Below are 72089 nucleotides of genomic sequence, written 5' to 3'. Positions count from 1 at the left end.
GTTTGGTAAAGTGTGATTATCCTTTGTGTTTAAAGATTATTCATAAACAATGAAAACAGATTTTGTAATGGTTCCAAATGATAAAGGCAAAGGGCCTTATTATATGTACGGTGGTCCTGAGGACTGCCGTACTTGTGCTGGAGGTCCCACCACCACCACACTGCTGGTCCACCTGCAGTATTCTGAGTGTGGGAGTCAGACCGCCAAAGAACGCAGACTCTGCTTGGATCAAGGAACCCGCTGGGCCGGCAGGCTGCGACCGGCATGAATATGTTGGTGGTGCTACTGCCATTTCACTGCCCTTTTGATGGTGGCGAACCTGCCTCGAAAAGGGTGGCAGAGCAACAACTAAGAAACAGAAGGAGCATTCATGGTTTTCGCAGGTGGACCACCAAAGTCATGACAAGATCCAAAATATGCCATTCGGCATTAGCTCAGAGTTAATTATAATTCAATTCATTTATGGCCAAGTATCAAACTCTGATTGCCAGCGTACTAGATATACCCATGTAGATATGCATTTGGTTCCTAAATTGAGTACATGTATATTCAAATCATATATACATAAATACAATTAAATCATACATACTTTATGTATGCATATTATTATATTCTTTACCTTGATCAATACTCACCCAGCCCACATAAAAAATAAAAACAACAAATAAGTGCAGTTTAACAAATGACACATTTATAACTAAAAAAGTAATAGTACTTATTGACAACACAATGCTATTGCAAATTAAAACCATGATATTGTACCATGTATTATGGGCCTGATTACGATGGCTGTCGGATCTCAACGGATGGCTCGTTGGGTGCGGTCTGACCACCATTCCATGTCAGCCTTTCTGACATGGAAAGGCTCAGAAAGTGACATTGGGGTCCCCTAGCAGAGACCCTTTCCCTCCTGGCCCTCCGCATTGAGGCCTGCGGGGCACCTATGTTGCCTGACACACGGTGCAGGGATGTTTGAATACATCGTTTTTTTCAATGAAAGCTTGTACTGCGTGACTTTTCCGCCCACCACACAAGCTTGCAGTGGAAAATTGAGGTTTCCGACCGCCTTCCAAATAATGAGGTCAGAACCGCTGACCTGAGGTTGGGCGGTTCACAAACAGCAACGGTGACAGGAGGACAGGAATCTGCCTGACATCATACTAGCCCCTATATTTTTAACATCTATATTACTTACAAAACAAAAAACTAAAATTGTCATCTTTTATATTATGTTCCATGATATTTATGCAGTTTTTCTATTCTATTTTACCAGGATATCATGATAAACCTTATTTAAGAGTTAATATTCATGTAACATGCCACCTGTGGATTGCAGCACCTACTGTGCAACCCTCAGAGCGGACCAGGAAATCATGACTTCAATAGCACCTTGAACCCTGCTGTGCAGACAGCCATAGTCTGTGCACTAACGAGCATTGGGGTGGTGAGGCCCATTGGGGGGATTTCGATGGACGTTGACCAGGGAAAGTTTTGAAAATAATTAATTTTCTCTTGTTTTTGTCCGTTGGAATACCCCCCTCCCGCCCCCACCTCTCTTACCTGGTCCGAGGCTGTGTAGAGATCTGTGAAATCACCATTTTGACAGGTAAAAAATGCTGATTTTCAATATTAAATAAGTCACTTCTTAGTTGCCTACAAGTTATGATGCATAAAAGTTAAGAGAGGCACACGGGTGAAATTAGAAATGTGATGATCTCCCAGTGACTAGAGCCAAAACTTACTTGTCAATGGTCAGGCTTTAACTGTGGCATAGAAAAATCAAAGTATATATTATATAATTTAAAATATATATTTTAATGTGCAACAGCTACAGACTCCATTCTAAGACTTATTTTTATATTTAAGAAATATCTATTTAATGGTGATGTGGACAATTTTATCAAATATACAATAGGTGTAACTTTTAGAGAGTTACCTTTAACTGGGTTGAGTCGATTTTGCAAAGAGAAAAGGTAAATTATGCAGCATTATGCAGCACATTTTGTGATAGTATACCTTCATTAGATTGTCATTTTTAAACTTGTTAACAATATCTAAGCTTTAGTTGTACCTCATTAGTACCAGTAGTTTAACACCTAAATATTGCAATAACCTACATAAAGGTGAATAGTCATCCTTTGCAAATGGCGGGCCATTGTGCAGAAACATGTTGCTGTGTTTTTACAAACTTTTGAACAGTTGCAATTTGTTAAAATCTGCAGATTATGTAGCAGATGATGGGTTATGTTGGAAATGCAGTAGATCTACAATTATCGTAAATCGACACACAATGGCATAATTCCAGTGGACCTGCCTTTGCCCTTCCTTAAGCTGCTGTATAAAACTTTTTACTAGTTCTCCAGTCACTGCCCAGCATGTTGTCAGCCAGAATGAGGTGTGAAAGAGGAGTGGAAACTGCTCTCAGAATAGGAACATTGGCCTGGGAGTGAGGAGGTATTTTTCTTCCTCTAGCAGGAAGATTAGTTGGGGTGTGATCAGGAGCTTATTTATCTTCAAAGGGGACTATTCTGTCACAAGTGAATGTTAGGTAAGTTCTGGAATTGCCCCAGCTTTTGTGCCCCTAGTCAGGCTGGTCTCAAACCCAGTAGGAGGTACTCCCAGAACCAGATTTGTTTGACCACAGAGGAGGGGACTGATTTGGTGAGGGGCACTGTGGGATTGTTTTCAGTAGGACAAATAGGAACTGGGGAAAAAGTGGGCAGTAGTCTCCCTGGGGACAATTATCCCTTTTGTCAGGGAGGAGGCAGGAGTCACCTTACCCACTAGCAAGACCTAATCATAGAGGTGGCAGCCCAATGCACCTCCTTAGAAAAATTTCTGGACTTGCAGAGAGGAAGAGAAGAGGACTGGACCTTTTTTGCTGTGACCTGATGTTAGAAATGGGGGTCTCTAGTTGGCTGGGGTAGGTACCACTGTCCAAATAGGGACCCTTGCTTCTAGACAGGGTAAGGAGGAAACCCTCTGAGATAACCCCTGCTCACCCTCGAGGTAGCTTGTTACGAGCAGTCTAGGCTAACCAGAGGCAATGTGTAAAGTATTTGTACCAACACTCACAGTAACACAGTGAAAACACCACAAACTGACAGTTTAGAAAAATAAAGGTATTTAATCTAAACTACACAAGACCAAAACGACAAAAATCCAACATACACAGTTCAAGAATATGGTTTCCAAAGTGTTCTTAAGGTTGCGATAAAATTCTTTAGGTTGTAATAAAATAATCCACAGTTACGTGAAAAGTTCACAGTTGCATCACGTTTAGCTCACAGTACCTTTAGTTGTGACAAAGTTCCAAAAGCAGAAGCTGGTGCAGTGGAAAACAAGCGATGCCTTGCTCCTGAGACCCTGGGGAGGCGATGCGACAGCCCCGCTGCAGCAGCGGGCTTGTTGCGACGAATCCGGTCTGTATGGGGAGGAAGGCCACTTGTATGGATTCCGGTGCGTAGGTTCCGTAGGAAGTTTGCTCTTGCAAAGGCACGATGCGATGATCTTTGGAGTTGCGACGATCTCCGGGGCGACGATGCGTGGAGAAGCGGTGATCTTCTCTCTCGCAGATCCTCGATGCGATGGCTTCAAGCAGGCGGTGCGGCGATATCACCCAGCGACGACAGGCTCTGCGACGACACTTGCAGCGTTGTTAGGCTTCCCACACCGATCGGGTGCGTCCCGAAAGCGAAGGATGCGACGGCTCTGACAGCGGCAACAGGCGCTGCGACGATCTCGACCTTCGTAGCGGCGGGAATTTCCTCGCACTGTCGGGGATGCGCTCCGCAGCGAGCGATGCGATAACTTTTCTGTAGCAAATCTCTCAAGCTTAGTTTCCAGCTTCCCAACACAGGTACAACTTCCAGAGGCACCACACAGGGGCCAAGCACTCCAGGAAGGACAGAACTCTCTCAGTAGCGCGCAGGGGAAGCTGGGGGTGAAGTCCACTTGTTCCTGGGACTTCAGAATAGGGAGCCAGCTCTTCTCAGGCCCTTGGAGATTCCTTCAAGCAAGGGGACACAGCACAAAGCAAAGTCCTTCCCCTCTCCTTGGCAGCAAAGCAACAGCAGGGCAACCCAGCAGAGCAACAGCTGGACAATCTTCCTTCTTCAGTTTCAGCTTTCTCCTTGGCAGAGGTTCCTTCTTGATTCCAGGATGATCTAATATTCTGTTGTCAGGGGTCCTGTACTTATACCCCTAAAAGTCTTTGTTCTCTTTGTGCAAGTGGGCCCTGAGCCCGTTCTGAACCAATTCTGGGTGTTTCTTGAGCACTTTGTTTTCCTGGCATCTCCTTTCCTTTCAGAGTGAGGGGCAGGGTCGTCAGCCATCCAGCAGGAGGTGGAGCCAGCATTGTGGAAGGCAGGCACGGCCCTATTCAGGCCCAGGTGCTATCTCCTCCCACTACTCAAGTTTCAAATGCAGTCATTCAGCCTAGGGCTGACTCAGCCATCCTCCTGGGGAATCCCCAGCCCCTGTCACTCTCAAACCAGACAGTCAATACACAAACAGGCCAGGCACACAGAAGGGTCAGACAAGAGAACAACAACTTTCTAAAAGTGCTGTTCTCAAACACAGGATTTAAAAACAACCTTTCCTAAAATATGTGTTATTAAATTCTGAGTTCAGGGATACTAGACTCTTATGTCCTATCTTGTTCCTATGGGAAGAAATGCTGGTAGCCACTGTAGCCAGCATTCCCGCATGTTAACCTATGGAGCAAGATAGCCTTACAATAGTGAAAAACGAAAATGGCTGTAATTCACTACCAGAGCATGTCACCTGCACCAGTACATGCTCTACCTTTCACATACACTGCACCCTGCCCAGGGGGGTACCTTGAGCCTTCCATAGGGGTGACCAATGTGCACAAAAAGAGAAGGGTTAGGCCTGGTCAGTGGGGACACTGACCAGGAGGACATAGCTGTTCACAGACTGCACACAGGCACTGTGGTGGCAGGCCTGAGACACCATTTTAGGGCTACTCGTGTGGGTGGCACAATCAGTGCTGCAGGCCCACTAGTAGCATTTGTCATCACCAGCCCTGGCACACACAGTGCACTTTACTAGGGACTTCCTGGTGATAGAAATATGCCAATCATGTATATCCAATCATAATAACAATTTACATAGGGAGCTTACACTCTGGCACTGATCAGCAGTGGCAGAGTGTCCAAAGCATCTAAACCAGCAAAAACGAAATTCAGCACAGCATAAAAAATACAGGAGGTAGAGGCCAAAAAGACAGGGAAAATCACGCCAAAGATGCCAGGTCTAACATCTGGGATGACTTCTGATTGACTGGATGTGCTCCCTCTTTTACCCAGGATAAGGAAGTGAATTCCAGTTGTCAGCAGGCTGCCATCCTATGTGCCTACAGAAACACAAAAAGTTGAAAGATACCTTTTTCCTCAAGTGACCAGTTGACAGTACCACCTGACCATGCACTGGTCTTTTTTGGTGGCCTCTGCTGGAGGGTGTCCTGTTCCCTAAATGCTGCCCCTGAGGTCCTGGGAGCCTCTGGCATGTCCCAGTAGAGCTGCTCCAGACATCCTAAAAATGTGGGACTTTTAAAATGATTGGGCTTCCAATGCCTCATGTTAGACCAGACAGCCTTCATGTGATCTTCCCTGCAACATTTTGGCTTTCTCCTCCACTTGGCTGGCCAAATGTTTACTGGCCTTAAGACTCTATGAACTTCACATCTGCTAACCAGTGCTAACAGTGCATATTTAATGTATTTATATGTCCCTAGTAAAGTGGTACTAAATGTACTCTGGGCCTGTAAATTAAATGCTACTAGTCGGCCTGCAGCACTTATTTTGCCACCCACTTAAGTAGCCCTTCAAACATGTCTCAAATTTGCCATTGCAGGGTGTGTGTGCAGTTTTAAACTGCTGCTTTGATGTTAGCTAGGCCCAAACCTTCCTTCTTAATGCATATACATCACCTTAGAGTAGGCCCTGGGTAGGCTTGGGTTAGGGTGCAGTGTATATAAAAAGTTGGACATGTACTTTTAAGTTTTACATCTCCGGGTTGTAGAAAACTCTACATTTCACTACTGAAAGACCTACCACTCCCATAGGATAACATTGGAGGTAACCTACTACATTTATTAGGCTGTAACTTCCAAATGGGTACAGGTAAACAATTCATGTGTGGTATCGTTGGAATTGTAATGAAACATCCTCTCTTATGGTAAAGTTAGATTTTAAAGTACAATTTTGAAAATGCCACATTTAGGAAGTTGAGAGGAAAAATACCCTAGAAATATATCTAGGTTAACCCAGTGCACTACGGGGTGTCACAGATTAGTGTACAACCATAATTTAACATAATATTCAAAAATACTATTTAAGGTAATACAATTATTCTCAAGACATCTTGTAAACCATAATTACAAACAAATATCGCAGTTGATCCTCAAGAAAGTCCACAATTGGAAATCTGCGCAAATTTATTTCAAATGGTAGCAGATCAAATCCAACATAAACTGCAATGTTGATGCTTGAATTCAGCATGCGTATTCACATTTCAATGGTTCCCAATGCTTTTCGGGCTGTGAAACAGTAGCCCTTCATCAGAGGAATCTGAAACACATTTGTACATCGCTATAAGATTCTAAACATCAAAGGGGTTTATTCTATAATCTGATATGCTGACTAGGGCTAGAAAACTATATGTGTAAATAGTAGCAAATAATTACCCTTAGGATCAACATCCAATCATCAATTTAAGGACATCATGGAATCTGCTCCAACTGTTGAGACATGTACCAGGCACATATTAATTCGGATTAGGATGTGCTTTCCTCCTCCTCATCAGCTGATAGTTAACCCTGGGCGTAGTTCGCGAAGTAGCGCTACGCGGAGTGCACTTCGCACTACGCGAACTTCACGTAGCACTACGCGAGCTGCGTAATAGCATGTTCGCACTGTGCAAGATGCATTTTCAATGATTGCACAGTGCGAACAAGCATCCGGCACTGTGCAATCATTGAAAACGGCATCTTGCACAGTGCGAGCTGTAGTTTTCTGCCGCTCGAGTAGATTTTTACTCGAGCGGCAGCTTTCTCAACGCGATCTGGTAGTTTCTCATCGCGAGCCTGCACGACCACTCGCAATGAGAAACCTGACCTCCCCGCGTTGAGAGTCTCGCCGGGATTTCATTTTGCTTGCTTGCGGTCGCGGACATGACGTTGAGGACCGCGATCAAGCAAAAAATGACCGCTGCACTACGCTACGCTGCACTACGCATGTTCGCACTGTGCTACGTGCAGCTCGCGTAGTGCGAAGTTGCGCAAACTTCGCAAACTACGCGAGCGTAGAGTAGTGCTTCGCCCAGGGTTACTGATAGTGGTATTGCTCCGTCACATAGTAATAGAGAAAGGCCACAAGAAAGATCTCATTGACAAATGTAGACAATGGGTGGTAGATTTACCACAAAGTTAGGCAATGCAGAGCAGCAAGACAGCTTGTTGTGCTGCATTGCATGACAAGGTATGCCATATCTACTAAGATATGCACATTCTCAAAGTTGCCTTACTTTCCCAACTCCCAGCAGCAAACAGCCTCCAGAGGTCCAAAACAACAGCTAGCCCCTCTTAGCTGGACAGAACTCCCAGCAAGGAAGTTCAGTGGAGCTGGTGGGGAAGTCTTTGTGTCCCTCAGAATTCAGAACAGAAGGCATGCTCAGTTTCAAGCCCTTGGAGATCTTCCTCCTTTCCTTGGTAGCAAGTAGCCACTGCAGGCCAACGCCAGAGTGCAAACAGCACAGGGCCAGTATTCCTCTTCAGCTTCTCAGGCTCTTCTCCTTGACAAAGGTTCCTCTTGATGGCCAGAAGTGATCTAAAATCTGGGCCCCTCTTTTTATACAGTAATTGTAATTGTTTTTTATATAGCGCTAATCACCGGCGGGTCTCTAGGCGCTTTCGGAGGCATATCCAGAGGTCGTGGGAAGATGAAAAGCCCCACAGTATGGTGAATTTAGACAGTGACCAGTACTTCCCTAAACAGGAGCGTTTTGAGTTGTTTCTTGAATGGGAGAAGAGCCGATTCTTTACGCAGGTGGTCGGGCAGATGGTTCCAGAATTGTGGGAGCAATACAGAAAAGGCTCTACCCCTTTTAGATGTAGTGTTGCATCTAGGGGTGGCCAGGTGGCAAGCCACAGAGGACCGCAGTGTGCGTCCCGGAACAGAGTTCTTCAAGTGTTCCTTAACATAGGCCGGGGCTTTGCCATAGATTGCTTTATGGGTAATGCAGAGGACTTTAAACTTTACTCTCTGCTTGATGGGAAGCCAGTGGAGTTTACACAGCAGGGGGAGGCATGGGCCGGTCTGGGCAACCTAAAAATTAACCTAGCTGCATTGTTAAGTACTACTTGAAGTTTATTGATGAGGTTTTGAGGAAGGCCTATATACAACGCATTTCCATAGTCCAGTCTGGAAACAATTATGGCTGGCACAATCATTTGTATGGAGGCAGTTGAAAGGAGGGGGACAAGTTTCTGTAACTGTCTTAAAAACCCTATGCAGGTGCCTACCACAGTAGTGACTTGGTTAGCCTTGGAGAGCTCTTGGTCTAGTTTAATGCCTTAGCTTTTCACGGCAAAGGCTGTAGTGGGAGTGGCATCCAGTTCCTGGGGCCAGAAACGATCGCTCCAAAGGGTTACCTTTTGTGGAGATGACAAGGACTTCAGATTTCTCTGGGTTGATTTTTAATGAGTTTGCGGTCATCCAATTTACAGTGAATCTAAGAATATTTTGTGCCACTTCATGTGCATGGGTGGAGTTATCAATCCGGTAAAAAAGCTGGGTGTCATCTGCATAGTTGAAGACACTGCAATCCATATGGGCCAGGGCTGTCACCAAGGGATGTAGGTAGATGTTAAAGAGGGTCTCTTTGTTCTCTCCTGGCCCAGGGATTTGACTCCAGTGCAAACTAGTTCTTAGGGGAAATTTGCAGGAGCACAACAACCTCCATTGTAAGTGTGAGCCCTGGATCAAGACACAACAAGGGGAGGGGGAGACATCATTGTGGAAGGCAAGCACAGCCCTATTTAGGTGTAGGTGGAACTCCTCCCACCACTCCAAATGCAGAACAGGCCTTTTCAGCCTATCGCTAACTCATCCAGACTCTCTGGAGCCACTGCACATCCCCATCCTCTGTCACACTAAAATCAGACAGTCAATACACATCCTAGCAGAGGCACAATGGATGGCTAAGTAAGAAAATATCTACTTTCTAAAAGTGGTATTTTCAAACACTGAATGTAAAAATCCCCCTCACTAATAGATGCATTTTAACATTCTGAGTTCAGGCATACTAACCTGTATTTTCCTTTCTGGTTACCTGGGGCAGTTATGCTTATAAGATTTTATAAGCAAACTCCACATTCTATTCTATGAGAACAGATAGTTTTACAATAGTGAAAACCAAATTTGGCAGTATTTCACTATCAGGACATGCCACACACATCAGGGCCTGTCCTACCTTTCACATACACTGCACCCTGCCCACAGGGGTACCTTGGGCCTACCTTACGGGTGACTAACATGTAAGAAAAGGGAAGGTTAGGGCCTGACAAGTGGGTGTACTTGCCAGGTCGGCATGGCAGTACTAGACTGCACACAGGCTCTGCAATGGCAGGCAAGAGCTACATTTACAGGCTGTATATGTGGGTGGTACAATCAGTGCTGCAGGCCCACTAGCAGCATTTGATGTACAGGCTCTGGGCACACACAGTGCACTGTACTAGGGACTGACTAGTAAATCAAATAGGCCAATGTTAGAATCACCAATCCATACCAGCAATTTACAAAGGGAGCACTTGAACTTTGGCACTGAACAGAAGTGGCAAAGTGCCCAAAGCACCTAGACCAGCAAAACGAAGTTCAACACACAGCAAAAACACAGGAGGCAAAGAACAAAATACAGAGGAAACCCACGCCAACAATTCCAGGTCTAACACATATCCCCTCCAGCTGAAATGTGTGGAGAACTACCCACCCTCTTGGGAGTTCACTTCACTAAGGCAGAAAAATCTGGACAGACCGTCAGCATTAGCGTGTTCTGTACCAGGATGGTGTTCCACCGTGAAGTCCATCCCCCTGTAGGGAAATGCACCACCTCAACAACTTTGGATTCTCACCCCCTCATCGCCATCAACCATCTGAGGGGCCTGTGGTTGGTCTGAACCCAGAAGTGTGTCCCAAACAAGTAGGACCTCAGCTTCTTTGGCGCCCAGACCACAGCAAAGGCCTCACGCTCAATAACACTCCACCTCTAATCCTGGGAAGTATTCTCCTACTAATGAAGACTACAGGTTGGTCTAAGCCCTCCTCATTTAGCCGTGAGAGCACAGCCCCCACACCATTCTCTGAAGCATCCGTCTGCACCACAAATTTCTTTGAGAAGTTGGGTACCTTGAGCACGGGCACCATGCACATGACAGATTTCATTGCATCAAAAGCTTTTTGACAGGCTTCACTCCAGTTCACCTTCCTTGGCTGCTTCCTTGAAGTCAGCTCTGTCAAAGGGGCAACAATGGTGCCATACCCCTTGATGAATCTCCTGTAATACTCGTGAGTCCTAAGACTGCTCTCACCTCTGTCTGGGTCTTGGTGGGGGTCACACGCCAGAATGGTATCAATATTGGGCTGTAGGGGCCACACCTGGCACTCCCTACCTGGTGTCCCAAGTACACTACTGAGCCCTGCCCGATCTGGCACTTGCTTGCCTTGATCGTGAGGCCTGTTCTCTGCAGAGCCTTCAACACTTCCCAGAGGTGGTGCAGATGTTCCTTTCAAGTGGCAGTGAACACTGCAATGTCATCCAGATAGGCATCACTGAAATCCTCCAGTCTAGCCAACACCTGGTTGACCAACCTCTGAAACTAGCAGGGGCATTGTTCAATTCAAAGGGCATCACCCGGAATTGGAAGTGTCCCTCTGGTGTTGAGAATGCTGACCTCTCCTTTGCCCCATCTGTTGAGGCAATTTGCCAGTACCCAGACATTATTTATTTATTTATTTATTTATTTAGAGAGTTTTATATAGCGCTACTGGACCCGGGGGTATCAGAGCGCTTTACAAGGTCGGTAAACATACAAGAAATAGTTCAGCCTGTGTAAAAATCATGAAAGATATAAAAGATTACATTTGCATGGATAGGAGGTAGCATATAACGACATAAGCATCATAAAAATATTCAAGGAGGGTAAGAGAGGGTGGAGAGTATAGAGAGTCAGAGAGATAGGGGAAGAGAAACAGGAGGAGAGGCAGAATTTCTAATGTGTGGGATGAGATTCAGGGTTAGATCAATGCTGATGCCTAGGGATTTGACAGAGTTAGAGGTGGAGAGGGGGCAGTTGAGAGCTGTGATATCATTGACCCAGAGTTGTATAGGGAGAGAGTTTCTCTTGGGACTAAAAAGGATGATTTCGTTTTTTTTAGGATTCAGTTTGAGATGATTGAGGTTGAACCAAGTTTGAACTTTATTCAAAGTGTCGTTGAGGTTAAGGATGTCATTGTGGGATTTGATCTTGTAGTAAAGTTGGGTATCATCGGCATAAAGGTGGTAGCATATTTTTGCTTGTTTGAGAATGGGGGTAAGTGGTTCCATGAACAGATTGAAAAGAGTGGGGGAGAGGATAGAGCCTTGTGGAACTCCAAGTGAGACCGGTTGAGGTTTGGAGAGGCATTGACTGAGCTTAATTTGTTGGGATCTGTTTTGAAGGAATGAGGAGAACCATTTGAGTACAGTGCCCTCAAGACCAAAGCAAATTTTAAGGGTGTTGAGAAGGGTGGGATGGTGGACAGTATCGAATGCAGCCGAGAGGTCAAGGAGGATAAGTAGAGAAGATTCACCTCTGTCTAGAGAGCGGTGAATGTCGTCTGTAATATTGCCTTCTTTGACCAGACTTAGAGGTCATCTTACAGGATGCCCATACAGGAGCTCAAAGGGACTGAACCCTAACGACTTCTGTGGTACCTCTTTGTAAGCAAACAAAAGGCATGGTAAGTGGATGTCCCACTTATGCCTCATAGGCTCACCAAGACCCATAATCATGCCCTTCAGGGTCCAGTTTAATCTCTCAACCAGTCCATTACCTTGGGGGTGGTAAGGAGTGGAGAACTTGAAGGTAACACCGCACTCCTGCCACAGGGACTTCATATCCTTAGATTTGAAGCCGATACCATAGTCGGACACCACCTCTCATGGAAACCCCACACAGGAGAAAATCCCCATCAAGGCATAACCCTCCACGGGGGCAGTCACAGTCCAGAGAGGGATGGCATCCGCGTACCGCGTGGCATGATCCACCAAGACCAGGATGAACCTGTTGCCTATGGCTCTCTTGAGATCCAGAGCCCCCACATGTCAATACCCACCTCTCAATAGGGGTGCTGACCACAGGAAAAGGCTGGAGAGGAGCCTTGCACTTCCTCCCACTCTTACCAAATGCCTAGCAAGTCTGGCAAGACCTACAATTGGTGTCAGAGGTCTTACACATTTGGGGCCAGTAAAAGTGGGTGACAAGCCTTTCAAAGGTATTGACAAGCCCCATATGCCCTGCCAATGGAACATAATGAGCCACTATACAGAAACCATCCTCCCAGTATGTCCAATCTGATCCAGACTGATCACCTGCTGCCTGGTTTGCAGCCTGTTGCTGCAAACCAGCAAGAAAAGGGCATTTTTGCTACTTCTGGTAGAGTTCCTTCCTGGAGGGGCCTCCTTCCTGCTGCAAATGGGTCAGCTCAGGCAGGTCCCCCAGTTCAGCCACTTGTTCCCCTATAGGCTCAAGGGCATCCCCTCAAGGTCTGCTTCCTTCTGGACCATGGGAGCTTCAGGGGCCGGTTTTCCGCACCCCCTGCCTCTTCTCTTTCTGGAAGGCACCTGGGCCACTCTTTCAGGCTCCAGGTCATCTTGATTGCCCTTACCGGCTGATATAGACCGAGTGGTCTCACTCAGGCATACCCAACATCTCCAAATGAGACTTCCGCTCCACCTTTTCCCAAGGGGTGCTCTCCAAATCGTTGTCTAGCAGACAGTAAACAGCCATGGCTGGCCTCACAGCTACTCTCAAGGTACCTGAGAACCCCTCACTCAAAAGGAACCTGTGCCACTTTTCATAGGCACTCAGAGTTGTTAGCTGCAACTAAAGGGTAGAATGTGTTGCGGGCCATTTGCTCCTCAGACACCAGCCAAGAACTGATAGCTGTTACACTGGATCCAGTGTTTCTCAGAGGTTCCACACTATGGCCATTGATGGTCACCCACTGCCTGTACTTTTTTGTGCTATCAGGCAGATGAGCTCTTGGGACCATCTCACTGTCTCCTAAAGAGACCAGGGTCATCTCTGCGGACCCCCACCCCTCTTGGGCACCCGACCCCTTCCCCAAGGCTATATGAGCCATCTCCTGGGGCCGTGCACCAGTGGGTATGGCGGTAATCTTTTTGGGACACCTAGATTCCCCCTGGAAGTGACCCACCTGACCACAACCACAACCTGCCATGGGACCCTTCTGATCAGGTCTATCTGTAGGGACCCATGGCTTCTTCTCATTGGGAGGCTGGGAACCTTTCCCTTGGTTCTCTTGGGAATTACTTTGGGGCCCTTTCTGCAATTCCTTCTGTTTACCCTTGTCCTCGCACTCTTCTGCTAGGGACACTGCCCACACAACTTTTTTTGACCCTGGTACAGACTCAGCGGTCCACCTCCACAGCGAGCTTCCTGGGGTCAGTCAGCTGTCAATCAAGTACTAGCGTAGCTCTGGAAAAATGTATCTGACAAGTGCTGCCATGCAACCAAATCCTAGAGCCCCTGAAAAATGTTTACCTTGCTACCCTTCACCAATCAATACAGTGCTCTGCAAAAATAAGAGACACACTCCACCCAAGTGCTTGACTCCAGTTTCATACACGTTTTCAACTTCTGCCTGTATGATTCTGGGGTCAGACCACACCTCCCTGTTAAGGCTACCTTCATGGGGGCATAGGACATCTGATCTTCAGTGGGCAATGCTAGCAACATTTGCCACCCTTCACTGACAAAGCCGCTGCACAGCCCCGCTCCCCAGCCTCTATCAGGGATTCTGTAGGACCTCATTGTTACCTTATAAGCTTTGAACCACTGACCAGTGTCCTCATGCTTTATAAAATCCTTAATAACCTCTTCGGGAATGTACACCCTCCCTTCTACAGGCATTGAGGGTGCACTGCCCCCATTGAGATTGGACTCTATACTCTTTGCCTTTAGAGCCAGCTCCTTCAAACCTCTTTCATGCTCTAAGAGCATCTTTTTCTCTTTCAGGGCTAATTTCTCCCTCTGAAATGTCAACTCCTTATCCTTCTTCCCCAGCCTGAGCTTCCTGAGCTCTAACTCATGCAATGCCAAATGCGTTGCAGTGCACACAATTAAATTTGTTTTCTTTATTTATTTCTTTGCCTAACTCTGATCGGCTGTATGCTGGAGTTTACTAACCCCCACTGTGTTCCTCCCCCGCCCGGTTCCACTGACCCGCAGGACTCCCTCCAGGACCCAACAATGCAAACATTATTGCATTCTAAACTGTTATATCAAGATGGCATCCATCAGTTAGTCAATGATGCCCGTTACCTGAAACACCGAAAATAAAGGTTGAATCGTGGAACGCCGCTGCCTTGGAAAGGCACAAGAAGTGCTATGTCCGCAAGAGGCATACTGCCTCCTGATATCTATTAACTAGCAATAACGGGTCAATTTAAAAAGATATTGCCCCAAAATGTGAAATGCAAATCGACATAACCCAGGCATACTTATGTGACAATTTAATCTAAACTCATAAATAAAATACTTGTTTTCAAATCGAGGTTTTCATAATGGAATTATTGTACATGCTGAAGTCACATCGATATGCATTTGAACAGCTAATAATGTATGTCATTTCTGTTCCATACATTGTTAACGTTTCTTGTTTTGGTGTGTGAGGCACATAAGAAACTGTAATGTGATGGAAAAAGATACGTCGCAAAGTCAGCCACGAGGCAACTGTCTTAGATTTTCTGAAGCTTTAAGATTATTTGAACTGAGGAGTGCGAGCATTGTTTATCTAAAAGGCCACGGTATCTTTACCACATGATAGCAGAAAGGAAAATGAAAACCAAATAACAGCGGGCGAATATAACTCTCGCCGTCCTTTACAAATGATGGTCCAGAGGTGGCACCAGGTGAAGGTTCATCTGTATGCCCTGTGCCTCTTCGCCATCTTATGACTCAACAGATGGCTGTGTCAGAGCTCCATGATTCGCGAATTGTCACCCGACTAGTCCTTTTACTGCTCTCTCGCTCGAGGCCGCAGTGGAACAGAGCACTGCAGGGGCATGACAATTCTGCCGCCTCTTTCTCTAGTGTTGTAATTATACACGTGCCTGTCTAGCCTTGTTTTGCCTTTTAAAGTCTAAATACCAGATCATTGCTCTGGTTCTCTCAAATCAGTTTATATATTCAAGCAACGTTCCTAAACTGTCATTGTTATTGAATGGCATCAAATGCGGTTTTTAAGGGATTTTTTCCAGATCATGACCCACATCTCAGCATTTTTAAAGAAGGCATCCTCTGAAATAATCATTCTGGAAACGGTTGAGGAATAGTTTAAATAATGACCTTGGTCATAAGCATTGGGGGAGTGTTTTACAGGGAAAACATGGCAGCCAGCTAGGAAGTCGGTCGCGAGTGCCTGAATGAGAGGTGGCGTGTGGTATGTTAGTCTGACCTATACATGGCGGTGCTAGACTAAAGAGTTTCGCGGAAAAATCATAAGCTTAAACGGATCGTTTATTTACCTATTTTGGGTTTGCGTGTGTTTGGAATATCGCGGCTGCGGCGGCGGTTGTGTATGGCGGCGGAGGACGCAGTGCAGGATCTCGGGCAGAGGGCGGTGGAGGAGGAGCCTCCTGTGGAGCCGCCAGAGGAGCCGAAACTTGGAGGGGAGCTTTGGAGCAGAGCGGCAGTAGAGCGAGGCAGAGGAAGACGAGCCGTTGCTAGAATACAATGCAGTGCAGGCGGGGCGGTTGGAAGAGGCGCCGGGAGCCCGAAGGAGAAAAGCACCGAGGTAGGACAAGCCCCCAGACGGCAATGATGTCAAGCTCTGGATATTTCACCGGGGAGTGTGGTTTGTAAGGGTGCTGAAGGCAGGGAGGAAGGAGCCCGATCAAAAAACTTTTTAAACAGTGCAAGCGATAAGAAAAAGGAAATTGCACGTATTAAGAGGGAGTTACATAAAAAGAAAATACAGGGTATGCCTTGAGAAGTGCTGTAAAGGCAGTAGGGGAGGAACATTTTACTGTACAAAAAAGCTTTAGAAAGAATAAAGAAGTAAGTTTGAACAATGCAAAAAAATATATGAGACAAAGCAATAGGGTAGGCATACTGGAAAAAAAAATAGCAGTTAATCCCTCATTGAACGATTATTTCAAGCCCCTCCCCAAGACTCTTATACTCTCAAACGGTGTTGTCCTGGATAGCACTCTACCAGGAATCTCTGAGGACTTAATAAAAGAGCAGGAAACCGGGGAAGAATCACAGGCTGAAGACAGAATCAGTGGGGTAAAGGCGACCGGGCTGGAAAACAGCTGGGTGGACTGGGCAGATCACGAGAGCCCAAATAGGTACAAAGTTTTAGAGATGGAAGAAGAAAATCAAGAGGCAGCAAGGCAGGAGGACCCGGGTCCCAGTGTAGAGCTTGGGAGTAGAGGAGAAGGTGGCCCCCCATCTTGCTAGTGGCACTAAGTGGAGCTGAAAAACAAGGGGGTAGTGCGAAGAGTGAGGAGGGCCTCTTGGGAGCTGAGAATTCAGATAGTGCAGTTATAGCCCTATTAAAAAAGCTGGACTTAGATGTACATAGAGGTTTTGAGGAGTCAAAGGCCAATCAAGAAGGGATCAGGAAAGCATGTGGACTGTTGGAGGCAAAGTTTGAGGCGTTTAATACCCGCACAGAAGCACTTGAGGAAGAGATTACGGAGATTCAGGGTAAGGTCGAGGAACATAGCAAAGATCTAGAGGAGGTTAGATATAAAGAAAGAATGTATGAGGAGCGCTTAGAGAAATTGGAAAATATGCAGCGCAGGAACAATCTAAAAATTTTGAAACTTCCGGAGGGGAAAGAAAGGGACAATATAAAAGGGTACATAGTTCATCTACTAAAAACAGATCTGCAGATAGAGGAAAGAGAAGAGGAGATTTCTTTGGATATTCAGAGGATACATCGAGACCCCTTCAGACTGAACCCAAACCGCCCAAAGCCCAGAAGGATCCTGATAAATTTCCTAACTTACAGTTTAAAAGAAAAGATCCTTGCTGCAGCTTTGAAAAAGGGTGCAATGATGGTGGAGGGAGCGAGAGTAGAGGTCAGGTCAGACCTTTCTGTGGTCACTGCAAATAGACAGTGGGAGCTGGGCAAAAGAATTGAATCACTAAAGAGTTTGGGAGCTACTGTACAACTGAAGTTCCCAGCTTTCTTAAAAGTCATGTGGAAGAATGAAATGTATACTTTTAGATTTGTGGAAGATGTAGGTGGTTTTTTGATTCAGTGTCAGAGTGGATCACTTTAAAAGTCTAGTAGGAAAGAAAGATTAAACCGATATAAAGTTTGTGGGGAAAAAAAAAAACGTCAGTCTTGTATAGGTCTCTTTGTGTTAAAAAGGCTATGTAGAGAGAAACACGACCACTCAATAGGCACTCGAAGGGCCTAGGTTGGGCCTAAGGAAGCTGGTTGGGTTTTCCAGGGAGGGGGGAGGGGGGAAAGGGTAGGAGTGTAGGGAAGGGGGATGGGTTAGGTCCGGAGGGACATGGGGAGGGGGGGGCACGAAAAACGTTCTCATAAGTCACCTTTTCACCTGGGTGTTGAAAAGAAGGGAGAGGGTCTGGGATGGTGGAGGGTAGTGCAACGGTGGTAACCTGGATGTCTTGGAATGTAAATGGCCTACGGGTTAAATCCAGAAGGGACAGGATTATGAAATATCTGAGAGATCTCTCGGTGCATATTATGATTTTGCAGGAGACCCATTTAACAGAGGAGGAGGGTACGAAATTTATTGGACCACAGCCGATGGTTAAAACATGTTTTTTATACACCACAAGTGGCGGTAACTAAAGGTATAGCAGTATTGGTTAGGCGAGGGTAAGATTGTGTTGTTGTGGGTAAGGCAGCAGATGTTAAAGGTAGGTGGTTGATCGTGAATTTGAAGATAAACGGTCTTATGTATAATATTATAGGTTACTACGGCCCTAATCAAGATTATGTGGACCCCCTAGATGAGCTAATCAAGGAAATGATGGGTCTTACAGTTTTTTTTATTCTTGCTGGTGATTTTAATACGGTGCTTGACAAAAAATTAGATAGGTCAGACAACAGTAGGGGCCTGGCTAACAGCAAAATGTCATCGAGAGTCAAGGGTTTGTTAGACCAGTTTGGTCTTTACGATGTATGGAGACAGAGGTCGGGGCAGGTATTAGGGTACACGTACTATAATAAAAAGTACAACCATAGATCTCGGATTGACTACTTTCTAATAGACCTCAGACTTAAGGATAAGTGAAACAGATTATGCATGTGGGGGTCCATCTATCAGATCATTCAGCGGTTATTTTGGAACTCAGGATAGGAACTGTTGATTTGGGTTCAGTCTGGAGGTTGGATCATGCTGTTCTGTATGATCATGAGGTTATGGAGATCCTCAGGCAGGAAGTTGACAGATTTGTTGAGCAGAATGTGGGTTCAGCAAGGATAGATATTGTATGGGAGGCGGCGAAGGCATTTCTTCGGGGTAGGTTGGGAGCTATGGGTGCTAGGAGAAGAAGAGCGTATTATAACACAGTAGAGTATTTAGAGAAGGAAATCCGGCAGAAGGAGGCAGTAGTGGTGAACACGGGGAATATCTTGATAAAGGAAAAAACTGTTCAAGAATTGGAACAATTGAAAGAGGAGATAGCTACAGTAGTTAATAACAGGGTGAAAGAAAGATGGGAGGCCGCTAATTTGGCGCACTTTGAGTATGGAGAAGGCTCGAGTAAATTATTAGCTTGGAAAGCAAGGAAAGACCGGATCAGAAATACGATTAAAGAAGTGAAATAGAGAGAGTCAGGCTGTTTAGTTACAGACACTAAAGATATTGTTGACGCCTTTTATAGATGTTTTGATGAGGTTTATAGGGAAGATCTAGTCCCAGATAAGCATGAGATAGAAAAGTGGATAAAAGCGCTAGACCCATTGACAGAAGAGCTTCAAGAGTTTTGGAATCAGGAGATCAGACAGGTGGAAGTAGAGGAGGCTATTAAGCAGGCTAAGAAAGGAAAAGCACCAGGTCCGGATGGGCTTCCTGTTGAGGTCTATAAGGTCTTGGGTGGGAGTCTGGCACCGTTAATAACAATGCTATTTAATGAGATCTTTGTAGGAAAGGCGGCTCTTCCCACATCATGGAACGAGGCGAACATTATAGTTATTCCTAAACCTGGGAAATCACCAAAATACATGGACTCGTACAGGCCTATATCGCTGTTAAATAGCGACTATAAGTTGTTTGCTAAGATTATGGCAGACAGGCTTGGCAGAGTAATTCCCTATTTCATTCATGAAGACCATAAAGGGTTCATTAAGGGCAGATATTTAAAGGAGCTAGCCTTCTCTCTAATAGCTAGCATTGATGTGGCTGTTACACATAATCTCCCATTGGCGGTAGTTGCTCTTGACACCGCCAAGGCGGTCGATGGTGTGAATTGGGAGTTCCTGAAGGCCTTAATAACACACTTGCGGTTGGGGGTTAATTATGGTACGGTTTTGGTTCAAATATATCAGTCACCTATCTCGAGAGTCCTAGTAAATGGGGTATTAACTAAGTCGATAAAGGTAATGAGAGGTACTAGGCAGGGATGCCCCTTATCCCCTCTCTTGTTTGATGTATATATTGAACCGTTAGCTTGTAGAATTAGAAAGGCAGATATGAGTTCCCCCTTCGAGTTTCAGGGATGGGCCAGAAAGATCGGGCTGTATGCAGACGACATAGTTATTTTATCATCAAATCTGTATCAAACCTTGGACTCCATAGATTCTATAACGAGGACATTTGGCAAAGTTTCAGGATATCAGTTAAACGTTGATAAAACAGAAATTATGTCCTTGAATTTGGCAACAAAATATATAGTTTGCAAAAAAGAAATAAGATATCTAGGGGTCCAAATCACTCAAGACATAAAGGATCTTACTAAAGTAAACTTTGCTAAAGTTAGGAAGGAAATTTCCTCGGATATGAGGGGCTGGGCCCATCTGCCTTTAACAATGTACGGTCGTGTAAGTTTGGTGAAGATGATGGCGCTACCTAAGATAACCTTTTTATTTGATGCGCTTCCTCTTATGTTTGAGAAAGAGGGTTTTTCAAGACTGCAGAGTGAAATTGGGTCTTTTATTTGGGCATCTAAGGGATCGTGCCTATCTTGGAAGAAAATCAGGAGGAGACTTTTGAAAGGAGGTTTGGCCGCACCTGATTTCCAGATATACTCTTGGGCTTTTTTGCTCAAAAACTGCAGAATGCTTCTGGGTATGCCAGGAAGCTCGGTTATCGGTGAACTTTTGTCTGCATTGCTGAGAGTTGAGAATATAAGGCAGAATGGATTTATGTATACATTTTCTGACCCAAAGTACTTTAAAAAAGTAAGATTAAAAGTTTTGAAAGATCTGGCGATGGTCTGGTATAGAATTAGGAGGGCCACAAAAATACCATATTTTAGTGTAAGAGCACCGATATGGGAATCACCAGGTGCCCCGAGCTGGGCTGAGGATGCGTTGGCAAAGACATTAAAATCAGAGGGACCTCATAAATGGGGAGATCTGTTTTTAGATCGCAGTTTATTGCTGTGTAGATATTGTGAACAAGAGTGGGGCTGTATTTTTTCGAAATTTAAATACCTTCAGATACAAAGCTGGGCAGCTGGGAAAGAACATTTAATAGGGCTATATAACGAGTTTGAAGAGAAGCTGGCATCAGAGGCTCCGATTAAAAAAGAAGTGGCAACGTGGTACTGGGCAATAGTCGAAATGGAGGATGGACCGTTTACATTGCCGGAAAACCTGTGGGGAGAGTGCTTGCCGAGGACCGCCACAAAAGACCAATGGCAAGTAACTATGTTGATTCTTTACAAGGTGGTAAAACCTGCGAATTTAAGAAGGAACCACTTGTTTACTCACCACAGGGCGTATTGGTCTCCAAAAAAATTGGCGAAATTCAAAGATGGTGGAATTGTGAGATGCCCTAAATGCAGCAGCCCAAACGAGGATGATATGCATATGTTTGTTACATGCCCGGCGATAAAAGTTTTCTGGGGTTATGTGAGTAAATGATTGTCAACGGCACTGGCCCAACATATCGAGGTAAGCCCTGAACTTGTTATCACGGGAAGAGCAGATCTACAAGGTAAGGGCATCGATGACAAAGTAAAATTGGTGTTCTATGCTATATAGTTGGCCCGGAAGGAAATTTGCAAGCTTTGGGTTTCTGCTGATCCTCCGTCAGACCTGTCCTGGATAAGATCTATGAGGGCTGTAGCAAAGCTGGATATGGTCGGCCAGCATAAGAAGAGATATAGATTTTGGACTCCTTTTCTAAATTGTTATGGGTGAAGGTTATGGGGGAAACTGGTGAAGGCAAGGGTGGAAGAAAGTCCTATGATTAAGTCTCTCCGAAATCTCGGTGGAAATATCTCTCATGTAGGCCGGTTTAAGGGAGTGTACTCCCTCCCAAGAGAGCAAATTTCCTATTATATGAGATGAAACCGCCCTAGGGTGCCATTGTAAGAGAAAAGGCTGAGGAGGGGCAAATGAGGACAAAAAAAAAAAAGACAAAAAAATATGAAATGTTAAATGCAAATCGACATAACCCAGGCATACTTATGTGACAATTTAATCTAAACTCATAAATAAAATACTTGTTTTCAAATCGAGATTTTCATAATGGAATTATTGTACATGCTGAAGTCACATCGATATGCATTTGAACAGCTAATAATGTATGTCATTTCTGTTCCATACATTGTTAACGTTTCTTGTTTTGGTGTGTGAGGCACATAAGAAACTGTAAAGTGATGGAAAAAGATGCGTCGCAAAGTCAGCCAAGAGGCAACTGTCTTAGATTTTCTGAAGCTTTAAGATTATTTGAACTGAGGAGTGAGAGCATTGTTTGGGCGAATATAACTCTCGCCGTCCTTTACAAATGATGCTCCAGAGGTGGAACCAGGTGAAGGTTCATCTGTATTCCCTGTGCCTCTTCGCCATCTTATGACTCAACAGATAGCTGTGTCAGAGCTCCATGATTCGCGAATTGTCACCCGACTAGTCCTTTTACTGCTCTCTCGCTCGAGGCCGCAGTGGAACAGAGCACTGCAGGGGCATGACAATTCTGCCGCCTCTTTCTCTAGTGTGGTAATTATACACGTGCCTGTCTAGCCTTGCTTTGCTTTTTTAAGTCTCAATACCAGATCATTGCTCTGGTTCTCTCAAATCAGTTTATATATTCAAGCAACGTTCCTAAACTGTCATTGTTATTGAATGGCATCAAATGCGGTTTTTAAGGGATTTTTTTCAGATCATGACCCTCATCTCAGAATCTTTAAAGAAGGCATCCACTGAAACAATCATTCTGGAAACGGTTGAGGAATAGTTTAAATAATGACCTTGGTTTTCTCGCTTCTCTGTTCCATATTTCTCAGAACAGCTAGATAAGTGTTGGATTGATATGTGTGAGGGCATGCTATCTGCGTGTATATTTTAACATCTATATCTTCTGTCCGTAGGCTTGCTTGGTCATTTGGCCCTCTATTTAATACTAAGTCATGTTATAATGCTATATTGCTTGTTGATTTAACCTAGAACGGTTCTTGAAATGCAGAATACATTACGAACTGAAGTGGATTTTGTAAACATTAATAGGGCTGGATGAGAATATGTTTTCATTTCTGTCAGTGTATAAATCTGTCACTTTAAGCAATCCCTATAAATAGAAATTAAACATTTCTTAAACCTCAACTATCCCATTAAAGTACATACTTACATACTTTCCTCATCTCAAATCTTTCCCAAAGAGTTCAAAACAGCATTTGCGTATATCTTTATGTATATCCTTTTTAGTATATATCAATATGTCAAATATTTAACAATATATCAAATGATTATCAGCATGTGAACATTCTTTTTTTTTAAAACAGTCAATATGTCCTTATCATCAGAAAAATTGTAGGACATCAAAGAAACGGCAATAGACTTTCAATCTAAAATATCATTCACACATACTCAATCGCTCCTTCAATCATCATACTTACATACATTCATCATAAAACAATTCCTATATAATAAATGTAATCTCCAAAATACGGTCTTGAATTTTCTATCTTTTTCCATGATTTCTTTGTACATTATTATAACCTTCCCTATTCAAATATTAGGCGAGATTTCAATTTAAATAGCTCTTTGAAAAGATAGGCACTATTTTACAAATATCAGAATTGCTGTGGTTTGAGCAGAATGTCTTCAACGCACGTTTCAGCGTGAAACGCCTTCTTCAGGAGCGCCACACAATCAACATCACAACCCCAAAATATTTACATAGTAGCCTACAACCATTACGCAAACTCCTACTGAGCATTGAGAATATGTACATTTCAATAGTTTTCTATTCACATCCTTAAAAATGGGCCTTTTTAGTGACCACCTATACCTGCACCGGAAACAGGAACTCCACCACCATGGATAAAACTATCACCCTTAAAGTAAAACAAATAATTAAAAAACCTTAAAACAACCCTGTACACACTGTGCAAAAACAACAGGCTTGACAGCCACTTCCTGCCTATTTGTGTGATTTCTTAACTTTTGAAGTAAGCAAAATATATACTCGTATCGACATGCATCTTCCGGACTTCTGCCCGAAGGCCTCTATGGTGATGCATATCCTATGAAAGGTCAAAGAAAACAGATGTAATAGACCATGTCGATCTGAGTATATGTTTACCTACTTCGGGGAATATTATCTAACCCTGGGCGTAGTTCGTGAAGTAGCGCTACGCATAGCTACGCAAAGTGCACTCCGCACTATGCGAGCTACGCGTAGCACTATGCGAACTGCCTAGAAGCCTGTTCACACTGTGCAAGATGCCGTTTTCAATGATTGCACAGTGCGGACAAGCATCCAGCACTATGCAATCCTTAAAAACGGCATCTTTCACAGTGCGAGGTGTAGTTTCCTGCTGCTCATGTAGATTTTTAATTGAGCGGCAGCTTTCTCAACCCGGACTGGTAGTTTCTCAACGCGAGCGGTCGCGAGTATACGTGACCACTTGCAATGAGAAACCTGATCTCCCCGCGTTGAGAATCTTGCTGGGAGGTTTATTTTTCACGCTCGCGATCGGCAACTTTATGTTGCTGATCGCGACCGAGGAAAGAGACTCACCGGGATGTCATTTTGCTTGCTCGCGGTCACCAACTTGACGTTCAGGACTGCGAGCAAGCAAAAAATTACCACTGCACTACGCTACGCGCGTTTGCACTGTGCTACGTGCAATTTGTGTAGTGCGAAGTAGTGGAAACTTCGAAAACTACGCGAGCGTAGCGTAGTGCTTTGCCCAGGGTTAATATTATCAAGGAACGGCGTTAAAATTATCACCGTCACTTAACCTCTTTCATAACACCACTGGGAGTGTTCCAGTACTTGTGCATGCCCTTTGGGTTGGCCTCGGCAGCCGCTGCCTTCCAAAGGATCATGCAACACGTACTAAAATACCTTCAGTGTACCATGTGTTTCCAGGACAACATCCTCATTTATGGAAAAGACCTGGATGAACATAATACCATTTTGATGGAGGTACTGACCAAACTGGAGGCGGCGGGTTTGACCTTAAAGAGAGACAAGTGTCGCATTGGAGTTGGGTATGTTGAGTACCTAGGCCATACCATCTCCTATGATGGAATCAAACCAAAGATTGACCTTGTTGAAGCCATTCAGGGGACAGCCCCTCCGGGGTGTGGGGAGGGCTTAAAGTCGTTCTTGGGGTTGGCAGAATACTATGCTAAGTTTTTCAGAAATGACGCAAGCATTGTTGAACCATTAAGGCCCCACTTAAAGCAAGGACCCCTTTTGTACGGAGTGAAGATTGCCAAGCGGTGTTCTTCACAGTGAAGGAGAGTATTGCCATAGCGCCATCATTGGGCAGATTTGACCCCACCAAGCCCACTGTCTTGTACACTGGCGCGAGTAATAAAGGGCTGGGTGCCAATCTCACCCAAATCGTCAACTGCAAGGAACGAGTGGTTGCATTCGCTTCTCGCGCCCTTAAAGGAGCAGAAGCAAACTACTCCGTAGCCGAAAAAGAAGCACTTGCATGTACATGGGCCATCAAACACTTTCGCTTCTTTCTGTGGGGCATTCCATTCACTGTGAAAATCGACCACAAACCCCTCATGTTTGCATTCACAACTAAAGCAAGGTGGATTTTGGGCCTGGAAGGGTACAATTCAAATGTGAAGTATGTGCCAGGTTAAAAAAATGTGGTGGCGGACTTCCTCTCCCGATCAACCATGAATGTTGATGACAGTTTTTCTCATATTGATACTGATGATATAATTTTAAAGGTATCCTGCTTAAAAAAAGAAGAATGGGAAGAGTATGTTCGTAACGCTGAAGAAATTAAAATCATTAAAGGCTTTATTGTCAAAGGGTGGCCAAAGGAAAAGTGTAAATTTCCCACTTCATTGAGCGGATTCTGGGATGTAAAACTAGAATTAAACATCCAAGAGGGGACAGTTTGCAGGGGGGAGAAAATTATTCCACCCGTAGCACTTAGACAGAAAATTGTGGACATAGCCCATATGGGTCACCTGGGGCGTAATCTCACTAAAAACAAAATAAGATTGGATTACTGGTGGCCGGGGATGGATACCACTGGCCACCGGAAAGTAATGATAAAATTCCTGAGGGACATATTGTTTGAGGAGGGGATCCCAGATACCTTGGTAACCGATAATGGGGTACAGTTTACCTCAGAGAACATGTCAGAATTCCTATCTGAAATGGGTATCACCCACCACAAGACAGCCCTATATTGTCCCAGGGCCAACGGGTTGGTAGAACGCATGAATTGCATGATAAAAGAGTGCTTACAGCATGCAGAGTCTTAGGCATCTCGGCAGAAGAACCCTTGCAAACCACACTCTTTGGGCTTCTCACACTACCCCCAACCTGGTTACAGGGGTGTCCCCCTTCAGTTCGCTGAAGGGTGGGATCCCCAAAACCAGACTCTCCAGTCCAATAAAAAAAGAGAACACCTGTGCTATGAATCATGACGAGAATAGGGAACGTGTTGCCAGTCATCAAGCCAAGTACAAAGTCAGATATGAAGCAAATAAACACGTGATGTCTCGTATTGTCAAGGAAGTGGATTGGGTCCTGGTAGACCTTACCAAACAACGCAGTAGGGAGGCCACTAGATTCTCAGAACCCATGAAGGTTACCAAGGTGAGAAGAAATGTAGTTGCGCTAACCAATGGGCAAACTTGCAGCATGGACAGAATTGTTCCTCACTGGGAGGCACCAATCGCCCAACTCAACACTCCTATGGAGGGAAATGCCATTGCTGTTCATAGGAGATCATTAGGACCTACGACTGCGCCTAGGTGGGCAAGAGAATATTGTTTCACATAATGCTGCATATGTGGTACTGCATAGTACAAGGTTGCTAGTAACAAGGTTGGAGTTCCTCTTGACCCACTGTATGTAAATATGTTGCCTCCTATTTAACCTTGTTTTCTCCAGTACCCCTTCCGACCCTCTTTCCCCTCTTCCTTCCCTATGTAAGGAGATGTGTTGTAATCCCTACTTGGTATGCCCCGCCTACCCCACCCTTTGGTATACGCCAGGCAACAATGCATGAACATTCCACAGCTGAGTCCAGCTGACTGGAACCTGTGATGGTGTGTAGATGCAATAAAGAAATCTTCTCTGGTTACCATGCGTCCTTACTTTGCAGCAGTGCCCTTTATATTTGCATACTTTAAACAATCAATACATTCAGAAGCAACTTCAGATGGATTGTTGCGCAGCCTTGATGAGTGTTGTAAAGGATATGCAGAAGCAGAAAGGAATCTATTAAAAGGATTTATTCCATGAATACAACTCCACCCAGCAGCGGAGCGTCTGATCAGCGGTAAGCCAACTGAATTAAGCTAACCGCAGGTCTATCAACGTCCGTGCGCGAGTGTGCATACATTTGTACAATAACATGTTGTGAGCGAGATACTTAACATTATCGTCATACGTCGCGTGGTACTCTCTTTGCATGAGATGTTCCACGCGGCGTATGACGCTATACTATTATTCACATTACATTACATCACCTTCCCCCTTATAACAATAAACAGAACTGAGATGGTAATTTACCTAAAATTTTACAAATTCATTATACCTTTCTGGTACTTTAATACATCTACCAAAAGAAGAAAATTTCTGACTATTTACAACGTTTTGAACTTCTGTATTTTGTTCTCTAGATATAGGTTCTTCAAAATGACGTGGTACTACTACTTCATGTCTGAGTGTCTCAACAGGATGATTAGAATCTCCCAATAATTGAGGTTCTTTAATCCAAAAGGACCAGTCTAAGTTCTCAGACATGTCAGATTCTACTTTATTTTTGATAATCTCAGCTTGATGTTCTGTGATTTTCACTAGCTGTCGCTTATTCCACCAACCTCTTTTATTTATAAAAGCAGATCCTTTACTAACTTTTAATACTTGAACGGGTGCACCAAATTTCGAATGACCTTTAGTTACTCTTCCAGGGCTTTTAATCAGAACCCAATCACCCACAGTAACATCAGCAAAATTACTATTTAAGCCCTTGTCAAAATTCAATTTCATTTGATCTTGTTTTGCATGAACCTTATTCTTGACTGACTGAGACATATTTGGGTTTTTTGTTGAATCACCATGTAACCATGATGGATATAAAATAGACCGATTTTCTCTTCCTCTCAATAGGGAGAAAGGAGATACACCTGTTACGCAATGAGGAGAGGTGATATAATGCCATACTTTTTGAGTAACAAATTCTTCCACCTTATAACCACAAGAGATTGCAGTCTGAACGCCCTCTTTAATTACTCTATTTCCTCTCTCCACAAGACCATTTGAAGATGGTGAATATAAAGCAACTTTGAGTTGTTTTATATCTAAATCTTTTAAAAATGTCTGTGTTTTATCAGACACGAAATGGGTACCGTTATCTGTAACTATGTATTTTGGAGATCCTTCTAATTCAAAAACTCTTTTCAGAAAAGTAATTGTAGATTTTGAATCTGGAGACTTGACAAAATCAAAATATAACCATTTTGATAAATAGTCAACTAAAAGTATCACATATTTATTCTCTTGTTGAAGAATAGAATATGGTCCTGAAAAATCTACAGCGACTTTCTCCCAAGGGGCTTCTGGAAATTCTGTGGGGTGTAATGGTATTTTCATTGTACGCCAATGCTTATCCGACAACAAGCACTCGGGACAAGTATCAATTAGATTTTTAACTTGAGTATCTAGAGATGGCCACCAATAGTTTTGCTTAATCCGCATAGCTGTTTTCGTTATCCCTAAATGCCCCTGGTGTGCCAGATTAATGATTTTTTCTCTTAATTTAAAAGGGGGAATGAATTTCTCGCCTTTGCGAACAATATCATTCTCCACAAAAAGTTGATCTGCTACCTGAGCGAAACTTCGCAATTCTCCACTTAAATTTCTTGGTTCAGGCCAACGTTGAGTTGAAAATTCTATAACTTTCAACAATACGTTATCTTCTTTAGTACTATTCTTCCAGTCTTCTTCTGAAATAATAGTATTAATTCCATTAACAGCATCTATTAATGTAACACATTCTACATCTTCTTCTACAGTATCCTCTTCATCATCATTAGACATAGCCATTCTGGATAAGCAATCAGCGCGGAAATTTTTTCCACCTACTATATGTTTAATTGTAAAGTTGAACTCTTGTAGTTTTGAGACTAGTCTCATAAGACGCGCTGATAAAGATGGACTAGACTTAGTAAAAATGTAAATTAATGGCTTGTGATCGGTCACTAGCTCGAATTTTCTTCCCCAAATATACATTTTAAATTTGTGAACAGCCCAAGAACAAGCCAATGCTTCCCTTTCTATTGTACTGTATCTACATTCGAAATCTTTCAATGCTCTTGAAGCAAATGCGACGGTTTGTTCCTGACCATTTACTTTTTGGGTAAGAATTGCTCCTAGACCGGAATTACTAGCATCTACTGTAATAGTTGATATGGCATCTTCCCTAAATGCATGAATAGCTTTTGCAGAAACAATCATTCTCTTAAACTCACTAAAAACTTTATTAAGCTCTTCAGTCCAAATAAAAGTTGCCCCTTTTCTTAAAAGTTGTCTCAGTGGTTCTACCAGTTGTGAATAAGATTGAACAAATCTGGCGTAATATTCCGCCAGTCCAAGAAATGACCGTAGTGCGTCTTTGTCTGGAGGAGGTTTTGCATCTTCAATAGCTCTAATCACTGAAACTTTGGGAGTAATGCCTTTATCTGAGACAGTATGTCCCAAGTATTCAATCTCTTTTACTGCTATTTTACACTTTTCTTTATTAACTGTCATATTTCTAGACATTAGGATTGATAAAACTTTTTTAAGTATATTGTTATGTTCTTGTAATGTTTCTGCAAAAATCAAAATATCATCCAAGTAGGCCTGTACTCCTTTGATTCCCTGGAATAATTCATCCATCAATTTTTGAAATACACTACCTGCAGACGCCAATCCAAAAGGTAGGCGCATAAATTTGAACGCTCCAAAAGGAGTAATAAAGGAGGTGAGTTCTTGTGACTCTTTTGACAAAGCCACTTGGTGATACGCTGATCTCAAATCTATTAATGAGAACCATTTTGCTCGACCAATATTAGCTAGTAACTCGTGAATTCTCGGTAAGGGATGGCAATCGATAATAATGTTTTTATTTAAAGAGCGTAAATCCGCACACATCCTAATTTTATTTGTCTTTTTTCGTATGACTACGATGGGTGCGACCCATTGTGAAGAATTAACAGGGGAAATGATACTTTGTTTACATAAATCATCCAACATTGTTTTTAATTCTGTTCTAACACTTAATGGAACAGCCCTGACTTTGTGTGTGATTGGTTGGGCTCCTGGAATTAACCTGATTTTATGTTCAAATCCTTTTACGCTTCCAATCCTCTCTTCAAATACAGGTTTAAATTCCGATATAATGTCCTGGACATTTACATTAGGACTTTCTATGTTTGTTATGGTTGTGTTATCTGGGCTCATTTTAAATTTTGGTAAATCTCCAACTTTGATAGGATTTTCATCACCAGGAACTAAATAGAGACCCATCAATGCTAAATCTTTCCATCCTACGATGTTTTTACCCTTTTCAGCAACATACATTTTTGTAACTGTTTCTCTTCCTAAACATTGAACTAAACCTTCAAAATAACCCAACATGTTAATATCCTTTTCTCCGAACGCTCTTGGATTAACATCAGATTCTACTAATACGACTCTTTTGTCCCATTTCTCATAGAATGTGGAATCTCTGAGGATGGTATAAGGTGATCCTGAATCCGCCATTACTTGTAACTGGACATTATCAATAATGGCTGAACATAAAGGACCCTTAATAGATTCCACATCACCATTAGCATCAAGAGTTACAATAATGTTTTTAAAAGAATTAGCACAATCGTCCACTTCAATGCAATTAATATTAGAGTTTTTCTTTGCAAATCTACAAACACCTTGAAAGTGTCCTACTTTTTTGCAAATTGAACAACGTTTTTTAACAGCTGGACAATTCATAGCGTTTGCTAAATGGTCCCTTGAACCGCATCTGTAGCATAAAGTGCTTTTCTTCTTTTGAAAATTCTTGTTAAAACTTTTGTTTTTGGGATTTATAGTACAAACAGTGTTTTCCTGGTCTGAATCTGAGTAGTCTAAAGCGTTGATTCCTTGTTTAGGTGGTTCCATTACTGCCTTACTGGTTAAAGTAGAACGTTCAATGCTGAGAGCTAGGTCGATGACTTCATTCAATGAAGGGTTTTTACAACCAAGGATCCTTTGTTTAATTTTCCTGGAATTGCAATTAAAAACAAACTGATCCCTTATGAATTTATCTGGGGAAGGTTCAAAATCGCAAGTAATAGCTAGAACCCTGAGAGCAGCGATATATTCTTCCACCTTTTCATCTTCTTTCTGTTTCCTAGAATAAAAATTGTGTCTTTCTAGCATAACATTAGGTTCATCACAAAATTGTTTTTTAAGTCTGGCGATAGCTTCTATATATACATTCCATATATTGTCTCCGCTTTCATCTTGAGATACTGGAGGAGCAATAGGAACCACACTTTTAAAGATTCGTTGACCAGCCTGGCCTAAGCAACCAAACAGTAATGCGAATTTCCGTTGTGCAGAATAACTGTTTGCGTCAATGGCTACCAAATGATTCTCAAATAAGTCAAACCACTCTGACCAAATAATGTTGGGTGTGCCTGGTTTGCTTAGAAAAGGAGGTGGTTGTGTGATTTGGTGCCATTGATTGTCAGCCATGTTGAAGAGCAAACTATTATAGTAATAACCAGAAAATCACAATAATGTAATTACTAACTATTATGTTAATAATTAGAAAAATCACAATCTTGTAGTTCTGAATAATTTTGTAATGAATATTTGTTTTAAAATAAATGTTATGTAGTTTTTAGTAATATTTTTAAATAGTACAGCAGAATTTGTAGAAATGTCACACTGTGTGTGTGTGTCCAGCTTTGATATGCAGCGTTTGAATAGTTTGAGCCTGCGTATCGCTGTAAGTATACGCTGTTTAAATTGTTCAATTAAGCGCGATGACAGAAACTATCTCTGCGCGTAGTAAATGTTTGTTCAGAACAATTAGTTTTGAAAGATGCAGCGTTTCAGTAATATTAGCGTGCGTATCGCTGTAGAAATACGCTGTTTATAATGCTCTGTTAAGCGCGTTGACAATATTCTTCACTGCGCGTATTGTTACTGTACAATTTGTTTTATAGTAATAAATGTATTAATAGCGTGCGTATCGCTGTAAGGACACGCGCTTCAAATTAAAATTTCACAGTACCTTGTTTTGACGATCATGCGTCTACCTCTCAGATGAGCGCTTGTCCAATCATTTTGCGATTTTGTAATTGACCAATGGGTGAGGTTCGTTTTTAACAAGATTGAAGAAATAGCGAATCCGTGTAGATGTTTGAACCTCTGTGTCCCTATTGGTAGATCAAGCGCGTCGAGGGCTTATCGTGCTGAATGGCTCCGTCGTTTTATCCAATAGTAATATGACGAGTTTGAAAAAAAAAATTTTGACGAAATATCCTTTTTGCATGGGAAGAGGGGTGGAGTTGAATCCCCAGCGTCGCCAAAATGTTGTAAAGGATATGCAGAAGCTGAAAGGAATCTATTAAAAGGATTTATTCCATGAATATAACTCCACCCAGCAGCGGAGCGTCTGATCAGCGGTAAGCCAACTGAATTAAGCTAACCGCAGGTCTATCAACGTCCGTGCGCGAGTGTGCATACATTTGTACAATAACATGTTGTGAGCGAGATACTTAACATTATCGTCATACGTCGCGTGGTACTCTCTTTGCATGAGATGTTCCACGCGGCGTATGACGCTATACTATTATTCACATTACATTACAATGAGCCTTGGCTAAATACTAAATTAAACATATACAGAAAGCTAATGTCAAAAATGAATGCTAACGATTATAATACTAACGACTATATACGAGTTTCAATTTAAGTATCATGTTTTAGACTTTTCAGAATCATTAAATGTGATGAAATGACGGGAATTCTGTTTCTGGGATAAGTGGTTACATACCTTTCAACTTGCTGGCTTTCAAATGTGGGTGTTTTTAAAAGTTTAGAAGGTTTATCGTCTGTTAGGATGTGGCTCATTGAAACGAACACAACTAAATTAAGGCGGATCCGTGAGATGAGGTGGGAAGTCACACACCATGGTCACACTTGTTGCAGAGGCCCATGTCTGTGACATAACGGATCTGTGACTTTTTAAATTGAATGCTTCTGATATTTCTTCTCTTGTAACATTTTGTGCTGCGATCTGAAAATGTCTCATAAATTCTTTCACTCGTTTATTCTGTAACTCCGATTAGTGCAATTTTATTTGTGGTTATTCTCATATTTGCAGTTCTCTATGCAGTTCTCTTGAATCTGGACGGGTGAAGCACTTCAGAAAACAATGCATTACTAAAATAAGCGGAATAAATTCTCAGAGTACTGGCCTGGACTATGGAAGGAACAAATATTTCTGACGCTAATCACCCTGAAGCCTCAAATGAAGTTGTATACCGTGTTGATGTTTAGTTGCAGAGATTCTGTGAACATTGGCTAGCATTAAAGTTATTTATGCTGTCTGATGGTTTTTCAAAGAAACCTGAAGCTAATGCAACAACTTAACCTAAATAAACTCCTTCTTTCAGATACAGGAATTTCAAAGAAAATGCACTCAGTGAGTTTTAGATATTGTATCTGATTAACCATATGTGTTATATCGCTGCACTCTATTATATCTTGTATAAAGAATAATAGAGAGGATACAATATTCCGGTCAGAGAAATCACATGCTCATGAAGCTCACATATGGCCTCATTCTAAGATCCCTCTAATTGTAAAATCGATGAGAGGAGGAAGAGAAGGAGTGAGGGTAGCGGGTGGAGGGAGGGAGTTGTATCACGATGGGCTGAACGCGTGAATGGATTTACCCTATTTCTCTGAGTTGGTGCTTCATTTTCAGATAGCACAGCTCCAAAAGAGAAAGAAGCACATTTTGCTCACTATTCCCAAGCTGTACTGAAGATCTGCCAACTTACACAATAGCAGCTTTTATCAGCTCCTTTCATATGCTCACCCAGTGAGAAGACGATATGACAAGATGGCATCGAAAACGAGATGGAAACCACTGCAAAAAGTAGAGTTCTAGCTCATCTTGAAAGGCCTTGATCAGCCGATGTATATTAAGGAGTGTGAAAATGGAAAACATCCTTTACCCTGCAGTCAGAACAACGACCTGTCTTTACAACGCAGTCACTACCCAACTGCGAAGTTACCTTGCATATGTATTCCTTTAACCCGCAAGTCATTACAATGACTTGCTTTAGGGGATACGTTGTTGGACTAGTGTTGGATTTTAAGTCCAACACCTTCTCTGCTGTTGTATAGACTGGAGCTGGAATAGTAAATTATACTAGCCCACATCTCAGCACCCCCTTAAGACATGTCATTGTAATGGTTTGCGTGGTAAAGTAACGGTAGTAACATCGCAGTCGTGGTAGTGACTGCATTGTAAAGGCATGTGGGGTAAATGCATGCCGGTTCCATCGTACAACCTGTGAAAGCACATCGGGACATTGGCACCAGCCGTAGTAAGCCTTTTTTTTCTTTTTGGGAAGCAGGGGTTTGACGGAATAAGCTGAATGCCTGTTTTTCTTACAGTGGTAGTTTATTTTCAGATAGCACAGTACAGAGAAATAGGCGTACCTTGCTCACTATTGCTACGCTGTAATGAAAACCTGCCAACTGACACAGTGCAACCGTATCAATTGCTGCTCCACAGCTCTCCTTGAAATCTTGAGCAACATCATACTTACGAGCTCATCTCTGAACACCACAGACGGCAGAACGCACACTGGACACCAGCTTCACCAGAAGCGACAGAATCAAATACAAGTCCACAACACCACTCTCATGCATGACCACTCCATCCTCCACTTCCAAATCAACACACCTCAAGTCAACACCCTTACCAGGTTTAGCATTCCAAGCTGCATCTGAGGCAAAATCACAGAAGTTGACTGGCTTAGCACCCTCTGCATGGATCAACTTAGGCCCACAGACAACCTCGACAAGGACATCAAAAACGTTACCAACTGGATCAAGAAATGCACGCACCCCCATGCACCCATCAATACCAGCAAGCATTCTAGATCATACAAGCAAGCTATCTGGTACACAGAAAACTTTAGCGACTGCAAACAGCACTGTAAACAGCTAGAAAGGAAATGGAGAGCCAAACACGACACCACCAACTACTGACAAGGTTGCACTCAGACGCTATCACCAGCAACATAGAGACACCAATAAAAACACTAAAATGCCACATCAAGGAAAGCTTTAACAGCTGCATGACAGAGTTCACAAAACCACAGGGATAATGAATAAATATTATTAATCCCAGGCTCCCAACATCCAAAATGTCTATTATCCCTTAATATCACATAGCCCTGCCTGCACCCTCCCAAAATTAAACTTTAGCAGCAAACAAACTAAATAAGATGCAAGCAAAATAGGGAACTGCAGCTGTTGCGCCTTCTAGCAGAATCATTTTGCAGAGAATTGCACAGAACTTATTTGATTTTCCAATAAATGTAAAGATTGCAACTGCCAGTGGTGGATTATCCAGCAGAACTTGCAGATAAAAACCAAATGAAAAATATATAAGGGATGAACATTCACACTGGGGAGTTGTCAGGACAGGAAAAACAATTCAAAACTGTATATACAGTGGGCTTACTCTCTGGCACTTCCAATGTAGAACAAAACAAACAAAAGTAAATAAAAATAAAAAAAGAGATGCATTTTGCTCTCAAAAATGACCTGAATGCTTCACTTCCATAAAACTGTTAACATGAAATAATTTTTCAAGTTAATAAATTATTGCCAGTGTTACAGCAATACTGCTCGCATTTGGGTTAATTTTGTTGTTGTCGCATGTTGCTTGCATTCATCCCATGTTCTCGCAATAGAATATTTCCCCTAACAAACATCTCATTTATGTGACGCAGCATATTGGCATATCTTGGGTGTTATGCGTAATTTTTGTTGTAAAAAATTCTGAAGTCCATGCCAAAATATGCCTGCATAGCAAAATGTACAGGCAGGCCTATTCCTAACGATCATCGAATCTTGTATTAATCCCAGGAAGAGGGCACAACAATGTGTGATGAAAAGATCAGCATCACCCACCATTTACACATTTAGTGCATATTGCTGCTTCCCATCGGCGCGTGGTGATATTAAAGCTATGTGGGTGCAGTCCAATGCACCAATTACATTAGGAAACCATACGATTACATAAAATTTTGCTTTTAGATTATTGAATCTTGCGATGTTGTGGGTACTTAATGTACTGTAGCATCAACTGCAGTAAGTCTGGTAATGCCGGGATCCATATCCATATTCAGCATGTATGTCAAGAGAATGTAGACTGAGGACATACAGAATAGATGTAAGCAAGTCCTTATTAGTCTGATTTGTCTTATATTTTGACAGTGTCTTGATTGCTCTTGAATTATTAGTTAAACCTGGACCTGCATAACATTCACTCTCATGTCCTGGTCAACTGCTTTCCCTGTTGAAGTGTGAGGAGTGGAAGTTTCAGATGATTAGTTGTAAGCTGGTGTGCATGTGTCCATGTGAATATGCCACGTTACATTGCATGCTTTATCAACTCATGCAATGTAACAATGTGGTCATTACAACAACCGCATTGTTACATCCCATGCAATTACAACGCAAATCAGAACAACGACTTGCTGTAGGGGGGGCGCTGGATTTTGGAATAGTATAATTTACTATTTTAACTCCAGTCTGTGCAACAAAAGGGAAGGTATTGGATTTTAAATCCAACTCCTTCTGACCCTATTTAAGTCGTTGTTCCGCCTTGCGTTGTTGTGGGTTTATATAGCGCTAGAATCAACTCCTGGAGGAGTATCTCCGCGCTTCGACCGCTGGGAACCCGTCCTGGCTCACCCTGAGAGATGGTCCCTAATGGGTATCTCTAAGGTGCAACCAAGCATCCCCGGCGGTCTGGGGGGCCGTTGTGAAGATGAGGCAAGCTAATGCCCAGAGTTGCCGAGTGCGGTCCCTGACTGGAGTAGGCACCGAGGCGAGAATTATCGAGCCCGCTGACCCAGGTCCACGACCCTGCCGCGTCGGGAATCGAACCCTGGTCCCGGGCCGTCCTCTGCTTACGGGTCTGCCGCCTCTAACCAGTGAGCCACACCACTCCACTGGCATGCGAAGTAACAATGCAGTCGTTGTAATGAACATGTAATGGCATGCTTTGTGTTGCATGCGTGGTAAACGGCGTTTAACGTCCATGTGAGAGGCTAATAATTAAACTGATTACTTTAATGAATATTTCTTTCCAAATCTGTTTAAACTATAATTTTCAACTTGGTTGATAAAGTATATTTAAAAAATATATTATTTGTGTGTGTGTGATTTTAACACCTCTGTTTTAACCTGTAATTGCTCAGCATAGAATTACAGCGGAAAACATGACTTAATAACACTCCTGCAAATTCTAATGAGGGTCGGTTGACTTTGAGACCAGAAACATTGTGCTGCTTAAGTAAAGCAAATCAATGTACGCCAGGATCAATATAGCTCTTCTTGGATGAGAGTGACAGACATAATATACTAAATAAGCCTGATAGCTTCAAATCACAATTATCTTTGTTTTAGCATATTGATGCCTTATCTTTCAATAGTCCTTCACTTGTTTAAGGCAATCAATGATGGCAAACTATTTCATAGTGTCAAATGTTAAGGTTATAAATATGCCCATGCAATTATTAGAAAATGTCTTATCAAGTGTCATAATTCATTTAAAGGTGAATGATATCCTAGAAAAGTCATACATTAAGTGCATTGTGTTTGATGGCTCTTTATGATCCAAATACGAAGGCTTTTGCAATGTTCAACTGAGATACTTCTACCATGTAATAAATTATTTTGTGTTGGTGATTAAACATGGCGCAGTCATAATTGACTTTATTATTAGTTTTGCTATTTTTCTTTTTTGATTGAAAAGAAAGACATAGCATGCTTTCTCAGTTATTATGCTAGACAAACTAGAAAACATTTTCAGTGAGGTAAAAGCTCTCTTAAAACTGTTTCTTTTTCAGTCAATCAGGAGCTGAATGATACTAGTACTGACACCTCCTACACACCATAAGTTGCCGTCGTGCTTGGAAAATCTGTTTAAGTCTATTTCAAGCTCACACCGACATGCTTTGTCAGTTATTGTATGATACAGAAATACCAATACTATTTAAAAAACAACTGCTTTAAAAATAATGATTTAATCAAACTGCACATTTTAGCCTACCTCAGGGTAAGCGACCACTGCACGCTCGTATGACAATATAAGAGTAAGGCATGAAAACAGAAAATTAAGATCAGGAAAATTGTACATGCATGTTTTTAAGCGTAGACCATGAGGAAAAACTTAGATATGGAAAAATTGGATTCTTTTCTCGCGTTTTATTAAACCTGAAAGGTGGTGCGAAACAAACGGGACCAATTTTACTAACACTATGTGCCAAGTTTGCATTACAACCTGGTGCAAATTATCATGGTACTTATTTTTCAGTACAAATCAGAATTTGCATTGGAAGGCTGGGCAAAACAATGCAAAGAGCTTTGTTCATGTCAACTCCAAAAACTTTATTTCAGCTAAAAATAGCAATAAAAGCACAAATATAGAAACTACATTACATTTGAATAAAAACAGAGTTAAAAAGTGATATGTGATTCATTGCATTATCAAAACCAAGGTCCTCGGAGAACACCAGCCAAGGAGATAAAAACATGTATTATAAACAAAGTCCATTATCAACTCATTTGGCCTTCCTGATATGTACCTACCAGGCGAGTTTGCCCGCGCCCCAGAGCCTAAGCACTTCACTCAGTTCTTCTCTATAAGTTGACAATTCAGAAGTGCTCCATAAGCGACGCCAGAATAAAAGAGGTCTAAGGGCAGCTTCATCAGAAATTGGTTTAAACCCTCAGGTCCATTTTGAGTGGTATAAGAGGGGAGCTGATGGGAAGACCAATAAGTTGCCTAGTAAAGGTGTTCTCAGAGTTTGCCAAGGAGCCCAGTGGGCGATGTACCCAGATTTCGGCACCATACAGCGCAGCACCCCTAGCTTGAACTTTGTACATTTCAACTGCCTGGCTTAGGATTTTTTGGGAAAAACTCCTGTACACCTTAGTTAAGCCCCCCATTGATTGTGCTAGCTTTGAACTTGCCTTCTGGATTTGTGCTCCTCAATCCAGTTTTTCTGTAAGCGTGATGCCAAGGTATTCAAAGATGGAGACCCTCTCTAGTGGTTGTTCGTCTAACGGGGATTAGGGTGAGTACTAGTACTTGCATTGAAGATCATATATTTGTTTTTTTGTAGGTTGATCTCCAGGCCCCGGTTTCTGCAAAAAAACCTACAATTTTTAAGGACCTTCTGGATTCCCATGCATCGCCAAATGCAAAGCAGCACGCGCAAGAAATTTGTTTTATTTATTTGTTGTGTACTTACCTCTGTGCGGCCGTATTCCATAATTTACTACATCCCACCCTGCCCCTCCACACCCCATGACAGCGCCCGGCAGCACTCCCACCATGGGCTGCTACTGGGAGGAGAGGCATTACAGGGCTGGTGCATGGGTGTTGCCATGCTAGCACCCAAGGTTTTTTATTCAAAATCAAATTTACTAAAAAGAAGTAGACTGTGTTTTTCCTGAAAAAATTAACACCTGTTAGGAACAGATGCTGTGAAAGACAAATGCTATCATTTCTCCTTTCTTTTTGAACTTTGCATATGTGTTGCACTGTACTGCAGGAAACGTTTTAAGGTGAGTGTAAGCATCATATTTTCTGCTGGAAAGGCACCCTTACAGTACACAGCCCAAACTAGATTCAAGCAGACACCTTTCCACTGTGGTTCAAAGGTGTATTTGTGGCACTTAGAAGATTGACTGTGCACTGACACTACAGAGATAGGAGAATAGTTCCATACTTTTGTACATATGGCCCTCTCCTGCTCTCATCCTCTCACACAATGCAGTGCAGTATTTGTGGCTGCTGCGTTGAGTGAGAATTTAGTAAATAGATTACCTTCTTCTGAAAGGTGTGTATGTTCTCTGCATTGGGCACAGGGGGTATAGCATATATTTTAAAACATCATGCACTTACTTGACTGGCCTACAAACTTTCTTTTTGAGAGAGATTTCCTTGATTTTAGAAAGCTTTATTATTTTCTTAAAGAGAAGGTAATACAATCTTTCAGCAATACAAGTTTGTCACAAAATATGAGTGTAGATACACAGAGTCATCAATTATAGAGACGATGTTATGATAACAGTAATTGGTCTATACAAGTAATTTGCTAAGTTAACATTTGTCTATGAACAGTTGAACCATGTATTACTGTTGTAAGGAAAATATAGTTTGATAGAAGGGAAAGACAATACACATGAAGAAAACATAGGGTAGATGGAGATGCTACAGAAATAGGCTGGGGTGTATGAGGAAAAAGGTCATGGCTGGAGAGGAAGCGGGTGTAGGGGGTTCCTTGCTGCTGGTAATTCAAATGTAATCCTTAATTATGTTGTTGAGATATTAAGTAGGCTATACTGTAGTGGATAATGTTCAATGTGGATTTGGTTTCTTCAGGTGGAGGTTTAATCTATTTCAAAGGTTAATGGAAGATTTGAAATTCAAGTTATTCTTCACAATTATGTGTCTACACTCCTTACAAAGTAGACTCAAGCCCACCATGTGGGGTAGGTTAGATTCCTGGTATTTCTCCCATTACTAAGAATAGTTTTGATAACAGTTGTTAGTAGAAGGGATAACAGGGAGAGTTTGTATTGGTTAAGTTTAAAAGGGGGTCAGGTGGTGGGTTTCATGTGCCACTGGCCAAGGATGATGGTAGGAAACATGGTAGGGAATCTGATTTGAAGGTTGGATTAATGGTAGATTACATTTTTGACAATCATGCTGTAGAGGTATCACTGAAGGATGGCAGTGCTCAATATTTTCTGGTCACTCTGAGCAGCTCCAGCAAGTAGCAGTCTCAGCTAAACCAAGTTAAAAACATTCTCTGGAGCCCCAAAAAATTTATGAGTACCCAAAGCTTACATTGGTAAAGTAGGAGAAATATTCTGATTTAGGGAGTATTGAAGAATGCAATTCCATTCTGTGTCTGTCAGAATAGTGGTATTTATTTTGAGAAGGGAGCTTTTAGATTTTTGGGGCGATATTTGCAGTATATGTGATTTCCTTTTGTTTAGGGTTTCATATATTGTTGCTGCAGTGTGGTCCTGTTTGGCAACCCTTTCTTGGTATTGGGAGTGTCAAACGTGTACAAATTATTCAATTTTGTCAAGGTGGCTTTAAGTTTTACAAATTGTAGAAGGCAATGTTGTGGAGTTTATATTTTTCTGGTTGCATAACTGAGGATAGTGGGGAGGTAGGTGTGTTCCCAAGGCCTCTAATGAGCCATATTCCTTTTTCTTCCTAATCCTCCCAGAATTAGTTTTCTCCTCAACCCTTAGGTTCTGGTTGAGCCAAAGAGAAGCAAGTTCTGAACCTTGGAGTTCATTTTGAAAGAAGATTTGTAAAGATTTAAGGAAAGAAGTAGACTACTTAATTATACTTTGCCAGTGTGATGCTCATGAATGAAAAGGGTTTGAGGAAGACTGCTTCAATGTTCATCCAAGTATGGCACAACGATGCACTAGTTGCATATGTATTTTTGTTGAGTGTGTAAGTATCAGGTTTCTATATTGCAAAAATTCGGACCATCTTTGGAATAAATCTACTTACCCGTTTGCGCCAGACTATTCCTATTGAAAAATGACCAGCCTTATTTGCAAATGGTTGTAGTACAATGAAGTCATGTAGTGATCAAAGAAAACAAAACAATTGATTGAATGTTGCCTGAATAATTCAAACATGCCACCACCACTATTTTGTTTTTCTAAGGGGCTGATTTAGAGCTCAGACATCAACCTAATGTACACCCGGGTGTCAAAGAAATGTACCCTTATGGACATACTGTCCCACAAACTTAGAGATGTACACTAGTCCTGCAGATATCTCTTAGCATTGACAGGAATCATTGCCAAAGCAGTTCCTGTCAATGTGTAAATGACAATGGCATATGACTTGGTCAAACATGATGGCCGACTGTCAAACTTTTACAAAGATTTTCTTTTTGAAAGTCAAACTCCTAAAGCGGGATTTTGTATAAAAAAAAGTAAAACTAATGTCCTCCGCAACATGAGAGTTTTTGCTAATTGTGAGGTGGGAATTTTTTATTTTTAAAGCCCTCTCAGCCAGATTTTACCTCACAGTGATGGACAGTAAAAAAAAAAAGCCAACCCACCAACCGCTCTAAATTGGGTGGACAATCTAATAGTTAACCTCAGATGTACCATACTCCATTGGGCTGTCGTCAACATACTGTCAGCCCGCCCTCCTCTAAAATGGGTGGGCAGACTGTCAGTTTGGTGCGGAGGGTAGTCCATCACCATTGTAATGTAGTGTCCCTCCCATCAAACTCCAAATCAGTCCCTTAGCGAAATACCCTAGGAGGAACTTGTATGATGTGTCATGGGTCCTCCGCTCACTGTGCCATATCCAAAATGTGCACACTTTTCAGAAATTCTTTCGCCTGTGATCACAGAAATAAATGAAGAGAGTAATTCATCAATAGGTACCTGTGAACTTATCTCAGGTATATGAAACTTCACTGGGTTTTTGGGCACATTGGAAAGGATACATAATAAAGTTAATAAAAAAGAAGACTTCATGAAATGATTTCCACCCACCAAAAATAAATAAACTCCTCTATTGAACACAATTGCATCACTTGACTTAAAAGCTTCCATGACCTCAATAAAATTATATTCATCATTGACGCCAATGGGAGTGCACTAAAAAATAATGCAATAAAAAATTGTGAACCACCTTGGAGACTGAAAAGTTTGAGAGATATAGCAACACAGAAGGGAGATTGTTGATGTACAGTGTATAATTATTAGACTTGTATCAGTTCATGCATGAATGCATGCACTGGTGTACATTTATGACTGATTGGGTTTAAGGAGGCTTTTTCATCAAAATGTAAGAAATGGCAGATATTACATCAGGCACCTTGATTCCTTTGCCATTAAAATACTCACATGTTTTGTCACATATGACAACTCAATTGACTCATATTTGTTAATGTGGTGGGTCAACATTTGGTACCCACGCACAATAAGCAGGGCACAGACAGTTTTATTAAGTACAGTCCTTGATACTGCCTTTGTGACATTTAAGAAATGGGCTAGCTGGACTAGTGACACAGATATCTAGAATCTATTCCTGTGGATCATGTGGAATGTTTGTCTAACCTTAATAGATGTCCATATTTGGACTGCCATTACACATACCACATAAGACAGAGACACAAATTTAGCAGTGTTGTGCTGTTATTTCTACCATGTTTTATTTGTTCAGTGAGTACCACTGTAGTGGTTGCCGGTTGATGCCGATGTTCTGAAAGATGAGTCCTTATGTACTACCATTCACTTCAATTGAACACGTTCCTAATTCAGCATGCCAAAACCGCTCCTTCATACTCTGTTTACTACTTCAATCACAACATTTTTTAAGACATCATAGACCTTATCCTGCACACAGATCCAAATTTCATCTCATCCTAAAGATCGCTGATGTCAATCTTTTCTTGAACATGCATGACATTATGCTAGTATCACAAACGATTGATAATCTCACAGCTCTTGGATTTACACCACTCACAAATTCCCATCCCCTTATAGTTGGGAACCCTTGAGATCTAATACTATGCTACAGCACAAATGTCTTTAATAAAAGTGTAATCCGAATCATGTACAGAACACTCTCATATCACCCTCACTCTCCCTTCAACTCCTAGTGAGCTACTTCCGCTTTCACCAACACCTACTGCCTGATTTTGAATGGTTTTCCTAGAAATGATCACAAGTAAAGAGAACTGCCCAGCTCCTGGGCTAGTGCTGTGCACTTCTGCACATATAAATCCCAAATGGGAATGTTGGTGCATGTGCTTCAGTCTTATCAGCCAGTCTTTTGAAGCTCACATTATGAGCTTGACAAACAAGACTCAGCCTGCTGCCCATAGAGAGACTCAGTATTTCAATAGTGAAATGAAAGAACATATCAAATTGAATTCAAACATTGCTTCCTTAACTCACTCCTGCAAACATATTGTACTGAATGTGTCCATTAACATAGATATTGCCATTGTTCACTGCAATATCTATGTTAATGGTCACATTCAGTACAATATGTTTGCAGGAGTGAGTTAAGGAAGCAATGTTTGAATTCAATTTGATATGTTCTTTCATTTCACTATTGAAATACTGAGGGGCATATTACCAACGTTAAGCGATATTTATCGCTAACGATGCTTAGCAACGAATTTTTTAACGCTAAGCATCGTCAGAAATTATCGCAGATAAACCTTGCTATTATCAAGGTTTATCGCAAATGCGATAAAAAACGGCCGCAATGCATGAATATCGCTGAAAAGTCAGCGATATTCATGCATTACTGAGCTAATGCTCTTAGCCATGTTATCCACCTCCCATTGGATAACATGGCTAAGAACTGCTCAGGGCAGGTGTTAGTTTTTGGAGATATTCGCGCTTAGCTCGAATATCTCCAAAAGTTGGTAATAGGAGATAGCGATGTTAGCGACTGTTTCCAGTCGCTAACATCTTGGCACGCCCACTTTGCATGTCATTAGTGATAAATATCACTGACATGCAAAGTGGGGCCCACGATGGTCGCTATCTCCTACTAGCTGTCGCTAACTGGTGTTAGAGACAGCTACGTAATAGGGAGATCATTTTATCTCCGCTTTCTTGGCTTTTAAAGCCAAAAAAGCGGAGATAAACCCCCTTGATAATATGCCCCTGAGTCTCTAGCAGGTTACAATCTCTGGCAAATAATAAAACACAAGTCAAAATATAATTCCCTTTGGGCGAATTATTGTAGAAAGACAAATTCTAACAAACATGCACATATACACTCAACAATATCAAATCATAACAAGGAGGCAATATAAAGAATATTAAAAAAGTATTAAGTGAAAACACTATAATAAAAGTAGATCTGCACAGTTTATTACCATACACTATAATTTGTTAAAAATGGGAAACATATACAAGACGGAACACTATACAAGAAATAAATCCAACATTCCAATAAAAAAGGAGGTACAGGTAAAGGGCTAAATTCCAACAAGAATTCAGAATTTTTCCTTAATTTGTTATACCAGTATTACTCCTTGTGCATCGACGCGTTTCGGCGGTGTATTTATTGTTTACCCACCTTCATCAGGACAAAAATAAATGTTTCCCAATGGTTCTGAAATTCAAACAGAGCCAATCTAGTTCAGAATGTAAAGAAAGAAAAGGATCCTCTAAACAAAGTTGTGTTTGTTAGTAAGATCTCCAACATAAGTAACCAGATAAAAAATGTGGTGAACAAGCATTGGCACATTCTAAACTATGAGGAAGAATCAGCCCTAGAGAAACCGTTGTTTGCATTCAAAAAGAATAAAAACCTGTGTGATCTATTGGTACATACGTATAAAGACGAGTTGTTGGAAAATCAAAGAACAATAGATGGTACAAAGGTGGTTGGAACAACTAGGTGCGGCATGTGTAACATCTGTGCTCAATGTATTGTAGGGTCAGAAATTGTCTGTAACACCATGACAGTTAAATGTCAATTGTGGAACCCTATCCCTTTGGTCTTGGGGTCCCTCTCTCTTTTATTAGAAATAATAAAACACTACACAGCGCAAATACTTTTTTTCCAAATTCGATTATTCTATCTTTCCCCGTTGGAGAATTAAGGTTTGAGATCATTTCAGTCCAGCAGGGAGATTTATTTCATTTCACTATTGTCCTATTTCTACATTAAAGCCAAATGAAAAGAATCTTGGAGTACTGCAGAGTACAGCTTTTTGTCTTCAAGATGATTTAGAGTTCCCCCCTAGGTAAAGAAATGGAACAAAATAAACTAAAATATTCCACTAACTAGCCAACCGGCTGGCACTTCTAAAATTACATCTGCAGTGGACGGATCCAGTGGGTCAGTCCAAGATAAACAAAATTATTTATTCAGGGAAGGGCCATGCATGGGGACCATTCCGAGCGTCTTTAACTGCCCCTGCTGGCTAGAATCTCCCCAGGGGTCAATGAAAACATAATTGGCCCTTGTAAGGCCAAGAAGACAATCTGGGGCACTGGGTCCCCAACTCTGGGCCGCCAAAGCCACGAGGAGATGGAGGCACCTCCAATCCCCCCAATGGTGGTGGCCTTGCCCCTGCTCCCAGTGCCAGCGTCTGAGAAGCAGGCAACAACCACAAACAGAGGATGAGGCCTAACAGCTAGAGAGGTCTGCCACAAAGCTGGAGTCCCAGGTTTGAGTCTCAGCAGGGACGCTCAACATCCTGTGATTCTAGATAAATCACTTACTCCATACCTAACAAAATTAATGTTTGTATCTCTTACACAACTGGTGGCCATGTAAAGCACTTTGATACCTTCAGGTCGAATTTGCGCTGTATGAAATAAAAAACTCCCAAACAAACTGCACTCTGCCTGCATGGAGTGGGTAGAGAGAATAAGGCTTCCGGCTCTCATATAGGCAGTAAAGAGAACCAGCTGGGCAAGGAGCAGACTGGGCAGCACGTTAGTTGGCTCCTCACATTCCCCCAATCAAAAGAAATGTCTGGGTGGGACCAGTCACCCAAAGAAAATCCACACAAAGAAAAAATATGACACAGGCTTCCTAGCACAGAGGGAGACCTGCTGTTCAAATACGCAGTGCTCAATGATCTTAAAAGGTGATCGGGGTGCAGGAGGACAGTAGCTCCTCTTGTCTTCATTATTTTTATTGGCCTTTGGTTGTTGGGTTGAGGAATCCATGAGCCCTCCAGGACGTTCATATAATTTTTTAAAGCATTCCCAAGGCTCCCAAGTTTGGAACTTGTGCTCTATTCTCACAGTCAAGCAACTGACTTAGAAGGAAGAAGAAGAAGGTGGGCCAAGTCCAAAGAAGAAGCAAAGTTCCTAGGCCTGCCAAAGATATTGAAATAGATGCCTCACTCACTTTATCGTGACATGATTCAACATTGGCACCTATCAACACCTTAGTAGGATGACACCACCAGGGCGGACTCAAACCAAAATATATGAGTTCTTAGATAATGTCTTACTGGTTAAGCTGGGATCCAGATAAAGGGGGCAAGTTAAAAATACCTCACAGTATACCTAAATGAAGTCTTTATTTGTAGGGTGCCAGGGGTATGGATAAAAAGTGTTATAGGCTCTTTTATTGAGGTTTAGTCTCTCAAATAACCTTTGGCTACTATAGCAGACCTAGGAAGTAGCATCCTCTTCAGACTTCATCTGCCTTCTTCTTATTTCTTCTCGCTCAGTTGCCTGACTGCGAGGATAGTAATTATTTAGGAGAATGAAACTGAGTATGTATTATCTTGCTCTCCTTTTGTGAGAAGTGGAGCTTTTTCTCTACAGATGGGTGTGCAACACCCACTAGGGCTGGTTCTTTGACTGCATTTTGTGAGGCTTGAAGATATAGAGAAGACACATGTGATGAAGTGCCCTTTAGTGACTGGTTGTATATAGCTGTACTTCATGTGGCCTGAAAGTGACGCCATTGATTGGATGTTTTTATGGTTGCATTTTAAGTGGCCAGATATATTAAATAATAATGTTGACAGTGATTACTGATCAATGTTGATATGCTTTATTGATTTTAATCATTCCATTTACACATAGTTATTATTGATTATTGCATTTATGCACAAACTAATGCTGTGTTTTACATGTGGGTTGTTTTTCTTGTAATATGAGGAACCCTTGATAGAGCCAATTGATGTGTTATCTGGTAAGGGGGGGCACAGTGATTTTGAGTGTTATGCCCCCTTGAGATCTCATGTTATTTCATAACGTAATTAACGTTTTTTTTTAAATCTGCTTTTTAAATATTTTTGTAAACTAATGCACAGTATTTAGAAGTGTGTCTGTAATAAATGTACTTTTCCTTTTCTAAAGAAAAAGCACTGATTTTGCAACCAATTCTTGAGTGTTATTATTATGTGCCAGCGAATGGTGATTACTAGCCCTCACCACCCCCTGAAGAGGCCTTGGACTGATCTGCTTTGCTCTGCCCTGAGAGAGTCATGTGCTACAATGGGATAATTGGCTCCCAGTAAAAGGAAATTGTGGACTTATCACTTGCGCAGGCTTCACATCCTGCACAACTAGTAACACAATTTCCAACCAGCACATTATCAAACAAGACAAATCTCCTATCCTCTACCACGATAGTCATGGCACTGGATACCGAAAAGGCCTTTCGCAAGGTCTTGTAACCGTTCCTTCAGTCAGTGCTTGAATTTTTTTTATATCAGCTCAATTTTTACTCAAAGGCCATGTCACTTTACTCCTTACCTTCGACTAAAATCAAAAATAGAAATCAACCCTCAAAAAGCTTTCATCTTGCACAAGTCACCAGACAAAGCTCCCCCCTATTCCCACTTTAAATCCTCCTCATGATTGAACCACTGTTCTATGATATTTGAAATAACTCTCTGATCAATGCCATTTCCTGTCCCTCTTTATGCCAAAATGTAGTAGCAGATGGAGACCCTGTTCTAATGTCCTCTGAAGTTGCTGAAGGGGGCCATCCCAGAAATTCTTAAATTAACAAGGCCTGCGTTATGGCCGTTATGAGGGTGGGGACCTATACCAATAGATCAATATGAACTACTAACAAATGATTTCCTTAGCAGAGATAGACAGGCATCTTTTCCTTAAATGTCCTCTGTACCTCCTTCATGGCCACTCAGTCGAACCACAAATGGCACTCAAGTCGCTTATTGAATTTGAAAATAATCTGAATTCATCCAGAAACACATTTAATACTCCATTATTAATACATTCGCAAAATCTAACTTAGACCAAAAGTCTAACTGTACTACTCTTCAGAATACATAATGTTAAATTAGTACAAGTAATTTTACTAGTATGTAAATGTAACAGTAGTAAGGTTAATATTAGTAAATTTACTAGTAGTAGCTTACCTTTGTGAATACTGAAAAGTCGCAAAGATACATTTTCGCCGGTATGACTTTACTTTTGTGAATTGGGTCCTTGGTTTTCTAGAGACATCACATGTTAGGCTGAATAGAAACAGTCAAAATGATGGTGGCCCCTTAGATAAACTTTATACTAGGGATGTTCTTGGTATCTATTTGCTCCAATTTCCACATATCGAAAAACAAATGAATCTCAAATTTTATCTGGAAGGATAAAAGGCCTAGAATTTCCATTATTAAACTTTAGATACTAAATCTAAAGGTGAACTGAAGCTACCAAACTTTACCAAGTATCAAACAGCCTTTATGGTGGGGCCACAAGATGGTTAAAAACAGGGGACTCACCTCACTCCATGGGTTGATTTAGAATAAGACCTAGTCAAACCCCTTTCCATATTGAACACACAAATGCAAAAAAAGCAAAAAGTTCCTCTCTAATATCCAATCATCAAGAAGGCAATATTCACCTTTAGAAACAATATTTTGGGAGTAAATGGCATCTGGGGACATCTTTCTTGGTAAGAATCTCAGTATACTAGAAGATGTGTTATCTATTGCCATCGTGTGAGAAATTTCAGCTCTAAGCAATTGAGTTCTAGAGCTTTCTTAAACTTAACTCGGCACTCAGAAAGAGTGGGAACATGCACCCCACAGACTGCATAACATTTCTGAATAGTCTTGCATACACAGACCACATGGCCTCTAGAAATTACAAATTCCCGTCTTTCAAGTAAAATCCCAATGCTACTTTTCTAATGCCAATCCTGGACCATTCTCCGATGTTTCTGGACCCAGGATAGCCAACGCAAGCAACCTGGGGCTTAACCATTCTACGGTCATCTTAGCGCCATATAACACAAACCTACACTTCATACTTGTCAAATGGGATCTCTAACTTCTTAATCTATTACAAACTAAAGGCATTAAAGCTAACTTATCAGATTGCAAAAATGCAAACAATGTCTCCCACCACACTTGATAAGAAATGTATTCAAAATTATAGTTTCATCTCCAAACACTCCAGAGCCTTATGGAACAAACTAGACAAATACCTAGACAAGTTTAAACCTCCTTAAACCCAAAAGAACCCAGGTGTATACAACCCTGTCATAACTAAATGTCTTGATATCAACTCAATACCCACATCTCTGTATAGGCACATCCACATCCCACCCACACCCCTCTCTGCCTAACTTACACAAAGTTATTTATTATTTTGTAATTCAGGGCCTTATTTTAGAATAAATATTGGGAGAAATCAGGTCCTGTTTACAGTGCGCCCGCCACTTTTTGCCCCCATTTTGACTGCTAAATTCTGGTTTTCTGACTTTGATTGTGCCCCGGGCTCTGCTAACCAGACCCAGAAGTATGCTCTGATTAAAAGTACATGTTTAGGTATAATTATAATTGCCATTGACAGACTCCTGTAAGTCCTTAATATATAATAGGGCAAGGGGTATTAAAACTATATATAGTATATAATAGGGCAGAGAGGTTTAGAAGCCCAGTAGATTTCCTGCATTTGAGTGTGCACTACTGTGGTGCCTCCTGTCATTTTAGGAACCAGCCCTGCCTTGCAGGCTGCTTTTAAATGATAATTATGTGCACATTTGACTTTGGAATTAAAGGTACTTCCAACGTAGTAATTTACCTTATTTTGTATATATATGTCACCACTAGGATCCCCCACAGGTGCCCCAAGTGTAGGGATCCCTGTAACAATAAGCAGGGACATTATAAACAATGGTTCATAAGACCTAGTGAGGGAAAAAAGTATCAAATTTGTTTTTCCCTATTGTAGATAATGAGCTCCATAGGGTAACATGGGAATATTTTATTTAAGTATAAATATTGATAGAAACAAGATACCATTTCATTAAATTTACGAGAATGTTAGTTATGATAAATCCAACAACTTGCCACTACCAGGCTGAGCCAATCTGTCGTAATGTGATGTGAAGTAGCCTGCTGGAGAGACAATGGGTTTCCTGTGGAACGAGAACTGAAACTTCAGGATGGAGGGGTGATGGCCAAACTGGTATTCAAAGAGTGAAAGACACATTAAGACAGGACAGGCTCGCCCCACATCCTGCCACCACAGCCACACAGGAGTCCCTGTAATTTGATTAAAGAGAGAGGTGGAAGGGGAGTATTAGGTAACCATAGCCACGCTAGTGGGTTGGCTTAACCTGGTCTATCCTCCAATGAGAGAATTCCTCTATGTTGAATTTTGAGAGAAAAGTGATTTCTGGGATAATATTCTGCCACACTTTGAATGCTGTGGTCATCCACCTGGCTGGCACCCTGCATCCCTTTGGTCAGAGGTAACCCCCTGCTTGACGCCCAGGAGCACAAAATACATATGGAAGAGTTGCCAAGCAACTCAGATCTGCTGCCTGAAACCACAAGGAGAAGAAGGACTGCCTTGCTGGAAAGCTGATCTACACCACAAAGATCTGCACTTTAGGGAGTGAACCTGCTATACGTTCTGGGACTACAACCCTAAGAGTGTTGCCTTGCTTCAAGAAGGATTAAGGCCTAGAGTCCCTGGCAGCTACAGGTTTACTGACCCCACCTGCATGATCTCCACCAAGAAGTCTACATCCAGAAGTGCATCCAGTGATTTATTAAGGACTTGGCCTGGTTCATTGTGGAAATTGAGGTCCCAACATCCCAAGGACCATTTCAGAGAATATAGACCACTGGATTGGTATTGTGGACACTTTGTACTTTCGAGGATACCTTCTGGCAGAGGATCCAGAAGTTTGGGAACTTTTTGATAAAAAGCTCCATAAGGTGACCGACTCGACATCGAGGGCCAAGCCGGCTATGTTCAACCATGGCCCGGCCTGGATTTTAGGCTTATCCTGCTGAAAGCTTTGGAGATTCAGACTTCCAGGATTTTACTTGGGCCTCAAAGAAAACCAAGCCAGTGACGTTGACACGAATTGAAGAGGAGCGTCACTCGACATTGAGAGAAAAGCCTTTAGAAAAGTTTCTAAGTGCGAAGGAAAAATGTTGATTTGGGCCTCCCACTTAGTGTATCCGGCCAGCTGTCCATCGCGGTCGGCTTAAAACTTTAACCTTGTCCAGGTCAAGTGCGACCAGATGTCCCAACTTGGTGCTATAGGTTTTTGAGCGCTAGAAAGTGTGCATACTTTAAACATTCATATTTCCAATTTCCTAAATTCGATTTTTGTCATTTCGGTGTCTATTTGTACATAAAACTATTATCTAATATAATAAATACGTTTTGTATTTTTATTGTTTGCTGTACATTACTATTTAATACATTAGTGTTTTAAATGATTTACAGACCTGTCTCCTAAATTAAGCCAGCCTGCTCAATGCCAGCAAACATGGGATGAGGAAGGGAATCATTTATTGAGACCATGTCTGGACTTTATATTGTGTTGGTGGTTTTATTACTGGAGGTAAGCCACTACTTATCACTACTAATAATCACACAAATCTATATCATTTTGAAACTGTAGGATTTTACCCATGGCACACAAACGCTAATACCTCACACAGAGTTGTCAATGGTCTTATTATTTCAATTTGGGAGAAATCTGGTATTAAGCGGCAAAGTTTTAACTTACTAATTCTCATACTGAAAAAACAAGGCTACTCTACACTTATTCAAACTAGAAGACGAAGTGATTCAACAGCAGAAGGGAGGAAGAAAGTTTGACCTTGGTTAATACGGAAACTTTTTTTTACAGTTATATGTTAATAACATTGCATACCAAGTGCTAGGAAGAGTACCTTTTTGGTAGGTTAACAAAACAAGTATTGCAGGTGAATATTGTTTAAATGCTAGCGTGACTCACCCAGGCTTAACATAGCTCATGTTTGGTGATGTTTAAAGGCTTGTGCTACAGTGAAGCATGTGTGTCTGTGCTTGAGCATGAATGTGTTTATTCATGTCTCGGCGGAAGCTCACTGAATTAGTGCATTAGATGCAGACAACAGAGCTCAACAGCACACAACGGTCGGTAGTCACAGCTCTGTGATTTTGAGCCTAAAGCTCATGCACTAAATCAGTTATGAGATTTCTTTGTGCTACTGTATACCTTTGAATAGGCACACCAGCTCTGCACTGCTTCTGTGCCTTTTGCACTGTGCTGCAGGGCCCAATAGCTGTACTGTGTGCTGTTCGCCTGAGTTAGTGAATGTACTGTAGACTGCACTTTTCTCATAAAAATGGTACTACTCTCCATTCAGCACTTTAGTGGGAGGGCTGAAGAAGTTGATGGTACGAAGGCAATGCTTTGGCTTACTAGACTGCAATTTGGTATATGATGCAGTCCCCGAATTTATGAAATTTATAATATTTACCCAATTGTATATGGTAGTCGTAGTCAACTGATCGTCAACTTGTGGACTGCTGAAAACAAAATAAATCTATAGGTCCTTATTTATGGGAAGTGACTCATCGCTGCGTGGAAGCAGTGATGCGTCACTTCTCAGTGCACCCTCCTTGCGACATGATTGCTGCATCATATTTACTGTATGACGCATCATGTCGCAAGAAGTTACAGATACGTCCGTATTTCGGACGTATCTGTATGGGGCAAAAGTGACTCATTGCTTCAGTGTGTCACAAAAGTGACATAACTCCAGCAATGTTTCCTTTCACATGGGGCAAGCCCCATATGAAAGGGCCTGCGTCAGTCTTACGCCTGCTGTGAGGCAGGCGTAAGATATTGACGCATTTGGGTCCCAGAAGTGGCGCAGTGAAATCCTATAGATCTCACTGCGTCACTTCTATGACCCTTTCTTTCGTCAGAACGCCCCCCCAGCCCCCAGCATACATTATACCTGGCGCAGGTATAATGTGGCGCAGGGGTTTACAAAGTGACACATCTACCTAGATGCGTCACTTTGTAGATATGGTGCAACAAGGCAAATTTTTTACGCCGCCTGTGTGTCACAAAAAGTGACGCACCAGAGGCGTAAAAGTGACGCACGGCCTCATAAATAAGGCCGTGAGTTTCCAGTGCCATCTTTCAAAGCTACATGCCCTAGTGTAACAAGAAATTCTGAATTCACTTGTGTAGTTCCTTGGACAAGCTGCGAAATGCCAGAACCTCCGAAAGACAGGACGCACCTCTTCAAGTTCATTTATACATCCTGGCAGCAGACAAACTACCCATTGAGTTACAAAATTCAAAATAAATGTATTCTATCTACAAAACAAACTTGGACGATAACTCATTTTCCGCGCACTCTCAATTAACAGGAGTTCCTTTCCGCAAAAAACACCTACAACCCCTTTCCAATTTTCTTTTCAACACGCGGAATCGTGAATTGAGATGTGGTGAACGCATGCTTTATATAGAGAATGCATATTGCTCAACTGAAGCTTATAATTATATCTGCTGGCTCCATCCGTGAGGATGCATGGAACACTGTACACGAGCATGCATACCCAGGTCGTGTAATAGGTTCAGCAGTCCCCGTACATTGCTGCTGGTGTTGTTTTTGTATTGCTGCCAACTGTGAGTTCAGTTTGGCAGCATCAACATTCAAAGGGTTGTTCAGTAGATTTTGACATATCTCACAATTTACTTGTGTTGCTATAGTGATCTCTGCAGGAGCTCAAAAAGAAAAAGGTAAATTGCTATCCTATATATATTTCTGCTTTCCAGGAAGGACCACCCAATCTCATGCAATAATTATGAATTGCACACGTCTCTTTTTAAAACTATAATATTTTAGGATAATATTATCGGTATCACAGACTTTTGCACGATACCAATAACAACCCCCAGCTGAATGCACTATTTTGCGAACAAAATGGAATTATAGTTTGTCAGACATAGCTATATGGCCAAACAACCGATAGATTTAGAAATTCATTTCCCTCTCGTGAAATTGAAATCTCATGCTTGTTAAACCTGAGGTTGCTTTTGTGAAATGGAAGATTGTTTTTATTGTTGTAGGAAGCATACTGAAGAATAAATTACGATCACAATGTACAGGTTTTTTTATTTTTAATTGTCTAGTGGGATTAAGCATGAAATACATATCCAGCGAAGTTCAATATATATATTTTTTAAATGTGAATAGAGAACAAAAAGGACACAAGGAATTGTGAATCAGAGCTCTATGAAAACTAGAAAAAAAGATGGATGTCAAATGTAGTTTTAGTATTACAGGACGCTCCATTTAAGGAAGTAGCATAGTCAACAGCGAAACTACCATGACATTTTAAGATCAACTAAAAATGTATTGAATACCTCCCTCATCTTAACTGAGTTGCTAAGGTGTGTTGACCTTGCAATGTTTTAGATTGTTGCCAAACTATGCGAAGAAAGGAGAGCTTTTTGTGTAATAAGTCTTAGAGCTAATAGTTCATCATCAAGCTAAATACTGATTAAAGATCATAACATGTATATCAGGAACATTCTGTGGTACAGAAGTAGCAGATATTTCAGAGCCTCTACCTCTTCTGTATCATGAATTTAGTGACCCAAGCTGATGTATCGATAAAAAAATTCAACATGCCCCATTACAGCGTGTGTCTTATGCACCTCAACAAAGTATGGGCTTACTGTTCCACGATGTCTTGGAGTGTGTTTTTGGAAGGTGGTTTATTAGTTGATGCAGGTAGGTACCTACAGCTAGTAATAGCATCACAATCACAAATAAGGACCAGTCAAGTCCCAATAAACTAATCCTTGCGCAACTGGCACGCAATCAGGCATAGCTTAGGAGACAGGTGTGTAAAGAATTTAAAATCACCAAAACAGTAAATAAGTGAAAGACACAACACAATAAAAATCCATCACCAGTTTATAAACATAGAGGTTAGTTTTATTTTTAACATAACACCAAAACAACAACAATCCAATATATGGAATAGGATAAATGAATTTTGTAAGTTTAAATGAAAAAATGTGGTTTCCAGCACCAAAAAGTGTAAAGTGCCTACAGTCGGTAGCGCTGGACCGGGACAAAGTAAATGTTTCAGGCTGACTGCGATGGAGCGTGGGTCAGTTACAATGAGCAGTTGGGCCTGGTCAAGTTTTGACCTTCTGACTTAGTCACTTTTTGGGAGCTTTTTTCTCTCGACATCGAGCAACCAGATCCTCGGATCTGGATTTTGATTCAACAATGATGGCCTGCTGCAGCGATGCCTCGGTGAGTCCTGAAGGTCTCTGTCTTCATCATCAATGGGAAGGAGCTCTGGATCTTTCAGCAGGGCAAAACTGTGAGGTCAGGCAGAGTAGCATTTCGATGACACTGGCTTGACTCTCACCATCAATGTCAGCTTTCACATAGAGGTTTTTCACAAAAGTTGGAAAAAAGTTCCCAAACTTTTATATCTTCTTCTGAAACGTCCCTTGAGAGTCAAATAGATCTTACAGCGGCGCCCAAGGGTTAAGAATATCTGGTTTGCCTCTTGGGTCTGGGACTCCAACTCCCACAATGCACGTGGTCAATCCAGTTGAAGCTGGCCTACTAGAGTTGTCTTTGACGTGGATGTTGCAGGTGGCTTCACCCAACTCTTTTCTACCTGCTTCTGCACAGAGAGTCCACTCCTTATCCTCAAAGACAGCCAAAGTATTCCTTGTGTGGAAAGGCAAAGTCCTTCTGACTGCAGTCCTTTCTTGTGCAGTCCATTTCACAGCAGTGCAGTCCTTCTTCTCCAGATGTTTCAAGCAAGGATCAGAGGTGCTCATGCAGATCTCCCCTATTTGTTCCCCATTCTGAGATGGCAAGAAGGGGGATACCCCACCCAATGGTTTTCAAGTTGCCACTGTGTACCACGCCAACTTTTGGGGAAATGTGGCATATTTTGTCCCAGAATTCACATCTCAGCAACAATCAAAATTGAGAAAATCTCTTCTTGGAATTCAGGTCTGGCCAACCCAACACACAGGTGTGGTTAACATTTTCCCACACTTCCCTTCCAGTGTTTCTCCTAATCTAATTAGAGGGGCACCCTTCTGGCTAGGGATCAAGGAGGTGGGGACTGACCCTGAGTCCTATGACTTCTGAGCTTCTCCCTTTGCAGACCAGTTGATATGTTCCAGGCTGCTCAGGCTGTAAAAGGCTGGCCAATCAGAAGAGGCTGCTACAGGGCTGCATTCCTGCAATAGTTATAATAAATCCGCCATTGTCAGGGTGTTGGAATTATTATAACTATTATTTTGATACGTTGAATTATGTTACTAGCTCACTCCTGTCAAAAGCTAGACTTGAAACCAGTGTTTAGGTCAGAAGCCTCCGACTTCAGGTTGGAGGCTGTCCGATGGGATTGTGAAGGCGCCTTGGTTTGGGACTCTTTTGGATATTAGGCACTGTTGACTGATTGTTACTTTACTAGTGGATTACTTTGTTGAAAGGCCCCAAAGCACAAAGCAGACATTTGGGTCATTCTTTTTTGTTGTAAACTGATTTGCATGAATAAGGCTAGTGTATAAATTCATGTGTGAAAACAATGAAGATACAGTCATACCCTGGTAGGGTTTTGAAATTACTTCTACTATGAAATATGAATGATGCTAAAGAAAAATATTAGGATGCTCCAATATTAATTTGTGCTTTATTGTTAATATCAACCCTGGCCAAGAACTCCACTCCACTGTAGGAGCTTGAGGATTTTTGCATACTCCGCTTTCCGCGGAGTACGCGAAGTTCATGCAAAACATTTGACTCTGCTGCTTAGCGGAGTTAAGCCCTGAACCCTCCCGCCTCCACCACCCTCAATAAATATTTGATAAAATAAAAATGAAGGTTAATAAAATACACTAACCTTTATCACTGCGTCTCTGGGCTGCCCTCCTCCTCATCACCATGTTCCCGCAGAATCCTCCATGTCAGACGTACGTCATGGTAGGACTGCGCATGCATTTTTATTTCAATAAAATATTTATTGAGGTGGGGTGGAGGCGTGGAGTGGGGCTCCACAGAGTTTTTGCCAACTCCGTGGACCTCCTTGTAGAGCAACTCCACCTGCTCCGCCCAGGGTTAGTTAATATACAAAAATAGGTGCAATTTATCCCAGGTAAGTCAGTCATGTTTTTGTAGTACTTGTGCCCTAGACTTGAGAGAGTTAGATTGGCAACCCCCCCTGTTGTATTCAACCCATTTGCCTGCTCAGCAAGGTAGGTCTCATATGTTTAAGAGGGGACACAGTTCCAACTTAGAGGGATAAAGTCTCTGACTTCATTCTTCCTATGGACAGCCACTAGAGGATCAGACCAATAGTAAATGAGAATCCAAAATGTATCTGTTGGATGTGGGTGGGATGTGAAATGTATGATATCCAAGTTACGTTTTTGGGGATACTCATATACCTGAATCATTTTGGAGCAGCAGGTTTTTTTTCCAGTTGCTTTTGCAGTTCCGGCTATGAGTCCTTTTAAATTGGGAACTTCAGGGAGCTAGCCTGTACTATAAACTAAATTATTTATTTTTTAAATTGTGCACGTAGGCTTCTGAGAGCTCGTACTACCTTACCTGAGGTCTTGTAGTGATTTTTTTTACAGTTGTCCTGCCATAATGTGCATTAAAGTAACATTTTTCAGTGCATTTTCTCACTTTGTGTTCTTTCTTTGCTGTTTGTATATCCATGTTGTTTTGTAATCCTTTCTGAGAACTTGCGCATGTGGCTCTGTCTGACATTTTTTCTGTGGCTTACACAATATTAAATTATAAATAAATGAATAATGACTGTATCGTTTACTAGAGAATTTTTTTCTCACTTTTAAAACAATTTTGCACAGTGATAATTCCTTTCAACATAGATGTATCTGGTGCTTTTTAGAAATGGGAATTTAGTTGTTCTTTGATAGTGGTGGCTATTATAAGTTGAAAGGGGTGGGCATGTCTTGTATGGTTTTAACATGTGGGAGCATTTCAATTTAATATATCAGTTTATATCACTATATTGAGAGGCATTTATGAATATTGTTAATAAATGCCTCTCAATATAGTGATATAAACTGACGCACTAAAGTGAAACACTCCTAAATGTTAAAAGCATACTAGAGACTGGAGCACTTTTAAATATGTGAGTTCAGGATGTGTGCATCCTGAACTGACATATTTAAACAGGCTTTTTCCTATGCTTTTAACATGTGAGAGCATCTCACTTTAGTACTCAGTTTATATCATTATATTGAGAGACATTTATTTAAACTGTTAATAAATGCCTCTCAATATAGTGATATAAACTGACACATTAAAGTGAAATGCTCCTGCATGTTATAAGCATAAAAGAGACTAGCACACTTTTAAATATATCAGTTCCGGGCGAATACATCCTAAACTCACATATTTAAAAAATTGCTCTCATATATGCTTTTAACATGCGGATGCATTTTACTTTAGTACATCATAATTCCGCTGCACGTCCTCTCCCTGATGTTGTGGCTCCTCCTGTTGATGTAGAGGCACCATCCCTTGGGGGATTACGTGCCAGGTCTCGGACACTCTCCCGGGCATAGTTCTGAGGATGCCTGCGTTGAACGTGGCGAATCATTGTTGAATTTCCAAAACTGTACTTCCTTCTGGGGTCTCCTCGGGAAAGCACAGTTTGGCAGATTTTACATTCAACTTTGGGAGCATTCACCTTTTTTAATCCTTCAGGTATTGAAAAAAACTTCCAAATAAAATGTTCCTTGACCTTGGGCTGCGGAGGCTCTTCATCAATGAAACCATCTGACTCCTCACTGCTGCTGGGTGCTCTGGCAGCCATTCTTTCCACAAAATGGTAGGACAGAAGAAAACAAGTCTTGCTGTCTCCAAAGGGAAAGAAGAAGTGAAGGAAAAGGGTGGGGTTTCCCTTAGTTGTAAAAAAAACTGTTAACAACCAATGAAAAGAGTTATTAAAAGGTCACATGACTTGACGCGCTTACGCTGCGCGCACTGGAGCGCTTCCGGGGGTGCTTACGCGGCGCAAACGTAGGCGCTTCCGGGGGCGCTTACCCGGCGCGCCTGAATGACGTTTTGGTAGTTTTACGGAAATGCTAAATCATTTTCATTCGGAAAATCAAAAATACTACTTTTATAAGTATGGTACTGAATGTCTTGCATTATTATTTAGTTTTCATACATATTTTTTTTTACGCACGCAGAAATAGCGCTCTCGCTGCGCTCTCGGGAGAGCTTACCGGTGCGCGCACCCTGAGCGCTCCAAGTCAAAATGGTATGGGTAAGCTTACCGGCGCGCGCACCTTGAGCGCCCCAGGACAAAATGATAAAAAAAAATACATGAAAAATACATAAAAAAAATAAATATATATATATAATATTAATAATAATAATTAATAGTTATAAAAAACAGCCAATAAAAAAAACTGTTTAAAAATCGTAAGTTAGAAACTCGATATATAAAGGAATTAGTTTTTAAAAAAGCTTTGAAATTCACTGAAAAAACCATAGGTTTCACAATCGTTATAGTTAGGAATTAGCGTTTAAAAAACCTTTGAAATTCACTAAAAAAACATAGGTTTCACAATCGTTATAGTTAGGAATTAGCATTTAAAAAACCTTTGAAATTCACTGAAAAAAACATAGGTTTCACACCAGTTATAGTTAGCTGAACATTTTACTCATACAAAACCATTGAAATTCCAACGTTATAGTTAGTTGGACTCACTATAACTCGCGCGCCCGCAATCCACTGCTGATGATGTCACATATTACATCATTCATGACATGGTCAGTGACATCACTGATGACATCACTGATGACATCTCAAATGACATCACTGATGACATCACTGATGACATCTGAAATGACATCACTGATGACATCACTGATTACATCATCCATGTGATAATACAATACACCTCCTCACACTCTAATCTAACCTATGATACACCTAGTGTTAAATACAAACTACCATTCCTGAAACCATTGACAAGGTAAAACCACTTACCACATACGCACTCACTGATTTCTAGGTCTACACACACATCCACTCATTCACCCATACAATCTTTCATACATAGAGTCACTCATCAATACAAGACCAACATATGCACTCATACACCTATACAGAGACTCACACACTGCCACTCATCCATGGAGTTACTAACACACCTAGTCAGTCATGTAAAGAATCAATCACACTCCCATTTCCACAACTATACAGTTATACACACAAAACCTTGCATATTTAAACATAGACTAACGCATACTTACTGTCTTTTACAATCACTGATACAAGTACATATTGATAGATACAGTCACTTATGCAATCACAGGCTGTTATATATAGTCATTTATATATGACAACTCTCACATGCACTGTGTTTTACATATGTACTTACTTGGACATGTAGCACTGAGATATCCATTCAATCACCAACACACCCATGCACACAGTAAACCGCCTACACAGCTGTTTCCTCATGCACTCTTGAACCCATCCACCAAGTGAATCAACTGCTCACACATCTATCCACAGAGTCACACATCTCCCAGCCACCTCCACTCACACTCACCCTCACATACAAATACTTGGGTTATCAATCATTAACCCATATAACCAGTCATATAGCTACTAATCAATACATGCAGCAGGTTACACAACAACAGACATAATGATGCACACATTCTAACACTTTAGTCACTAACCCATGCATTCAGTAAGACACATTTAATCTCCCACTCATACAGTCAGTCAGGCACCTACTAAATCCATTATCCAAACACTCATACATACACTCATTCTAAAATATGTTAAACACATTTTTAATGTTAAATTTACAGGAACACACATTTACTGGATGATGTAATCAGTGATGTAATCAGTGATGTCATTTGAGATGTCATCAGTGATGTCATCAGTGATGTCATCAGTGATGTCACTGACCATGTCATGAATGATGTAATATGTGACATCATCAGCAGTGGATTGCGGGCGCGTGAGTTATAGTGAGTTCAACTAACTATAACGTGGGAATATCAATGGTTTTGTATGAGTAAAATGTTCAGCTAACTATAACTGGTGTGAAACCTATGGTTTTTTCAGTGAATATATATATATATATATATATATATATATATATAGATGGAGTCACAAAACTTAGGAGGTTATATATATATATATATATATATATATAACCTCCTAAGTTTTGTGACTCCATCCCCTCCACGTAAACTCGGAGGGACTGCATCTATTACAAAGTATTTGAGGTCTGTGTTGTTGGAATTATGTTTTTCTTTATTAAAGTGGCTCGCCACTGTTTAGGTGTTATCTTGATGGGTTATGATGCACAAATGTTGGAGAATACGTTTATGTACCTGCAGAACTGTGCTGACAATATATTGCAAACCACAAGGGCATAGCAATACATATACGGCAAATTTAATTCTGCATGTCAGGAGTTTGTTGATTTTAAAATTTTTGTCAGGGTAAGGTGTTCTATAGGTGTTTGCATTAATACCATGTGTACATGCCTTGCATGTTTTACATCTGTAGAAACCTTTTCTCATTTGTAGCCAACTACCACGTTCAATCACCTCTGGGCTTGTTCTGACTATCTTATCTCGTGGTGAAGGGGCTCGGCTATATGTAATAGATACTCTTTGTGGAAGAGGGGTCCAATAATTGGGTCACAGACTATCATGGCCCAATTCTTCTGTATGATTTTCTGTATTGATCTGTGTTGGTTTCTGTATCTCATAATAATACGAAAAGTACTGACTTTCTGTTTCCTAGTGTCACCCTGTTTCTCTTTTAAGGCATCTGTTCTGCTGTAGTCCATAGATTTCCTAATGGCCCTATCGATTGATTTTTTCTGATACCCTCTGTCTAGGAATCTTACTTTACTGTTGTTTTGGGCTGCAGCTAGCTCATTTTCATTGCTACAGATTCACCTTAATTGCAGCATTTCTCCATACGGTAGGCTATTTATAAGGTGTTTGGGGTGCATACTACTCGCATGAAGCGTTGAATTTCCAGCTGTTTTCTCCCTAAAGAGGCTAGTTTCAATCTTGTGATCCCAGATAAATACTTGAGTATTGAGGAATTCTAGAGACTAGAGCTAATGGTGGCACTAAACTTTAAATTGATGTAATTGGTATTCAGGGCATGCAGAAAGTCAATAGCTTCTAGCTCAGTCCCTCGCCACACTACAAAATGATCATCAATGCAACGTCACCACATTTTTACATTTTCCAACATGTATTGATTGTATTCACCTCTGAGGACCAGCTCCTCCTACATGCCCATATGCAGACAGGCATAACTGCTGGCCCCCATGGTGACCTCTCTAATCTGTTGATACAGCTGGCTATTGAACATAAAAATGTTATTATACAGACAGAACTTAATCATCTCAATGGGCATGTGATAATGTTGTTCAAATTGCTCAGGTCTATGAGATAGGTAGTATTTAATTGCCTCAATTCCGTCTGTGTGTTCAATGCTTGTGTACAGCGATGTCATATCCAATGCTATCAGTAAGTAGTCATCTTGCCATTCAAATCCGGAGATCTGTCTTAAAAAATCACTTGTATCACGCACATATATTGGTAGTTTCTTAACATAGTCCTATAGGAAATAGTTAATATATCTGGTGGTATGTTCCAATAGGCCATCCCTGGCAGAGAGGATTGGTCTGCCAGGGGGATTGTTCAGATCTTTATGGATATTTGGAATAAAGTACAGTGAAGGAATAGTTCAGTTTTCTTTTTTTAAATATTTGTATTAATCTCCAGTGATAAGGTTAGCATGCCTCCATGTGTATAGTTTCCCATGGTATTCCTTATATGAAGCACTGAGGTTGGCCTGGCTGCTCCGGTTGTAGCACAATCTGTCATTTAACTGGCTGTATGCTTCTTTGTCATATAGTTTTTGTGGCCAGAGCATGATGTTGCCACCTTTCTCACTGTTGCGAACTACAATTTAATTATTTTCTTTTAGTTTTTTGATCAAATTATTGTATTGTTGATCTTTTTTGTTTGTGTTGTTCTTCATCGCCACCACTTTGTTAAGTTTTTTAATCTGTGATGTTATAGATACATGGAGTAAGTCGATGGAATCTCTGATCATGATAGGATAAAAAAAAGGACTTGGGTTTGAATGGTTTCTGTTGTCTATCTCTTGAGATTTCAGAAACTGCTGGAATTGGCCTTGTATCAATTGTAGTGCCAAGTGCATTTTCATTCCAAAGCTCTTCCATAGTTTGGAGAAGTGTCTGATCCGTTTGGGATGTAACTATTTTATTGGACAACTCCTAAATATTTGGGTCTCTGTGAGCACTATTTTGTCCTCTGTTTGTCTTCATTTGAATCTGATATTTCTTTAATTTCAGTTTTCTGACCCCTTTGTAGATGTCTAATCTGATCGTTGCATAATCGAAGTTCACTCCCAGGGCATATAATAATCCCAAATTTAACATGTTGACCTCTTGTTTCGTCAAAGTCACATTGGTAAAGTTGATAATTGTGTTGTTTGGTGTCATAGTCTGACTCGGTTGTATTACCATACTCTCCTGCCTCCTCTTCTGTTCAGTTTTTATTTATTTATTTATTAATGACATTTAATAAAGCACGAACAATTGCCCGTGGGCGTCTCAGCGCTGTTACTTCTGCAAACTTCTCCACTCCTGAGTTTCTGACAATTACTGGTTAAACAACCACGTTTTCAGTTTTTTACGAAAAGACAAAAGAGAGGGGTTTTTGAACGACTCTTGTTTGCCCGGCGCCTCTGCCCGCGCTTGTAGTTGGCATGTCTTCTGTGTTGTTCTTTTGTTGTGGCCTTGGGCGTAAGGTTTGCCTTATTTTGGGGCAGATACAATTTAATTCCCCCCCCCCATAGTGATGGTTTAGGTGTTTGTCTTTCTTCGCTTGTTTTTCGCATCTCAGACTCAGACTCACGTTCTCCCAATGAGCTTGCCTCAGATTGTGATGTGCCAGTTTGACCTCTATGATCTCTTAATATCTTAGTTTGCCCCTCTACGCTTTTGAACTTTGATGTCCTGATAGCGTCATAACGCTTTACAAAGGTAAATATCTGTCCTTGCTCGTAATCCTGTTTGTCTCGTTAAAACCTAAAGGCCTTTCTTTCTTTAATCCTGTCCTCATCTTTTTTGATTCTCACCATCATCTCTTTGCGTTATTTGGCTTGTTCTTCTTTATGTTCCATTTTGTCCAATTCCTCATTAATAATATCTATTTCCTTTAGTAACTTGGCTCTATCAATATCTGCATATTTGATTAGTATGAGGGTTAGTTTCCTGGATGAGTTGAGGTTACATTCTGCCCACTCTCTGATAAGATCCGGATTGGCGTCCTCATAACTAGGGGCTGTAAGGATTCTTAGCCCTCTAGGTATTCTCCCCAGATCAATTTATCTTTGGAGGGACCGTGACTCCCACCATTTGTTTTGTTCAGCCTTCATCTTTTTTTCAGGAAGTCTGAATTTATCTCCTATTGAATCATTTGTACTTGGATTTATATATATATTCACTGGAAAAAACCCAGATTTCAGGGACGTTAGAGTTAGGCTGACATTTTACTCGCACAAAACCAGAGAAATTTGGCTGTTATAAGTAGCTTAGCTAACTACATCTCGCACCCTTGCAATGCACTGCTGATTAAGTCATATATTTATTTATTTATTTATTTATTGAAAGTTTTATATAGCGCGAACAAGACCCGTGGGTATCAGAGCGCTTTACATAGAGGTAAGCTAAGCAAATTAATAATATGAAGTCCATTAAACAGCATATAAGTGTGAGGTAGATAATTATAAGGCTTTCGTGAGTGCATAAATAGCCACCTTCAATTCGAGCATATAAGGTGTGAGGTAGATAATTATAAGGCTTTAGTGAGTGCATAAATAAATACCTTCAATTAGAGAGGCTATCTATTACATTATACCGTACTATAAAGCATAAGATATTAACATAGTCATTTTCGTCGTATATAAGAGGTAGTAGGTTATATGGTTTCAGATAAGTTCACTTTAACAAGAGGTAGCAGTAGGTGTTCGGATTAATCACAAGAGGTGTCATCTGTTTTGCCTCATTGTTTCTCTTTCATCTAATTCCTGTCAAACATTCTCTTTCGAGGACGTAAGTGTTTAGTTTGAGTACAGGACTGTAGCACATAGCGTTCCATGCAGTTTTCTATGTAAGGTATTTACTCATTAAGAAGCTCTTCGCTTCCCGCTTAAATGTTGCTGTGACTTATGACATGGTCAGTGACATCACTGATGACATCACTGATGACTTCATCAACTTGATCTCTGATCCACCTCGTCATACTTTAATATACACCCACTTTAAAATACAGACTACCAATCTCAATATCATAGACACCCCAATGCTAGTTAGTGCAAACCCACTCACTGATTCATAGGTCTACATACACATACACTTATTAACTCATACAGTTACTCATTCAAGCAATCACTCATCTATACAGCCACTGATTTATGCTATCATATGCCCATACAGACACTCACATACCGCCACTCAACCATAGAGTTACTCAGACACCTTCTCAGTCATGCAAATAATCAATCACATTGCCATTTACTCACCTATACAGTTATACACACACCACCTCACTTATTTATACAGATACTAACACATTGTTACTCTCTTATACAATCACTGACACAAGCACACACTCATCCATACACCCACTCTCACAATCACTCACTAATATATAGTCACTTATATACTTCAACACTTTCATATACTGCCTTTCACGTGTGTAGTTACTCATACATATACCACCGAGACATCCACTCACTCACTGACATAGCCATACATGCACTCACTCACCTATACAGCCTCTCACAGATGCACTCATGAACTCATACAGCCCCTCAAACACACACTAATGAACCCATATATACACTGAAACACCCACTCTCACATCCTTAGAGGGAGTCACAACCTCCACCCACACACACACACACACTCAGACACCCATACATGTACTCAGACAACCAATCATTAACCCATGTAGACACCCATGCAGCTACAAAGCACTCATGCTGCCACTTACATCCCAACTGATAGACTGATACCGACATTCACACAGATTAGTCATTCTCTCATGCATTCACTAAGACATGTTGAATCCAACTTATACAGTCAGTCACGCACCTACTAAATCATCCATTCAGACACTCACACACCCACTCATTCTTCAATACACTTTGGCGTATATATACATAACATTCTAATACTATTTAGTAACACACAGACGCTGGATGATGTCATCAGTGATATAATTTGTGATGTTATCAGTGATATATTAAACACACAAAACCGGGGGTCTACAAAAGAGAGCCCAACAAATAGGCTCCGGAAAGCTAGGACTCCTTACCAAGTGAGTCAGGACGCAGTTCCAAATATATCCTACACACAAGGACACAAAGGTGAACAGAAAGAACAAAAACCCAAATGATTGTTGGCGAGTCTCAGAACATGACTAATGGATTCCCATCAAATGATTGTATGATCAAGTTATCACATCTGGTCATCCACGGAAAGGGATGGTGTGTCTCCTGATCACTGAGACTCACCAATACCCGATGTAACGGTACCAACTGGGTCAAGCCCCCAATCACTTTCTGACCATGAGAAATGGAAATGTATGAGAATATGTGCAGTGCAAGAAAACACAAAAAGTGGAGAATAAAATAGGGTGAAAAGGCAAAGTAGAACCAATTTTTAATGAATATTGACTCTTCCCCTAGTTAAAACCAAGAACAGTGCAAGAAAAGCAGTTTCAATAAATAGCTGCTGACGGGCCAACATGTTTCAGCCTAAGGGAAAACCAATCCCACAGCCTTCTTCAGGGCCTCTGTTCTAAAAGACTTGCTTCTGCATATAGTGATTTCCAAAAACTATTTAACACCAATATAACTGAATTAAATTAAACAAATTCCAATAAAGGATATAGGTGAATCAATCAAACCAATTCCTATTCCTCCGCGTCAACCATGGTGCATCTCACATCCAGTTTGACCGGGGACTAGACCTCACCTCTCCTGGACCAAGCTCAGGAAGTAGGAGGCCCCGCTTTATCCGTCGTTGCCTCAAGCAGTGCCCGAGTCAAGGTTATCAGTGATGTCATCAGTGATGTCACTGATCATGTCCTCAGTGATGTAATATGTGACGTCATCAGCAGTCCATTGCAGGGGTGCAAGTGATATTTAGCTCAGCTAACTATACCAGCCAAATTTCTGTGGTTTTGAATGAATGAAATGTCAGCCATTGTGAATGAAGAGTAGACAAAAACTCCACCTCCGTGGTGGAGCGCAGTTAGCTCCCTCCACCCTCTGAAGTGCTTTAAAAAGATATAAGGTAGGCACTTACCTGTGATTCTTCTGCCTCCCATGCCTGGCCGCTCTCCTCCCTGCTCCTCCTCTCTCGTCCTCATCATTCTTCACATTAACAAAAATAACGTTCTAGTCTTGCGAGTGCGCATGCGCACGCGCAAGACTTTCAACGTAGTATTTTTATTATGAAGGATGTTGAGGATGCAAGGATGAAGTATATTATTCTATCTTGAGTATAGGGACAAATTGTATTGTATAATTATATCCATCATTACTATGTCTCGAATTTATGCGGTTGAGGAGAAAAAATAAGGAGTATTATAAACATCGGCAAGTATAATTGATGAACATATAATATTAATGTACTGTGTTGTAATAACATTGTTAATCATCACTAGAATGACATCATTAGAGTGCCAGGAGGGTGAATAGAAACAATTATGCTGAATAATACCGTGACAAACCCCCGTAAATTGGGTTGGCATAGGTTTCCCCCTTATAGGATATGTCTTAGCATATGATTTTATGAGAGATAATTGAATATGACAAATTATTGTAAATTGTATTATCAGATGTTTCCTTTGCTAGGACAATCGGGTTTAAATGTTGTAAAGACATGGTAATAAAATATCACCAATTATGTACATCCATATTGAGATGATTAATATAATTGCAATGAATGTACTTTTTATATGTAGGAGCCTATTAATATCCCTGTGTGGCATTCTGACTACTATCATTATAGCCTAATAGCCTTTGAGGAAAGATATCGATTTGTAAGGCTATCCAGCAATTGCTTCCTTTGGCGATCATTAGTAATTACCGACCGCCATCTTGGAATGCAATGTGGTAAAGATACACTTTAGACATATATAATATGAATAGACTAATTGATGTCTGTTCGTAGGCTTTATTTATTTATTTTTATTTATTTTCAAAGTAGATGAATTATATTTCCGTCTATATGGTTTAAATAGACTAAATGTCGGATCCTGACCTGCCGCTTTAAATATGCCGCCTTAAATAGGTTAGGTGTACTATACACAGTGTAGGATCTTTAGTATTATTGTTGACCTACAATACCTAATACTATGATTGTTTATTTTTTAAAACACTAATGAACTTGTCCGCTTTCGAGCTCAACTCGAACTATGATACCGGAAGTAATTATCCCAGGGACCATGCACGTCTTTTTTCGAGCGTTTGATGTTGTTTAACAGACGGTGATACCTTGTATCCCATGATGCACTTTTGAAACAAGGCACGGACGCCATCATACGCCGCCACGCTATACTTGAAAAGAGGTACGTGTTGGAGCCTAGGAACATCTTAGATAATTGTAGAGACGTGTGTTCATACTTTGACCCGTGTATACATACTTAACTTTTACAGACTGCGGGTGGTCTAATTCTCTACGGGAGTGTTATTCCTCACCACGAAAATACTTGGATACAAGAGCCAGGAGTGCCATGTTAATATAAACGCGTCGTATTCTGGCCGTTTTTTTGGTAATACAATTCAACTGTCTTTATAACGTTATCACAAACGTGTCCTTTACCGGTTGTACTTTTAAATAATACAATTTTTTGTGATACCTGCAGACGCTTAAGATAAGATCGAGTGACGTCCTTCGGAATTATATAAAAAGTCTTTATGTATGTATTAGCGTGTCATCAGGCGCACTATAGTGATGAATCAAGGGCCACATGTGTGTATACACAAAATCATCATGAGGTTGCTGTCTGACGATATTGACGCACAGCAAGCAATTATTTCTGCCAGCACTCTGTATACTAGGGTTGTCGTGCGAGCAATAATGGCTTTGAATGCCTATCTTTAGATATAAATAGTCTAGAGTAAGAGTTAGCGATATAGCCATGCGACTTTCGTTTTGTCATTTAACTAATCTTATAGATTGTTAGATATAGAAATACTAAAATAATAAGGTACATGATCTTCCCCTTTCTCTAGAACCAATAACGCTTCACTATCGTTGGCTTGTCCTGTAATCAAAGAAGACATTATATGCGACCAGGAAATACCCAATAGGTGAGCGTGACATATAGTATGTCATCAGTTTATTATCATACCATTACGATATCAGCATTTATATGTTGGGTAAATAAATGTTTTTAGATGACTCTACTCAGTGCGGCCTATACAACAAGGAGCGTTGGATTAAGCATTTGAATATTCAGGAGGGCCTTTGGTGTCCCAATCGAGGTAAACATATAAAATGTCTTGATATTTTTCCAGCCGATGTAAAATGTATTCATTGGAAACTTGCTCAAAGAACCGTATAACTATATAAAAGAATATATATGATACAGTTTTATATTGAACATCGGTTCTTGAGACTAACTATATTATCTAATTAGATGCATTATGTTCTTGATATTTATCAGGTCAAGGCTAGATGCCTGTATCATAAAATGAATAATTAATTTGTATGAGAGATATAAATGTAGAATGTTGGAATACATAGGGCTTTAGTGCCACATAGCCTGCAGGAGCACTGTATTGTATTATGATGTAAATGTTGTTTTAGTTGAGATTATGTGTTTCTTATATATTATATATTTTTATTTGCAGAATTACCATAATTTGTGGGAAATTATATTTTAATCCTGAGGAAGGTGCTGGCTTTTACTGAAGTTGCCAAAACCGAAACGCGTCGATGCTATTCTAGAATTGTGACACATAGAGTCATTGGACCAAATAACTTTCTCCACCTAAGATATTTGTACAATTTGGAGTTTGAGTTGATTATGTCTGACCATTGTGTCCTTTTCTCTTTTAATTAGAATAATTTTCTATGTTTTCATTCCCACTGTGTTAGAATTTTTAATGTAATTATTTCATTGTGTTGGTTGACATGCACAATCATTTTACTGTAATTTCTTTTTCATGTATGTTGTAATAAATTGTACACGTTTTTAATTTCAACTATTTGCATCATCCTCACTCTTGCTGTGCTGTAGGTATTGTATCAATTATGTTTGTAATGTTGAGTTTGAAAGTGTAGTATTTGATGTATAATTCTACCCAAAGGGGACACTTTATTTGACTTACAGTCTTTTGGAACCCTACTCCTTTGGTTGTTGGGGTCCCTCTCTTTTATTGGAGAGGATGCAAGAGGAGCAGGAGGGAGAGCGGCCAGGCAGGGGAGGCAGCAGAAACACAGGTAAGTGCTTTCTTTATATCTTTTTAAAGCATTTGGGAGTGGGTAAGGAGCGGGGAGGGAGCAGAGCGGAGCTACGTGTTGCTCCACAGCATTTTTTTCAAACTCTGTGGTGCTACGCGTAGAGGCACTACACCAGCTCCGCCCATGCTTAGTTTTGTCAGTAAATTTCTGAGGATTTCTAAATGCTAATCCCTAACTATAACGTCCCTGACACCTGTGTTTTTTCAGTGAATTTCTAAGGTTTTATAAATGCTAATTCCTAACTATAACGTCCCTGAAACCTGTGTTTTTATCAGTGAATTTCTAAGGTTTTTGTAATGCTAATTCTTAACTATGCCTACATAGGTAGGACATGTAGAGAAAGAGGAAGAATGGCACGGAAAGAAGCAAGAGAAGTGCAGAAAGAGGGAAAACAGGTGCAGATAGGGGAAGAAAGGTGCATAAAAAAGCAAGAAAATGCAGAAAGAGGCAACAGAAGTTC

The sequence above is a fragment of the Lissotriton helveticus genome, chromosome 8 (genome assembly GCF_964261635.1).
Source record: "Lissotriton helveticus chromosome 8, aLisHel1.1, whole genome shotgun sequence".
NCBI classification, from domain to species: Eukaryota; Metazoa; Chordata; class Amphibia; order Caudata; family Salamandridae; genus Lissotriton; species Lissotriton helveticus.
The sequence above is the reverse complement of the archived record's forward strand: the minus strand, read 5'-3'. Positions refer to the sequence as shown.